This window comes from Loxodonta africana, chromosome 24 (genome assembly GCF_030014295.1).
Source record: "Loxodonta africana isolate mLoxAfr1 chromosome 24, mLoxAfr1.hap2, whole genome shotgun sequence".
In the NCBI taxonomy this organism is placed as follows: Eukaryota; Metazoa; Chordata; class Mammalia; order Proboscidea; family Elephantidae; genus Loxodonta; species Loxodonta africana.
The window spans coordinates 62,527,636-62,578,320 of NC_087365.1; the positions used below are offsets into that span (position 1 = coordinate 62,527,636).

Below are 50,685 nucleotides of genomic sequence, written 5' to 3' on the forward strand. Positions count from 1 at the left end.
CTGCTGGACCACCTCTGGATCACAGATAAAGGTGGCTTCCCAGCCCCTCGCCCACTGAGGGTGGCCTCGGACGGCTCCCTGCTAGTGACCAGAGGGGCGGCTGTGCTTCAAGCATGGAGGAAGGCTCTACTGGTGGGCAGGGTGCCAGGCCAGCACCCTGGGAGTCTTGGGCTAGCTGTCAGGATGTCCCGAGAGCAGACCCTACCCCCAGGGGTCCTCTTATAAGGCCTCGGGCACCTGCCTCTGATCCCCATTGTCCCATGTCTCTGGCTCTGCAGGACCTGGTAGAACGAGACTGCAACGGTGACATGCCCAACCTGAGTTTCTACAGAAATGAGATCCAGTTCCTGCCGAATGGTGCGTGCTAACCTTGGCCACCAGCCATGCTGCTCTGGCCTGGTGGGGTGTCTGGGCTTAGAGACTGCGTGTACCTCTTTCCACTCCCAGGCTTGGTCCTCACATGGGGCAGTGGCTATCACATGGCTTCACAGAACTCCCTGGAGGCCATCTTCGGGACTCCAGTCCTCCAGCCGAGTCTCTAGGGTGGGGCTGGCAAACGTGGAAAGTCAGTTGTCATCAGGTTACTCCTAACTGACGGCGACCCATGTATGTCAGAATAGAACTGGCCTCCGCTGGGTTTGGGGGCTGTAATCTTTAGGAAGTAGATTCCCAAGCCTTTCTTCCAAGGCACCTCTGGGTAGACTTGAATTACCAGCTTTTGGTTAGCAGCCAAGCGCTTAGCCATTTGCACTGCCCAGGGACAGAAAGCCCAGAGGGTCTCTGTAGCAGCTGCTCAGCTCAGACTTAACTCTTGGTAGCGGCAAAGCAGTCGCTCCTAAACTAATGAGAACTAAGAACACTTTTTATTTTAATTGGCTGGAAAAAAACTGAAAACATGATCGTATTTTGTGGCATGTGAAAGTTACATAAAATCCACATTTCATTATCCATCATTGAAGTTTTGTGGGCACACAGCCACACCAGCTCATCTGCGTGTTGTCTGTGGCTGCTTTGGCACGACACTGGCAGAGGCCGCGTGCCCACAAAGCCAGCAGTCCTAACCATCTGGCCCTCTGCAGAAACACGTGTGGGCCCCACCCTAGGCTGGGCTCAGCTGGAGCGTTGTTGGGGACAGAGCCCTGGCTTCCCAGATGAGGGCTGGAGGATACATGGGCCCCCTGTGCCTCATCTGCAAGGATGGAGCTGGGAAGAGCCAGTCCCGCAGAGGGGCAAGAGCCCACTCACGCAGCATCACCCTCGACACGCTAGAAGGGTCCATGTCCAGGGTGCAGAGGCCGGGGCCCAAAGTCAGTGGGTTAAAGTCAGGTGGGACCTGTAATCCCTGGGAGATCTACAGAGCCCAGGGCGGTGGGTAGTTTCTGGGGGCTGTGGTGGTGGTCTGCACTGACCTGTCTCATGGGGCTCTTAGGCTGCTTCATTGAGGAGATTCTTCAAGACTGGAGGGATGACTACGACCTCCTGGAGGACAATCATTCCTACATCCAGTGGTGAGGGAAGGGTGTGGGGAGGGGGAAGTGGCGAGTAGAGGGGAGGGGGTCTCTGTGGCCCTGGGGAAGGAGGGGGAGCCTCTGCACACCCTGGGCAGCAGCGGTTCTCCCCTTTGCTGCTGCGCTTCCTGAGCTGGCTCGCTGGCCTTCCTGGAGCTTCGTCCACCTTACAGGTGCACATTTGACACTCGTCACAGGGCCCAGGGGCCAGGGGCCACTGGGGGAGGACTCCAGCCTGTGCCACAGTCTGAGGGGTGTTAGTCCAGCAGCCCTTGTGTTCAGGAACCCAAGTGGACTTGGGGGGCAGGAAGAGCTGCAGACTAGATGCCTGCTGGACCAGTCACCCCAATATCTTGGAGGTGATGGGCTGGCTCTGGGGGGGGTAGTTGTGGAGGAGGGGTGGGGCAGCCCGCCAGGTACGTCCTTGGGAGCCCACAGGGGCAGCTGGGAGTGACTGTCTGGGAAGGCCCACATGATGGGGTGGGAGGGGGAAGACCCCAGACGCACAACACACCTCAGCCTGAGGACAGCAATCTCGGGAGCATGCAAGCAGGGAGCCCCTTCTGACCTGCAGGGCACCCTGGAGGAAGGAGAACAAAGAATAAAAAGAAAACCCCCCATCTTGCCTACTAAAAGTGGCCACCCTGCTAGCCTGGCCGAGCTCTCCCTCCAGGTCCCCTGCTGAGCAGGCAATTAATCCTTGTAGGCCCAGTGCCAGCCACCCGCCCCCCTAGCCTATGTCCCTTACCCTGGGCATTAGCTCTCTGCCCAGGCAGTCCCTTTTTCTAGGGATAAGGGTAAAAGCCCAGGGTGGAGTTCTGCCCACGTCACTAACGAGCATGTGGCCAAGCCGACCAGCAGAGGCTGGTAGGATTCCAAATGGGGCTGGGTCCTCTTTCTCCCATAGGCTGTTTCCTCTGCGGGAACCAGGAGTGAACTGGCACGCCAAGCCCCTCACACTGAAGGAGATCGAGGTGAGCTCTGGTTCCTGGACTCTGGTCAGGAGGCATGGAGATCACGCCAGAATGTCTGCACGCACCCCAGTCACTGCTCAGGAGCCAGTTGGAATGGCAGGAGCGGATGGGGCCCCAGTGTAATTATTCTTCCCCCCAAAGTGGTTCTCACCTCACTGCCCCCCAGTGGTGTTCCCTGAGGCCACTAGGGGCAGAGGCCAGGGGAGGACCAGTGACGAGGACTTTCCCTTTGTGGTCCCTGGTTTGAGCTTGAGTGGGGGCACTGAGTCTAGGAACCGCCTCTGGAGGGACAGAGGAATGGGGGGGCCAAGCCGCACCTCGGAGGGTCACTAAGGAGGTGGGCTGGTTGTTCCCTGCCTGCATGGGTCCCTGTCCTGTGGTTGGCAAGGCCTCCACAGTCATCCTCTCACCCTGAAAGTCAGAGTCCATGCCTCTTCCCGAAGCCAGCTCTCTGGATATGGCCACGCCCCTGCACTCCCTGGTACATTCCCTGGTAGGATCAGCAATGGTGTCTGAGTGTATCTCGGATTTTCCAGGCTTTTAAAAGCTGCCCAGAGGCCATGGAACGGTTCGTCCTGGCCTATGAGCTCATGTTGGGCTTCTACGGGGTAGAGCTGGAAGACCGAGGCACAGGTGCGGTCCGCCGTGCCCACAACTACCAGAAGCGCTTCCAGAACCTGAACTGGTAAGGCCCGGCACCTTTGGGCAGGTTGGGGGTGGTGCTTGCAATGTGATCCCCAGCACTTGAGCTCCCTGTTGGCAGGTGGTGGGGTGCTGACCATGGGGAGGGGGAATTTAAGGAAACCGCACCTGTCAGTTTTGCTTCTTGCCTGCCCACAGGGTAGTCAGGGCTTCTCAGGGGCACTGTTGGCTTTGCAGCACTATGGCTTTGCCCCAAAATGCTAGGAGCACCCTTGCCAATAGGGGCAGCACAGACTTCCTAATAAGGGAGGTATTAGCCCCCGACTGAGGACCATCAGGCAGAGGGAATGGGGTCACAGGGGCTCTCCGCAGGAAGCAGGGCCACCCTTGGGCCCCTCCCTGGACTCTCCCACCCACCTCTCGCCCAACAGGCACAGCCACAACAATCTCCGCATCACCCGCATCCTCAAGTCTCTGGGTGAGCTGGGCCTGGAGCGCTACCAGGCACCGCTAGCGCACTTCTTCCTGGAGGAGACGCTGGTGCACCGGCAGCTGCCGGCTGTGCGTCAGAGCACGCTGGACTACTTTGTGTTTGCTGTGCGTTGCCGCCACCAGCGCCGCAAGCTTCTGCACTTTGCCTGGGAGCACTTCCAGCCACGCTGCAAGTTCGTATGGGCACCCCACGACAAGCTGCTGCAGCTCCAGTCCCGCTCACCTCCCCACCAGCCCAGGAGCCACCTCTACGAAGCTGGTGCCCAAGGTCGGACCTGCGGGCCGGGTGGGGACAGTGTACCCCAGGAGGCGGAATCCCCCAAAGGAGACCCGGGAGATGCCGCCAGTCAGGTGGATGCCTGCGGTGTGTGGGGACCAGAACCCTCAAGCCCCAAAGAGAGCAAGAAAAGGAAATTGGAGGTGAACCAGCGTGAGCAGGCCCCAGGGGAGCCAGGCCTACAAAGCTCCTCAGAGGTGGAGAAGATCGCCCTGAACCTGGAGGGGTGTGCTCTCAGCCAGGGCAGCCTCAGAGTGGGTGCCCAGGATCCCGAGGAAGGCGAGCAGCCCTGCCCCCAGCCCATGGGGTCAAAGGTGGTCGATGAGATCAGGAAGCGGCGGAAGGTGGATGAAGGCACAGCCGCTGGTGGTGAGGCCCAGACACTGGCCGCCACCTGGCGTCCCGCTGCATTGGAGGGGCCCGAGGCTGGAGAGGGCAAGAGTGAGATGAGCGAGGAAGCAGAAGGCCGGGCAGGGGAGGAACAGAGTACTCCCAGGAGCCCCACAGAGGGCTCAGCCCAGGCCACCACCAGGCCCCCAGTAGACGAAGGGGCAGCAACCAAGGCGGGGCCTTCAGCTACACCCACAGAACCATAGAGGAGGGGGTGCAGAGCTACACCTCCAGCCACCTGGAGGCCAGCCCTGCCAGGTGAGGGTTCTGGGCCAGGATCCCAGGAGCCCTGTTGTCTGCTCTTTCCAGTGCCTGGCAGTGCTGGCCTCTCCTGGGGCGGGGGGAGGGGGTAGGGGTGTCACTGCAGCCCCCACCCCCGCCACCTCCGGGAGGACTGAGACCCCTCAGGGAGGTCAAATGCGGACTTCAGAATTCTTCTTACCTCAACTGATTTCTGACTCTCTCCTTTTCTGCCCCATGTTCCTCATCTTTGTAAACTGATCCTTAAGGACGGGGAGGGGAGGGGGGCTCATTTTCTCATTGTGGTGCCAAGGCCTTTTCTGAATAAATTCATTTGACCTTGAGTCTTGGGGGCATGAACTGGACCCTGTTAGCAGTGGTGGGCTGGTCTCATAAGTAGGGGTGGTCTCTGGACTTGCTTCTTCCCGAGTTCCGAGTGGCCTAGCTGGGCCACAGCATGGCTCTGACCAAGGGGCAGCCCTTCAGGCTCTCAGCACATGCCCCCCAGCACAGGACAGAGCCTGAGCACAGGACTCCTCCCTCCAGCACACCTCCCCCCCGCCCCACCCCCAGCACATAGATCTCCCTCCCCAGCAGTTTTCTCCAATCTTGGGAAAAATTAGAGCATTCGTTCTTTTTTAGTATTTTGTGTTTTGGGTGAAGGTTTACACAGAAGTGTAGATTCCCATTCAGTAGTTTCTACCTGAGCACACAGGCCGAGCCCACAGCCATTCAGTGCCTCGGGGCTGGACGCTTGGTCCCTTAGTTTTGTCACCAGTTCAAAAGTGAGCGAGGACTTGTGCGTGGCCCCTCAGATGGGCTGAGTGTGTTGGAGAGTGGGGGTCTGGGGCACCCTGGGCCTGCTCCAGGCCACTCTACCTGTTGTACTTTGGGGTACAGTGTGGTGATATGCCACAGCAGCAAGCTCAGCATGACTTTCTGTAGCCCTGCCCCCACTCTGATGCAGCGAAAGGCCCCCTTCACCGCTGGCCCTCCACACGAAGGGGCCACCCTCCACAGACCCCCTGGGCTCCATCTAACCTAGTAGCTCCCTCCCTGAAAGCTTGGTGACCCTCAGCCTGGTTGTTCTGGAGCGGAGACCCCTCCCTTCCTGAGTATCACAGATTGAGAGGAGGTCCCCCAACTCCTGGCTCCCCTAAGGATGAGGTTACTAGTGATCAGAACCTGTTGGCTTTTGAGGGGGCATAGTTTTGGAGCTCTGGTGGTGTGGTGGTTAAGCGCTTGGCTGCTAACTGGAAGGTCAGTGTTTTGAACACACCAGCTGCTTCCCGGAAGAAAGAGGAGACAGTCTGCATCTGTAAAGATTGCAGCCTTGGAAACCCTGTGGGGTAGTTCTACTCTGTCCTGTAGGGTCACTGTGAGTCAGAATCAACGACAATGCTAGCTGCAAGTCCAGCCTCCACTTCCATGAAAAGTGCTGATCTTTCCTGAGTGTTTCTCTTGGGGGGTTGGGAGGGTGGAAAGATGGGCAAACAGGAAGTCCCTGAGTTCTGCCCCACTAGTGCTGGAGTCGAGGGAGGGGTCTGTCCGTTCACACTGCCCCCCCCCCCCCGTTTCCTCCCCTCACTAGAAGCGGTGGGGCCCCTGGAGCCTGGACTTCAGTTTGACTCTGATGGGATTTCTGCCATGGAGGGAGACTGGGCGCTGCAAGTGAGGCATCCTAAGAGTCATGTTAGCAAGCTGGGCTCCCACTGACCCCTGGTGGCCAAAGCTCAAGTTCGGAAGGAGAATCACCAAGCCTGGAGGGGGTCCCATAGGAGCAACCCTCAGAGGGGCGGGCATGCGGGGGTGAGTGGGCAGCTCCAGCCCACCCCAGCCTCTGAGCTTTGGGGCAGTGATGTCCTGAGGCAGGTGGAGTGCTGTGCACTTTGCCCAATCAAAGGTGGTACTGGCAGGCTGGACTCTTAGCAGGTGGGTGTGGGTCAGCCACCTGCCCCCAGCTCACTGGCCCAGGCAGAGCCCTCCACTAGGCCCCCGCCACCCACCAGGCGAGGCACAGCAGCTCTCCAAGGATCCAACGTCTGCCTGCAGCCATCTCACCTCACCTGCATAGGAGGATCTGCAGAGCTGGAGTAGCTTTGTGAGGGAGCTGAAAAGGCAAGGTGGCGGCAGAGCTGGATCCCCAGCGCAAGGTGGTTGCCCCAACCCAGGCAAAGGCCAGCTGCGCTTTCCCTAGGTCTGTTCAGGGGGAACCCTCACTCTGGCCAGACCTGCGCTAGATATTGGTGCAGAGCTGGGTGGCAGGGCAGGGCCTGGAAGAGTGGGACCAGATGGAGAGAGGAGGAGGAGGGCTGGCCACACCCAAATCTCACCCTTGCACTGGTGGAGGTGCGGAGGAACAGTCCCCAGGTTTGGGGGTGGGGTGTGGTGGCTGGAAACCTCTGGCTGAGCTGCCAAGGAAGCTGACCTTCCCCCTTTCCCCCTCCATGTCATAAGGCCTGTGTCTCTGGAGATACCTCCCAAGACTCTTGGACCCCAGGGAGGGCAGGACCTTCCAGGCTTTGAGACTGTTCGCACATACCCCTCCTACTTGAGGGTGTGATTGGGCTTGAGTGAGCAGCCAACAATAATCTATCCAAGTGGGAAGTAAGGAGATTCCTCCAGTCTTGGAAAGATTAGAGCAACACATTCTTATTTATTTTTATTGTGCTTTAAGTTAAAGTTTACAAATCAAGTCAGTCTCTCATACAATAATTTATATATACCTTGCTAGCTGCTCTCCTAATGAGACAGCACACTCCTCTTCTCCAGCCTGTATTCCCTGTGTCCATTCAACCAGCTCCTGTCCCCCTCTGCCTTCTCATCTCACCTCCAGACTGGAGCTGCCCACACAGTCTCATGTGTCTACTTGAGCCAAGAAGCTCACTCCTCACCAGTATCATTATCTATCTTGTAGTCCAGTCCAATCCCTGTCCAAAGAGCTGGCTTCGGGAATGGTTCCTATCTTGGGCTAACAGACAGTCCGGGGACTGCCTCCGGGGTCCCTCTAGTTTCATTCAGACCGTTAAGCCTGGTCTTTTTATGAGAATTTGAGATCTGCATCCCACTGCTCTCCTGCTCCATAAGGGATTCTCTGTTGTGTTCCATATCAGGGCAGTCATTGGTGGTAGCTGGACACCATCAAGTTCTTCCGGTCTCAGGCTGATGTAGTCTCTGGTTTATGTGGCCCTTTCTGCCTCTTGGGCTCATATTTACCTTATGACTTTGGCGTTCTTCATTCTCGTTTGTTCCAGGTGGGTTGAGACCAATTGATGCATCTTAGATGGCCACTTGCTAGCACTGAAGACCCCAGACACCACTCACCAAACCAGAACGCGGAACGTTGTTTTCTTAATACGTGTTGTTATACCAATTGACCTAGATGGCCCCTGAAACCGTGGTCCCCAGACCCCCTTCCCTGCTACTCTGGCCTTCAAAGCATTTGGTTGCATTCAGGAAACTGCTTTGCTTTTGGTTTAGTCCAGTTGTGCTGACCTCTCCTGTATTGTGTTTTGTCTTTCCCTTCACCTAAAGTAGTTCTTGTCTACTATCTAATTAGTGAATACCCGTCTCCCTCCTTCCCTCTCCACCCTTGTAACCATCAAAAGTATTTTCTTCTGTTTAAACTTTTTCTTGAGTTCTTATAATAGTGGTATCATACAATATTTGTCCTTTTGCAACTGATTTCACTCAGCATAATGCCTTCCAGGTTCCTCCATTTTATGAGATGTTTCACAGATTCATCATTGTTCGTAATTATTGCATAGTATTCCATATGTGAATATACCATAATTTATCCATTCATCCATTGATGGGCACCTTGGTTGCTTCCATCTTTTTACTATTGTAAACAGTGCTGCAGTGAACATGGGTGTGCATATATCTGTTTGTGTAAAGGCTTTTCTCTAAAATATATTTCAAGGAGTAGAATTGCTGGTAGTTCTATTTCTAGCTTTTTAAGGAAGTGCCAAATCGATTTCCAAAGTGGTTGTACCATTTTACATTCCCACTAGCAGTGTATAAGTAGAGAAACACATTGTTGACTGAGTTATTTTGCTTCCATACACACTCTTTTTCATCTGCTTCTTGACAATTCACATCATCTCAAACACCATGAGTTCCTGCCTGCAGAAATGAAGCTCATACAGTGTCCTATCAATTCTAAACAGCACCTCTCTGGGATTCTTAAAGATTCAGAGCCCTGAGGGTGGGGATGGAATTCTGCACTTTGGACATGCCTTACAGGTGACTTAGATGTTTGAGAGTCCTCCTCCCCCCCGACGTGGTCACTGAGGCCATCTGGCTGATGGTGCTGCCTCTTACTTGCTGTTCTTCTGCCGCTCTTCTTCTGCCTCTTCCCAAGGTTGAGTGGAGCTTGTACAGACCTGGTGACCCCTGAGATGCCCAAGGCTTGTAAGAAATGGGAACAGCCCACAGCAGCCTCGGGGTTCCTGTTCACCACAAATTTTGTTTAAGCCCCAGGATTATGATGGTATTTCCTTCCTCCTGCCGGAGTCACCATTTTGCACTCCTAGAAGAAGAGGGTCCCGGATAAGAGTCACGTTTGCCAGTGGTGACTGGCATGGATAGACCCCTGCATTCCTTTAGCTTGGTATAGGCTGGGTTTATGGGTAAGGGTCCTGGGGAGGGGGGTGCCCAGCCCAGCCAGCATGGTCCTAGGTTTTTGCACCAGGCAGGGCAGTGGCAGAGACCAGGGAGGTGCCAGGTGGTCTGGCCTCCTGGCACAGGGCCATTCACCCTCTCTGGGGGTCTTCCTGGGTCTCAGGGCCCACTCACCCTGGGGAGAGGTATGTGACTCGCAAACCCCATTTCTGGGATAGGGAGGCCCACCTGGCTCATCCTCAAAAACAGCCCTTGAGTGTGGAATTCTTCCGCCTTTCCACGCTCCGCTTGAGGCACAAGAGAGAAAAGGGCGCCTTTCTTTTTTTCTAAAAGGTGTCTGTGTGCAGCTCACCAGTCCCAGGATAATTTTAACTTAGAGACTGGCTAGAAAAATGCTGCCGTTGGGTTCCTTTTTTTCCCCTTGGCTGGCTGGGCAGTAGGCAGTGGGGAGGGGCAGCTGAGCCCCGCCCAGCCCCAGGTGGGCCTGGCTGAATGGGGGGCTTGTGCAGCAAGGGGAGGCGGGTGTGCTCAGGCGTCCTGCCAGCCCCGCCCGCCACAGCTCCTGCCTGATGCTGCAGCCAGTCTGCTCAGAGTGCAGTGCACGCGGAGCCGGGAGGCAGCCATGGCCGGAGCCCCCATGTTGGCCCTCCTCCTGCTCGGGCAGCTCCTGGCTGTGACTGAGATGCAGGTGAGGCCAGGCCGCGGGGCACGGGGCCTGGGTCCCCGAGTGAACCGCCAACTGGGGCTTGGGGTTGGGGGCTTTGAGCTTAGTCGTCAGGGGTACAGCCCAGTCAGTGGACGACCCCCATCCCCTGTGACCTGGGCAAGCGGCCCAGCCCAGGCGACTGCAGCGCAGCCTTGTTGCCCATACCTGCTTCACCAAAGGGGCGCAAGAGCTGTGGGTGCCCTGACTTGCCTCACGAGCGCTGGGATGCCTCAGGATGAGTCCAGGGGCTGCCCCATCCTCCCTCGCCAGCCAGCGTCTGAGTGCTGCTGACACTGCCTGGGACACACAATGTTGCCTTTGTCCCTGCTGGCTCCCTGCGGGCCAGGGGACCAGGGCACAGAAGGCGGATGAAGTGTGCACCAGTGTCCTGCACTCCACAGCCTGGGCTTTGCTGGGGCTCTGAGGTTGTTGGGGGTCGCAGCTCGGGGGCTGCCCCGTTGGGCCCCTGTAATAGCCCCCAAAAGAGGAGACATTCTGTTCCATCGGGAGTGAGGAGCCCGGACCAGTGAGGACCTGCCACAGGGGGTTGGGGAGGAAGGCTTCCTAACCTCGAGTTTCTCCATTTCAGAAAGTGGGACCTCGAGGCCCCCCTGGCCCCCCAGGGCCTCCTGGAAAGCCAGGCAAGGACGGCATTGATGTGAGTTGGGTCCCCTACCCCCACTCATGGGAGGGTGGGGGAGCTCCATGAGCTTCTAGTCTGCCTCTAATCTCCCTGAGCCCCCCGCCCCCCAGACAGCCCAATGGAGAGAAAATGAAAACTTCCCTCTCAGGGTGGGGGAGGGGCATCCTTGGCAAGGAGCCAACAAGGGGTTTGAAACAAGACAGAACTGTCCTTGTTCCTGTGGGGCCAATGGGGAGGGTGGTCCTCGGGCTAGAAATGTGGGTGCTGATGTGTGTGTCTCTGAGTCCCCACCTCTGTGTGGGTGGGGGATGTGGGTCTCCTTGGTGTTGCTGGGGACTGGAGTTGGCCCTGAAGGGGGTGGGGGCAGGCTTTTCCCCAAAGGGCATCCTTTGTGGGTGCCCTAGGGAGGCCAGGGTCAAGGATTGTTGGGGGCAGCTGGACTCCTGCTGCCTGTGCCCCCCAGCCCCCCTCCTGCCCCATGTAAGGCTTCTCACTGCACTACTTCCCTGGTGGAGTCAGTGAGGGGTGTATAAGGAACTCTCCTCATCTCAGCCGGAGCCCCTCACCTTCTGCCCTTCATGGCCGTGCACCTCCTTCCGTCCCCGAGGGCAGGGCTGCTGCTCGGGGTCCTGGACTGGGGCCAGCAAAGCACACTGGTCTCCCCCCACCCCCCAGCCAGACTCCCCTGCTTACGCTGGGCACCTCGAGCACCACACTCCCACCTGGCTTCTGTGCCCCCGGGTTGCCAGGCTGACAGGAACTTCCAGTTTACACTTGGCCTTGTGGCCTCAGCCAAAGGATTCCGGGATGGTGGCTGTCAGTGGGGGTGCTGTCAGAAGAGGCTGTCTGATGGGGGTTCTGGGGTGCCTTCCTGGGACTTCAGGTGGGTGGGTGGCCCCTTCCCCGACCATGTGGAGCTGGAGGTCTCTTGGCACCCTCAGCCTGCTTCCTAAGGCTCTTAGGTGGTGGGGGGGGTGGGGCTCCAGTATTTCTGGGGGGGTGTGCCCCAGCAGCCTTAGAGTGGTTCCCGAATACTGTGAGGGCTGTAAGGTAAGCCCAGCTCTGTCCTTCCTCTGCACACCTCTCTGCCCCAGCCCATTGGGGTGGGGAAAGCGGGGTATGGGGGCGTCCCATCTTGTCTCAGCTGCCAGGCTTTAGGGCTATCTTCTTCCCTGGGGAAGGGTTTCAGGGAGCACTCCTTCACATGTGGGTGTTCTCCCCCTCACCCCACAGGGAGAAACTGGTCCTCCAGGTCTGCCTGGACCCCCGGTGAGTGTCCCCGATGTGGTGAGAGGGCTGGGGGTGGGGTGGACACAGAGAACAGAGGGGTCATTGAGGCCTCTCCCATCCTGCTGGGTCCAGGGTCACCCGAGGGGAGGGCTCAGAGGGCTAGCAACAGGGACCAGAGCCAGGAAGGGGGTGGAGGGGGGCTGTGGGATTCAGGGTGTCTAGGGAGGGTCTGGCTTTTAGGCTGTCTTTGGGCCAGCACCTGGTGGGGTGGAGGGTGGGGGAGGGGATCGACAGCCCTGCTGGTCCACCTGGAGGGAGGTGGTACACTGACCCTCACAGAGCGGGGCTCGTCCCCTGCACCAGTCAGCCCAGGAATTGAGGGTGCAGAGACCTGTCTGGGCCCCTGGGGATCCCGGAGGAACCTACTGGCCCTTAGGTAGGGAGGCTGAAGTGATCTGTGCCCATCCTACAGACACTGCCAATAATTTGAGGGCAGCCTTCCTGGAGCCAAGCAGGCAGGCAGGCAGAGGCCAGGTCTGGGGTTTCAGAGCAGCAAGGAGGGGCTGAGGCCCCAGAAGAGTGGGCCCATCTCAGATTGCTAGTGGTGCCAGGTCAGAAAAGGCTTTTCTTCCCCAGTGAAGGCGAAGGCGAAGGCGAAGGCAAGGGCAAAGGCGAGTGCTCAGGGCCAGCCACCTCCTCAGCCCTTCAGTCCCACGCTCTTCCCTCCCACAGGGACTGAAAGGGGCCCTGGGGAAAGCAGGGAAGCCAGGAGAGGCCGGGCTGCCGGGGCTGCCTGGTGTGGACGTGAGTGTACTGCCCCCTCCCCAGCCCTGCAGTGGCTGCTCCATCCCGGCAGGGCCAAGGGTCAGGTTTTAATTGCTGTCGTCCAGCTGGGCCTGCTTTATCCGCTGTCCTGTAGAAGGCCATCCCCGGACGTCCCCCACAGGGACCCCTGGCCCTTGTCCCAGACCTGCGGACATCTAGTGGATGGCGGAGCCAGCCCACAGCTAGAAGGGAGAGCCTGCCAGCTCCTGCTCAGCCAGGAACAAACGACCATTGTCCCAGCGCCGGCCACACTGACCGTGGCCCCAGTCACCCTGTCTGTTCGCCTGTGCATCCATCTGTCCGTGGTGGGGCTTGAGGCCCGGCCCCACGTGCGTTTCATTAGCCAGGACTAGAGACAGTCTGAGATGCGTGCTGTCCCGTGGGCTTGTCCCCACTTCTTGCCCCCACACCCCCACCCCAGCTGTGGGCACAGCAGGGACAGGTGGTGGGCAGGATAAGAAAGTGCCAGAATAGCCTGTGGCACTTGTTCCTGTATGACCCCGGCCCCTTCTCTGCCTCCCTTTCCAGGGTCTGACTGGGCGGGAAGGACCCCCCGGCCCCAAGGGTGCCCCTGGAGAACGGGTAAGTGCCCCTGGGTCCCCAGGCTGGGCTGGTGGTCTGTACAGCTGGGCATCTCCTTCAGGACATCTGCAGCTGCTGGGGCGTGGCCCTTCTTCTGCGCTCCTCTCAGTGGGATTCACTGACCAGCACCCCAGAAAAGCACCTGTAGGGCATCGAAGGCCCCTCCCCTTGGGCCTCAGTTTTCTGGAGGCAGGGCTTCGTCTCTGCCCCGCACCCACAGAGGAGTTGTGAGGCCCTAGTGGGACTTCAGGGTAGGAAGAGGTTTGCCTACAGGCTGAGCCCAGCCTCTCCCTGACACCCTCTGTTTTCCTCCCACAGGGAAGCCTGGGACCCCCAGGGCCACCAGGGCTGGGGGTGAGTACTGTCCTCTCCTGTGGGTGGGAGTTTGGGGAGGCCCAGTGCCCTCCCCTCAGGCTGGGTGTCGTGTCTGCCCTGTCTTTGCAGCCTCTGGGGCGAGTCCCTGGACTGTGCTCTGTGGGGGAGGGGTCCCCGGAGCAGACACGCATCTCCTGATGGCCCCCCGGGAGCCACCTGCACAGGAAGGGGGTGGGTAAACTCAGGTGTTTCCACGGAGTTGACCTATGTGTTTCTTCGGCAGGGCAAAGGCCTCCCCGGACCCCCTGTGAGTACCAGCCTCCCCCACACAGCCCCCGACACAGGCACACACAGTACCCCAGAGCTGCCCCCAACCCAGAGCCAACCTTAGATGTCCCACAGCATGTGGGAGTGGGGCAGGCTCCTTGGGGACAAGCTCGTCCTCACATCCCAGAGTCCTGTCCCTTTAAAAAAAAAAAAAAAAAAAAACCCATGCGGGCCCAGGACTGGGGTCAGATTCCCCAGGGCTGGATCCGCTGGGGCCCTCAGCAGCTCTCTGGGTGCAGACACTCCCCCTTTCCCCCCTCCAGGGAAAGGCAGGAGTGAGCGGCCTCCCAGGTGGAGTCGGCCTCCGGGGTCCCCCGGTGAGTAGTTATCCCAGGTCCCCCACCCCTGCAGCAGGCTGGGTTAGCGGGCCCATGACCTTGGGACCAGTGACCACCCATGAGCCCACCAGGGGCTCCCATGTCCAGTTGCCAGGGGCTGCCCTCTCCCCCCTTTCCTTCCCTCCCCATTTCTCTTCCTTTTTCCCTCCCCATTCCTGCCCCTCTTCCTCTCTTTTTTCCCTTCCCCTCCCTCCTCCTTTCTCCCCTTGCCCCTCCTCCCTTCTCTTTCTCGCCTCCCGCTTTCTCTCTCTCCCTCCTTCCCCTTCTCTCCCCATCCATCTCTTTGGTAGGTGCTGCCTGAACCCTGGCCAGTGATCCAGGGAGAAGGACAGACCAAGACCAGGCTGACCCTAGCACAAGGCCATGGGTGGGGGAGATGGGAAGAAGCTGGGGCATCCCACGGGAGGCACTGTCTGAGAGGGTGGCTTCTCTTTGGGAGTGGCCAGTCACTTCATCTCAGATGGGAGCTGCTCCTGCCCCAGCTAAGCCATAACCCCCCACAGGGACCCTCTGGACTCCCAGGCCCCCCAGGCCCCCCAGGACCTCCTGGACCTCCTGTAAGTACTGGGCAGAGGGAGTCCAGAGCTCGAGGGGATGTGCTGGGCATGGGCATGGGCACGGCGCCTGTGCAGTGCTGGACTCCTCTGTCCCCAGGGCTCTGATTGGTGTGAAAATTCCCTCACTCCCCAGAGACAGGCCAGCAGATGTGCAACGTCAAGGCTCAGACCTGGCGTCCACCTCTCCCAGGGACAGGGTGGTTTCTGTTGTTGTCATGTGGCCCCAGCACTGGCCACACGTGGAGGGGGGAGCAGAGAACCTACCTGTGGGGGGCTGAAGTGTCCCTGAGTTCCTGGTGAGAGGGAGGGCTGTAGTCTGTGAGTGGGTGGATGACAACTGTGGAGGGAGGGAGAGTGGCTGGTGGAATGGTGTCAAAGTCAGCTCTATCTCTGTTCCAGGGACAGCCAGGGGTCCTCCCTGAAGGTACTACCAACCTGCAGGTGGGCACTGCAGCCATTAGTGGAGGGAGCTGGGGCTGGGGGTGCCATGTGTGTGCATGCATGTGTGTACCTGTGCCCTGTGTGCACGTGTGTGTGTGTATGTGTGTGTGTGTGTGGGACTGGCCTGACCCATGGCCTCAGGGATGCTTCGATGTGGCACCCCACTTGGGGCAGGCAGAGGCTCCGCAAGGCTGGGTGACACCAGCTAGGGTGCCTTCCCATGCCCTCCCCACACCACAGGCCAGTCAGCACTGCCCGCAGGCAGCCTTGTGGAGTGGTTTTCTTGTAAATTAGAGAAAACACGTTAAAAGTTCAGTTTCTCAGTATGTGAGCTGCATCCAGAGGCCTTCCAGCCCCACGTGACAAGTGGGCCACACTGGGCAGCAGACAGAACACGCCGTAGCCCTAGGAGGGCCCAGAGCCGGCCTGTGGTCACTGCGGTGGGAGCCTTTTCACTGTGCAGGGAGAGAAACCAAGGCTTTCTCCTCCCTTTTGTGTGGCTCCTGGTATCAGTGGCACCTCGTTTCCATGGAGCAGGCTTTTGTGTTTGCAAAAGACAGATACCTGCTTTCTCTGAACTGCCAGCCACCACCCCCCCCATGCCTGAGCCGCCGCGGGGGGCGGGGAGGGATCCCTAAGGACCGGAGACCTTGGGCTGAGGGCAGGTGGAGCGGGCAGGGGCACAGGTTGAAGGTGCTGTGGAATGATCTGGAAGTCTCAGGGCCTCTGACACACGGTGCACTGGGTCTGTGCCCCAGAGGCCACTGGTCTAAGGCCTGGGCTCCTGGGACGTCACACCCAAGCTGCTAGAGCCTATTGGGTAAATCAATAGGATGTGGATGCAGGACCAGGGTCCCACCTAGAGCTCCCAGGAAGGGTAGGGGAGGGATGAAGGGGAGGGATGAAGGGGAGAAGGGGAGGGAAGAAGGGAAGGGATAAAGGGGAGGGATGAAGGGGAGGGAAGAAGGGGAGGGACGAAGGGGTGGGAAGAAGGGGAGGGACAAAGGGGTGGGATGAGGCTCCTTCCTTAAAGCAAGTGGCCACCTGTCAAGTGCTGTGGTGAAGCCCATCCCTCTGTGGGCCATTGTAGAAGTCAGAGCTCCTGAAGGAGGAGGCCTCTGAAGTTGGTCTCCCAGGCAGCCTGTCACCCCATGGCCAGCACCAAGAGGCTCATGCTCAGCTCAGCTTCGGGTGGGGTGTGGGCCAGAGCAGCCAGCTGGGCTCCTGTTTGCCAGGAGGGATCTGACCCTCTGTGCTTTCCAACAGTGCCCTGCCATCTGCCCGCCAGGACCCCCCGGCCCCCCAGGAATGCCGGGATTCAAGGTGGGACACGCTGGGAGGAGAGGCAGCCACCTCTACATGCTCTGAGGTGGGGGGTGGTAGGGATCTGGGAGGCCTGGCCCATGTTCCCAGCATTTTCACAGGAAGAGGGGGTTAGCCCCTTACCCTGTTTGGGAGCCCTTGTTCTGTCCCCAGCCCCTCAACACCCTGGTGACACACTGGCCGTGAGGGTCAGAAGGTGGTGTGAGGCTGGGTGTGGGAGGAGAACTAGTGTCATGCGACAAATCTGCCCCACCCTGCCTACCGCCCCCCTCCTACCCCCCTGGTGGGAACCCAGCACCACCTGCCCCTCTCCTTCCTGCCCGCTGCTGTCTTGCCATCTCTTGGGCCTTGGTTTTCCCATCGGGCCAGGCCTGCTGTCTTGAGCTCTTCGGGTGGCTGGATTCTATCCCCTTGGGAGCGGGGGTCTCTGAGGGGCCCGTGGGCTCTGACCCATCACCTTCTGTGTTGGCTTCAGGGACCCACGGGCTACAAAGGGGAGCAAGGAGAAGTTGGCAAAGATGGTGAGAAGGTAAGGCGAGACTGCTGAGGGTGGATGGAATCTGAGTGGACAGAGCCTGGGGTACGCAGAGCCTGAAGGTGGGTGGAGCCTGAAGGTGGGCGGAACCTGAAGTGGGGAGAGCCTGAGGGAGGATGAAGCCTGGATGGAGAGCCCCTGGGGTAGGTAGTGCCTGAGGGTGGGTGGAGCCTGGGATGGGCAGAACCTGGGTATAGGTGGAGCCTGAGTGGACAGAGCCTAGGATGGGCAGAGCCTGAGGTTGGGTGGAGCCTGAGGTAGGCAGAGCCTGAGAGTGGGTGGGGCCTGAGGGTGGCTGTGAAGCAGAGGGGAAGGGGCTGGAATGGAGACCGTGGGTCATGGTCCTGTGGACGAGCATGGTGTTCCTGTGGACATGCCCAGCCACCCTGGAGGCAGGCTAATGTCACTGTGGGCGAGTGACCTCCTCCATGAGCCCTCCCCTCAGCTGTGGCAGCTCAGCTGGGAAGTGGGGGACGTCCCCTGCTGGGAAGGCTGGGGGTAGGCAGCAAGTGGTGGGGGAAGGAGCTGGAAGAGCCCAGGGCCTACCTGCGCACACACTTTCTCATCCCTGTTGCAGGGTGATCCTGGCCCCCCTGGGCCCGCTGGCATCCCAGGCACCGTGGGGCTGCAGGTGAGGCTGGCAAGGGTGAGGAGGGTAGGTGGGAAGCCCTCAGACAGCCACTCCCAAGCGGGAGTAGTTTAAGGCCGAGGGGGCAGTCTGTCCACCTCCAGCGGTGGGGAGCTGTATGGGAACCAGGCTCAGTCCCACGCTCCGGACCACCTACCCAAAAGCTCTGCGGGCCTGAAGCTGAGGCTGAAGAATTTTAGGGCAAACATGGGGCCCCCCAGAGCCAGGCCCCTCACGTGGCCCCCCAAGGCGGGTGGAGGGACAGGCCCTTGGCTGGGACCCTGCATCTCTGCTCTCCTGCAGGGCCCCCGAGGTCTTCGAGGACTGCCAGGGCCTCTCGGGCCCCCCGGGGACCGGGTGAGTCTTGCTCCCCCTTGTGAGGGCTGTGTGCCACCGGCGTCAGCCCTGCCACCAGCACACATATGATCGAGTGGATGTCTGTCCCCGGTGACTGTGGACCAGTCTTCAAGAAAGCCCAGGGGCTTGGGGCGGGAAGCCAGGGGCCTGAACCCTTGCCAGTTCTCAGGTCAGCCCCCAGCCGCTCCCCTCCAGCCGGACCCAGGCTCTGGCAGCTGGTTAGAGCCCCAGGCTGTGGCAGCATGTGGCAGGGCAGGGACTTTCCCAGCCTCGGTTCACACAGTGTCCACGGAGCAGGCTGAGCCAAGTGTCCTTAAGGACCCCCACACCATCGTACAAAGCAGGGCTGTCTGAAGGCTCTTGTGGGCCACACGGAAACGGTTGGGTGGGTGGGGCCCCAGTGGGGGAGGAGGGACTTCAGGACTGCAGGGGTGGAGCCAGTTCTAACCCAGAAGGAAAAGCCTTCTGCGCTAATTTGTCAGAGGGGCTGCACACAGCAGGGGTGCATTGGCTTGGGGGTGCACGGGCATGGGGCACACGTGGCAGGGGGTTCACACGGGGGCGGTGGGGGAGCCTGCATGGGCAGGGGTTGCATGTGGCAGGGGGGTAACACAGCAGCTACCTTCAAATGGGCCGGTTCAGACTCCCCTCTCCTCCACAGGGTCCCATTGGATTCCGAGGGCCCCCAGGGATCCCAGGCGCACCTGGGAAAGTGGTATGTATGTCATGTGTGTGCCATGTGTCGTGTGTGTGTCATGTGTGCACGTGTCACATGTATGTCACGTATGCGGTGTGAAGAACCCCTCTGGCCCGCCCTTGTAGGCTGAGCCAGACCTGGGTCACCTGGGCCAGCACACACAGACAAAGGGCTGCTCCTGACGACCTTGCAAACCAGGGCGAGGGTCCTGGGTGGGGGTGCATTATTTCTCATTACAGATGTAAAGCAGGGCCCCACCTCTGATCCTCAGCAGGGTTGGTCCTGCCCCACTCCTGGGGACACCGGCCCTGCAGTCAGGCCCTGGCTACTCTACGTGGCTGACTGTGTCCTCTCCCCGCTTGTCTCCCAGGGTGACAGAGGCGAGAGGGGCCCAGAGGGGTTCCGTGGACTCAAGGGCGATCTCGTAAGTGAGGGAGAACTTTTTCTCTGCCCTTGTGCAGAGGGTGCGGGGAAGGGGGTGGTGGAAGAGACCACAAGGGGGCATGTGCAGGGGGGGCGCCCCTGCCCAGCACTCTTTGTGCTCTCCTGAAACCGCGCCAAGCACCCATGGCCCACGTGGCACAGGACTCCTGGAAGCTACCAGCAGCTTAGCAAGCTATTGTCCAGGGCAACCACAGTGAGTAGTCAGGCAGAGACAGTGGGACTGAGCCCTGGTAGAACCCTGCCAATGTGGCCCCAGGCGGCCTGGCCAAGGCTGCCCATGGGGAAGCAGGATAAAACAGAGACAGGTGAATGTGTGTTGTGTCCAGAGACGAGCCGAAGTGACAATCCCCAGGCTGGTATTTGCCTGTGGAAACTCCAAGCCAGCTCCCTCTTCATTCTCGACCACACCTGGCCAGTGAGAGATTTGTCTGGAAAAGTGTGGGAGGGATGCTGCGCTGTTTCAGGGTCCAGCCTGCTGTCCCTGTACATGCATAAAGCCAGGCTAGCAGAGTTTCTGCATCCTGGCACATCGCCTGGTGACCGGAGCAGCCTGGTCCCAAGCACTAGGGGCGAGCATGGGAGTGGGTATGGTTTCTCCCTCTGCCTTGGCTGCTTCAGCCGATTGCCGTGTTTTTTCAGGGCAAACCTGGCCCCAAAGGGATCCCTGGACTGGCCGGGCTGGCCGGAGAGCCGGTAAGTGCCATCTCGGCAGCATCAGCTCTTGCAGTGGATCTCCTGGCGTCTTCGTAACAGCTTCCTCCTCAAGATCGATCCTCATCGGGGTCCCAGGCTACACACAGGCTGGCTCGCTGGTGGCTCAGTCTCAGGGCCGATGGTCAGGAGGCCCTGCACTCGGCACCGCAGCTGCTGCCTCGGAGAGGGCGGTGGCTGTTGGACAAGCCCCCACCCTTGTTTGCATTTGCAGTCCTGGGGGTGGGCTTGTCTGCTTTCCTACGGGGCATGTGAGGAGTAGGGGGTGCACAGACATGAGCATCAGAGGGTCCTGGGAACTGGACCCTCCCTGCGCATCCTGGTGGCCAGGCATCCTCGACCCATGCTCCCTCCAGCCCCTCTCTTGTAGAACGTCCTGGTCTGTGGCCCTGAGGGGCGGACCCCTGGGAGGAGCCCTGTCAGATTTCTGTCTCTTGGTTCTGAGACAAGTGACCAAGAGTTGGGACAGGCAGACCTGGGTCCAAATGCTGACTCCTCAGCCTCAGTCTCCCCATCTGTAAAGCAGGAGCTACGTAGAACTTCCCTGGGTGGTGTGAGTGGAAGGCTGCGCGTGGGCCCAGCCACCCCCTTGTTGCTGTCTGCCTGTTCCCACACCTCATGGCCTCTGAGGGCAGCCCAGGGGGCCAGGTGACCACTGCAACCACTTGGCCATGGACAGCCCATGGGCAACTCAGGCCTGGCCAGTCCGGGGGGGGCAGACACAGGGCAGGGGACGGGGAGGCAGCTGTCCAGACTGCGGGAAGGCCTCACCAGTCCCTTCGTCCCCAGGGCATGCCAGGCAAGGATGGCCGGGATGGCATGCCAGGGCTCGATGGAGAGAAGGTCAGTGCGGCTGCCGGGTCCTGCTGAGGGGTTTGCTGGGAGGGAGGGGGAAGGAAAGGGTTTGGCCTGGAGGCCTGGCACCCATCTTCCCCCATCCTCATCACTTGTCCCCGCAGGGAGAGGCCGGCCGAAATGGCAGCCCTGGAGAGAAGGGACCCAACGGGCTGCCGGTGAGTGCTGGGGAAGGGAGTAGGGATAGGCAGGGGCCACCAGGGTGGATCTGGGGTTGATCCCTACAGGACTGGCCTAGGAGGGTAGGGGATCATGCCTGTCCAGGGCCTGCATGGTGCTGATCCAGCCGGGGGCTCACTGAGAGGGAGGGCCCTGAGTGGGAAGTCGGGGAGATGCAGGGCCAGGGGCTCCCTGAGTAGGGGAACATGCTGAGTGAGGGCACTCAGAGCCAGGGAGTGCACTGAGCATGGGGGTGTACTGAGCACCGGGTGCTCACTGAGGAGGGTGCCGCGTGGAGCCTGGGGCATGCAGAGCTGGGCGCTCCTTGTGCACGCTAATCTGAGCACACGTGGCTGTGTGGGAGCAGGTCTTTGTGTTCTCCTGGTCTGCCCCATCCTGGGGTCCCGGAGGGGGGTGATGCAGGGGCTCTGTGGGGGAGACAACCGCCCCCACTGGGCATACTCTGTCCCCACTCTGCATGCTGCCAGTGCTGGGGCTCACAGCTCTGACCGTCACCCCATCCTGGCAGGGACTTCTGGGGCGAGCAGGGTCCAAAGGCGAGAAGGGAGAACTGGTATGTGGCCTTCCTGGGGGGCGGGAGGGGGCAGTGCTCGGTCCTAGGCAGGGGTGCAGGCAGCACTCAGAGCACCCACTCCCTCCGCAGGGCAAAGCTGGAGAGCTGGGAGAGGCCGGCCCCTCGGGAGAGCCAGGCATCCCTGTATGTAACCCCCATCCTCATGGGTGCTGCAACCCCCCATCCTAATAGATACCCCACCCCCCAGTCCTCATTCATACCACCACCCACCACCCCTGTATGTATCCCTATCCCCCATGTCCCCGTACATACCCCAGCTCCCCACATCCCTCTGTGTTCCCCTCGCACCCCCACCTCCTCTGTGGCCCCCACTCACACTTCCCCCTCTGCACCCAGGGAGATGTGGGGATACCGGGGGAGCGCGGTGAGGCCGGCCACAGGGGCTCCGCGGTGAGTGAGGGGCAAGGCCCCAGGTGTGGTCTCCATCTGCACAGGTCGGGGAGGTTTGGTTGTAGCTCACCCAAAGTCCAAGGTGCCCCACGCCCCCAGCCTCACCTTCTGGGTCCCCGGCTGCTCAGAGGTGGTGGAGCCAGGCCTAAGCTGTGGTCACCTCTGGGCCTTCGTGCCTCGGGAGGAAGATGCTGAGGCCCAGCAGCCAGAGGCCCTGGCCAGGCTACCAAGCCCAGCGTCCCCTTCCTAGCCCGATACGGTGACAACAGCAGCCACCTTCCTGGCAATGGGCTCCTGACACTGGGCGTGCCTGACCTCTGCCACCTGCCCACCTCCCCCAGGAGATCCTCCTCCTCCATCCCAGCATCTGGGCCAGACCTGGGCAGCTCCTTCTCTACCCAGCCCCCCTCACCTGTGGAGGGTGTTTCCGGGGGTCCCCTCAGGGCACCCCCACAGGCGAGGGATACCCACTCACACCCACCCTTTTGCTTTTCAGGGGGCTCTAGGCCCACAAGGCCCTCCTGGGGCCCCCGGTGTGCGAGGCTTCCAGGTGGGTGAGGTTCAGGCTGGGACCCAGGATGTGAGCCCAGGAGGGTGGGGCCTGGGCGGGGGAGGGGGCCCTGCCTGGGGCTTGCTGACAGGGGGCTGGGACTGTGTCCACAGGGCCAGAAGGGTAGCATCGGGGACCCCGGCCTACCTGGCCCCCAGGGCCTCCGAGGCAGCGTGGGCGACCGGGTAAGTGGCTGTTCTGGAAAGGTTGACCCACCCCCACCCACACACAACACCTCTGGGACTCAGCAAGGGGGACGGTCACCTGAAGGCCCTGGATGAGAAACTATGTTGTTGGGTCTCCCCAGGACTGGCCACCCGGACCCCTGCACTGGGGGTGCAATGAATGTCCTGGCCACCCGTCCTCGCCCCACCCACCCGTCCTCACCCCACCCACTTACCCATCCTCACACCACCCACCTGTCCTCACACCAAGGCGCTGAACTGGGCCTGACCCCGCCTACATGGTTCTTCATGGTGAAGGTGTCCCCCACAGCAGCAGGCACGGGTTCAGATCCACACTGGGTCCACTCTGCTGAATGAAGACCACGGGGTCCCCCATCAGAGGCCAAGTGATGGCAGTCACAGTCGGTGTGCTGTCAGTGAGCTCCTGGCAGGATGAGGGGATGGGGTGGCAGCTCCAGCCCCCCCGACCCAGGGCTTGAAATCAGAGTGAAATAAGAGAGTGTGATTATCACAATTTGTAGCTTTTCACGGCCCTGTTTGTCTCACAACAGTGGTGCGGCAGGTTCAGTGGGAGGAGGGGGCTGTCCCCATCACAACTGTGACTCTGCCCAGGTGCATAGGTGTGGTGATGAGCCTGGGGCACCATGGGGAAACAGAGCTCCTCCAAGGCCTCCGAGGCCCAGTGCTGCCCTAGTCATCCAGGGAGGAATTGGTGGGCCTGGGGAGAGCCCCGCCACGTGCCCCTGACACTGCCCTGCCAGGCGAGGACAAGGCCTCTATTCAGCTGTCCGCCCAGCCTGAAGGTTCATACTGCTTTCCAGGAAGCTGTGCAGACGTGGGAGCGTGGTCACAGGTGCCCCTTGGTTCCAGGGGTGGGTGAGGACACCACCGCCCTGTGGCTGGATGAATGGACAGTGGGCCCTTTATTAGCCTCCAGGGTGGAAATTCCAGGGTTCGGGGGGCACGCCAACAGCCCAGACCTCTGAGATGGTGGAGAGGAAGGGGGTGCTGACAGCTCGGACACCTGTCTGTCTCCACCCCCCAGCCCCCACTGTCCTGTGAGGGGCACCTGGTTGCTGCATTTCCCTTGGCCAGTTCTCGCTTAGGCTGCTGCCCGAGCAAATGGCTATTTTTTAGTGAATTGTTTTACTGTTTGCTCCTAACCTCTCAGTTCGTGATTGATACGAGCTAGCAGGTGTGAGAGCAGAGGCATCTGTTTAGATGTGAGAACTGATGAACCGGTGGTGCCCATGGTGCCACACGTACAGGGTCCGACTCCCCGTCAGAGCTCGACGTGATGCTGTGGAGCCAAAAGGGGGCGAGGGTGACCTATGGGAAAAGGGCGCGTGTGGGTGCCTAGCAGAGTCTGGGACGTGCTCACAGGCTATCTGGGAATGTGGTTTGGTGTTTGGCTTCACACACGGGGCAGGCCCTTTGTGGCAGGCCCTTTGTGCCGTGTGGACGCAGGAGGCTGCCTTGGGGATGTTTGTTGTCTGTTGCAGTGCCTTGTCTCTGCCCGCAGGGCCCGGTAGGAGCCGCAGGGCCAAAGGGAGACCAGGTGAGAGCAGATGCATCCCATCAGAGGTGGGAATGGCCCAGCAGCTACCCTCCCCCCGGGACTCTGCCCACCTCCCCAGCCGCCTTCAGCCTGTTTCCAGAACCCTGTGGGTGGCTCCCTCTTCTTTCAGTTCTCATCCACGTGGTCTTTCCTGTTCATTCCTGCTTGATCACTGTCATTCCCCCCCGCCCCCCCCAGCACAGTGACAACAGCTCTGGTTACCCAGATCCCCAGTCCAGGGCACCAATGCCTGCTCTGGGGAGGCATGGGGTCGATAGGAGCCCCAAGAGAAGGGCATCCCTTCTGGGAGGGAACTCGGTAAGGATGGCAGAATTTGGGCTCTCGTCCAGTCCGCTGGAGCAGATGAGATGCAGTTCCTTCTCTGCAGGACATTCTCTCTAGAAACCTCCGGGTGGGGGAGGGCCTCCCGTAGCTGCTACCCTGCTGGCACCTCAGCTTCTGCTTCCTTGACCCCAGGCAGCGCTGCTGGAGCTGGCAGAAGGCCCTGTTGTTGGGTGCTGTCAAGTTGGTTCCGACTCAGTGACACCATGTGAGAGCAGAACTGCCCCTAGGGTTTCCTAGGCTCTACTTACAGAAGCAGATCACCAGGTCTTTCTCCCGTGGAGCTACTGGGAGGGTTCAAACCACTGACCTTTTGGCTAGTAGCCGAGCGCTTAATCATTGTGTCACCAGAATGCTGAAGTCAGTGAAAAGGCAGGTTCCAGGTCCTGGACTTCTGGACTCATCTGGAGATGGATTTTTGCCAGCCCCCAGGCGGCTGTCACACACCCGAGGTCTGAGTTCAGCTAGCTTAGGGCAGTCAAGCTGGCTTGGGGACAGCTCCCCCTAACTTGGGGTGTCCTTTCCAGGGCATTGCCGGTGCCGACGGCCTTCCTGGGGATAAAGGAGAGCTGGTAAGTGTGACATGTTGACCTTCAGCAGCTTTCTTGAACTGCTGAAGGTGACGAGCCACGCTCAGTGGGGCCACCTACAGATCCAGGTGAGAACAAGGAGCTGAGATGCTATCCACGTGAAAGCCACGGCCACAGGCTGTCCCTCTGGGCAAACGAGCCGGGCCTGGCAAGGGAACTGACTGTCCAGTCCCCAAGCAAAGGGCGGGAGGCACACTTGCACGGCCCTGGCCCGCTCCTATCCAGGGGCCCACCAGCACCTGCTCTTGAGTGGTAACGCTGCTTGGAAAGGTCACTCCATCAGGACTTTCAGCATGAATTATCCCTTGTTTTCACTAAGAAAATCATGCTTCCGCAGAGCTAAAAATCATATAAAATAAATCCTTGTGATTGGGTTACATTTTTCACGTTGTGCCACCGTTATTGCTATACCCTTCACATTCCCCTTCTAGAGGTGGCTGCAGTGGAACCATCGCTGGGGCTGGGGGGCAAATGATGTTTCTGACTTTGGAGTACCCAGGCTGGTTAGCCCTGTAACTAAGCCTCCCTTTGAGTCTGGACGAAATGGAGAACAGCTTATCCCCAGGGATCCTGTCTCTGGCAAAACCCTCCTAGCCCAGTGCAGATTTTGCTATCTCCAGCCAGGATAAGCTCAGTTGTGCATGGGTGGAGTTAATTTTTTGATGCATTCTCAGACCATCTTGACAAACGGGACCCTGGGAATCAGGAGAAAACCTGGCGCAGCCCCACTAATCTGATGGGGTGGCGAAGGGACAGTATCTGCTCCAAGCTGGGGAACCTGACCCTCAGCTCTCAGCTACTTCAGTGGTCAGGCTGATTGGTGGGGAGTGTCACCCTTCTGTTCTCGCCAGCTCTGTGACCGCACGACCAGGTCTGTAAGCCCACGGGTGTGAACAGAGCTGCGTCCAGGGCCCATCCTAACCCAAACCAGCCCTGGGGCGGGGCGGGGGGGGAGTGTTTCCCTGAGGACACAGGTGGGAAGCAGAGCTTCAGGACCAGACATTCATCTCAGCCTCATTTTTTTTTTTCTTTTTGTTATGTAATATTTTATTGTTTTTGGTGAAAGTTTACACAGCACTTTGGGTTCCCATTTAACAATTTCTACACATTGTTCAGGGACATTGGTTACATCGTTCATGGGGTGTCAATTCTCATTTTTTCCACTCTGGTTGTTCCGTTTCCATTAATCAAGTTTCCCTACCTCCCTGACCTTCTCATCTTTGCTGTAGGGTAAATGTTGACTGTACTCATATAGATGTTTTTTTGCCTCATTTAGAGTAAAAACAACAGGTAACAAAGTAAATGTATAAGAAAGTACCATTTAAGTAAATAACAAGTAAAAAGAGAGTGTTGCTGTTGTGTGGCCTCGAGTCGATTCCGACCCTCAGTGACCCCATCTGACAGAGTAGAACTGCCCCACAGGGTTTCCTAGGCTGCGATCTTTACGGAAGCAGATCGCCAGGCCTTTCTCCTTCGGAGCCACTAGTGGATTTAAATCACCAACATTTCAGTTAGCAGGCGAGTGCTTAACTGCTGCGCCACCAGGGGTCCTTAAAAAGAGCATTCAAAAAACCCAAAACTATTGCCGCCGAGTCGATTCTGAGTCGTAGAGACCCTAGAGGAGAGAACAGAACTGCCCCATAGGGTTTACAAGCAGCAGCTGGTGGATTCAAACTGCTGACCTTTTTGGTAGGCATCCTTCTCTTAACCACTGTGCCATCAGGGCTCCTAGAAAGTGTGTAAGTACATATAATACAATCAGTGATATAAAAAAATGTACGTAGGAGAGAAGAATAAGTACAATGACCATCGTCAATGTTTTGGTGAAACCAAATCATAGTTTTATGGATGACTTCTTGTCTGTTTCATTTTTTAACTTCAGAAAAATTGTGGTGACGATATACCCACCCAAACGTCCACCATACATCTTCAGCACCCACAGTGCAGTGACATTGGTTACATTTCTCACGTTGTGCCCCATTACTGCCAACCTTTTCCAAAATATGATGCTTTGTGTTAATTCACCCTCAACTAAGAAAGTACTACCCTGGGCCTTGGTGGCTGATCCCCTTCCACCGCCGCAGCCACACACAGGACATCAACGTGAAGCCCTTTTCTGTTTGCAGGGTCCCAACGGGCCTGTCGGAGCCAAAGGCATGGTGAGTGCTATGGGGTGCTCTGCCCCGTCACCCTGTGGTGGCGATGCCAGGACCTGCAGCCTGCTCAAAAGTTTGGCCCCTGGTGGGGGGACAGGATAGCGGCCCCAGCAGGGGTCTGGCCTCTGACCGTTTCTCTGCTCTTCCTGTCCAGTCTGGTGACAGAGGCGAGCTGGGCCCCAAAGGCATCCAGGGTCCCAATGGCACCAGCGGTGTTCAGGGGGTCCCAGGCCCGCCTGGCCCTGTGGGCTTCCAGGGGCTCCAAGGCAGCCCTGGAATTACGGGGAAACCAGGTGTTCCGGTGCGTATCTCCTTGGCTTTTGGGGGATTTGGGTGTTTTTTCTAAACCATCAGTTACCTTTCAGAGTGTGACGAGGGGCTGTCTGCTGATGGGTCTGTGGTGACTTTTAGGGGAAAGAAGCCAGCGAGCAGCACATTCGGGAGCTGTGCGGGGGCATCATCAGCGGTGAGCGGGGGATGGGCGTCTGGGCCTGGGGTTCCCGGCTACAGCATCCTAGGCAGGCACCGCTCTCCTCCATCTCCCCAGGCAGGCCCCGCCCCCCAACCCCCGCCGTGGGGGCTGTCAGTGCCTGACCACTGCACACGGCCCTTCTCCTCCTCTGCCCGTCTTCCCCCATGTGCTGGCCGTGCTCCTGCCTGCCAGCCCTGGTGGTGACCCCTCGCCTGTCCAGTCTGCCCTGGCAGCGCCCCTTCCCCCATCCAGTCTGCCCTAGCAGCACCCCCTTGCCCGTCCAGTCTGCCGTTTGTACTAGACGAGGGTTTGTTCACACGTGCCTGGCACATAGCAGATGTTCCAGGTGATGCTCAATCACAGAAAACAAGTGTGCCCTTGCGCCTTTGCATGCATTTCCCAGGGAATTCCCTGAGGGGCGTCTTCTGCCCCCACTGGTTCACGGGGTTGTAAGCAGCTCCTTTCCAGCCCTGTGACTCGCTCTGTGGAACACTTACTTATTACACACTCCCAAGTACGTGCAACTGTTTACAATCAGTAAGCGAAGACCTCCTGAGAGGCAGGACAGGTATTTTTAGGCTTCACATGAAAACGTTTATGACGACCCTCACGCGGTAAACGCTCGCATCCTTCTTTCCCAAAGAACAAATCGCACAGTTAGCCACTCACCTGAGGAAGCCTTTGGCGCCAGGATCCATAGGGCGACCCGGTCCAGCCGGCCCACCGGGCCCCCCGGGGCTCCCTGGCTCCACTGGCCACCCTGGTGCTCGAGGGCCCCCTGGATATCGCGGTCCCACTGGAGAGCTGGGAGACCCTGGACCCCGAGGTGAGTGAGTTGGCCCCGCGACACTGTGTTCTGCGGGAACCACGGAAGCCCCCAGACATCCCTTCCGTCAGGAAACTTTGCAGACCTCTCCCTCCCCGTGACAGACATTCTCTGGAGGTCCAGCAGGAAAGAAAACCCCGGGGAGAGTTAGGGCCCTAAGGCTTCCACGTTGCCTCCTCTCAGGCTGTCTAGGGTTCATCCAGCACTTTGTGTTGTTCTAAGAAATGTTATGAAAACTCGAGCTGTCTCTAGAAGTCGCTGAGGTGTGAGGTGCCCACCTCCCCGTCACAGTTAATCCCCGTTAAGCCGGCAGGTACTGGAGGACTTTTAAATCATGTGGTAGTTTCCTCAGATACCATCAGAACATTTAGGGGAGGAATCATTTAAAAACCTGAGAAATGAATAACAGGAGTCCCATTTATACTCCGGAGAAAGCTGGCAGTGTATGGAAATGTCTGTTGCAAAAGGCAAAAATACAAAAATCAGAAATGTTTGTAGTATTTTAAGGACTATAAAGAACCAGAGAAACCTTAACTAGAAAAGATGAAAACTACTGGGCGCCTAGCGATTGGTGGCCCACACAGCAGCTGAGACTTCATCGATCCTCAATTACTGGGAATGCTTCGGGGTGTGCCCAGATATAAATGGGGGTGGGGAGAGGCGGGCATCCAGAAGCACGGATAACACACAGCTGTGTGAATTTGCGGACACTGACATTTTCCAAAATGGCCTTTACAATTTAGACAAGCCGTTTGCCACTGTAAAGCCAGCTTGCCTCAGGGCCCAAAACAAGGACTTGAAGCTTGGCTCCAGGCAGCATACCTCCACGTTGTCAATTCTAAGTTACTGAAGTAACTTTCTGCTTGTGAAAAATAACAAGAAAAAAGTTTCTAAGAGAACTGTAATTCCATGGATTCCTTTGTCTTTGAGACTAAATTCCATTACTTCAGCAGGTGAAAAGCATTCCATATAGAGATTGAAGAATTTCACCACTAGAGGGCAGACATGCCCAATTCACCTCACCATTCCATCGGCAGTATCCACCCAAATGAACTGTCGACAGCTCCATCTTTCCTTAGAAACTTTCAGTTATGGCCTTCTCCAGGCCTCTCCTGCTGGTATAAAGCCACGTGAGGGGCTGCTGAGGTCCAGAAAAGGCCAAATAAGATTTTTCTTACATAACCTAAAAGCCTTTTGGCGTCAAGTCGATTCCAACACATAGTGACCTTATAGGACAGAGAAGAACTGCCTTACAGAGTTTCCAAGGAGTGCCTGGTGGATTCGAACTGCTGATCTTTTGGGTTAGCAGCCACAGCACTTACCCACTACGCCACCAGGGTTTCTAATAGGGATGTGAATTCCTTCAAGACTTTTGAAAAGAAAAACTCAAAAACAGCATTAATCAGCTTTATTGGTTCTCCCAACACTAATTAAACAAAGTCAAGGCTACCACAGAAGGCGCAGATGGACGCGTGCACATGCCTGTGCAGAGGGTCCGGGCCGACTCTGCCCAGTGCTTCTCCCTGTGGGAGGCTGGCGCCGTGTTGAGCCCAGAGGGTCTGGGCCGACTCTGCCCAGTGCTTCTCCCTGTGGGAGGCTGGCGCTGTGTTGAGCCCAGAGGGTTACTGTGAGAACAGATGAGGTCTTTACACAAGCGGTGGAGCACGGCGTAGGCAGTCACATGGGAGCCAGTTACTGGGGGCTTCTGTCTCCCCTCCCTGGGAAATTAGAAAAGCAGTACTGGGCAGGACCACCCCACGTTTACCAAGGACACCCCAGGTCAGCAGCCTAAGTCTGAACCAGCTGCTCCTATGTCACTGAGGTCAACCTCACGTTGGCATGAGACGCCATTTAGCTCAGTGCCCACTGAGGAGGCCAGCTTGCAGCTCTCCAGCCACGGTTGCCACTCCTCACCTGCGGTCCACGTTTGATGGACAGGTGAGAACTGGTGGTAGCCACAGGGTGCTGCTACTTCTGGCTTCTGGTCGATTTTAGGAGGTAACAGTAGAAGGCTGAAAAAGGTATGCTGCAAAGGCTAAGCAGAGGGAAGCTGGTGGCACTGTTGCCATCAGGCAGAGGCTCTCAAGCTTAACCTGCAGCGTGTCTGTGCACATTCGAGTTTCAGGGTGCCAGAGCCTAATTCCAGAGGGACTTGTTTGCGTCTAACGTCACATTGTCAGAACAAAGACTGGCGAATCTGCCATCAAAATGGAAGGCTTTAACGCACCTCTCTCCGTAATTAAGGATCGAGCAGAAGAGGACAAGGAGAGAAGATTTGAATAATACAACTAGAGGGGCATTTTAGAACACCCGCTCTGAGGCAAAATCGACTCAACGGCAATGTTTTTTTTTAAGTAACTCCTGGGTCAAAAGTCATATTTAACAAGTATGAATATTTTGAACAAAACCAGAATCCCATCAAAAGTGCATGCCCACATCAGCAGTCAAGGAAGAGGCTGATGACGCTGGTTACGGGTGGGTGCAGCCTGTCCAAACCCGTGGAGCTCTACGCTGGTGGGGCGTGTTCTCAGGATGTCTGAATGCTTCAAGACAAAGCTAGAGAAAAGTAGTGGGTGCCTCCTTTTCCAAGAGGTGGTGTCAAGCACCGGGTGCAGCGTAGTTGATGATACTGCACCAGGAATCTCTTTCTTTAAACCTGGTAATCAATATTCTGACACATGTAAATGCTCAATGTCTTTTGGCAGGAGACCAAGGTGACAGAGGCGACAAGGGCGCCACTGGTGTCGGCCTGGATGGGCCCGACGGAGATCAAGGGCTCCAAGGTATGAGGCTGCTGTTGCCGCGGGGCTGTTTTCTCGGCATCCTTCCCAGAGTTTCGTAGCTTCACACGGGAGTGTCTGCCTTACAGATGTGTCTCCTTTTCCTGTAAAGACGCCCTTTTTCCTTCGGGCAAAGCATTCTTAAGGCAAGGTTAGGAGTTGTTTTAGTAACCACTTCCATACCTGAAACTTTAATCAGTAAACAGACCCTCATGTATCTATTTTAGTGAAAGAGATTTACATTCTATTTACACCCACCCAGTGACTATTTCAGTTAAGTTCTCACTGAGTCTTCTCTTCGGTGACCCACATGTACCCTGGATATTTACATTTTTGAAGTGTCGACCGTCAGTGCTTTGTCAAGAAGGGCGGAAGTGTCTCTGTCCCTAGCAGAGGCCACCCCGCCCCAACTGTGTCTGGTCCCCTGTGCCTTTTTGGGGACATTATTCTGGATCATTCTCATCCACACACAAATCCTCTGAGTGTGGGGCTCCTGTCGGGGCACGGCATGGGGGCAGGGAGGCCTCTGCCTCTACACCCCCCGCTCTTCTCCCCGCTGCCTCCTTGGTATCCTCCTGAGCTGCTCCCCTGGCCCAGCTGCATCGCTCCAGTTACCTCTTTTGCTGGCCTAGTGCTTCCTCCCTGAGCCCCAACGGTCAAGCGCCCCAGGCCGGGGCGGCATCTTGGGTGATGGCATGCCCGGGAGTGAGTTTCAGTGCCATCTTTGGGTTGAGGGTCCTGTGGATGCCAGCCTCACAAACCGACCCCAGTCAGGGCTTCACCACCCACCACCTGGTGCAGGCACAGCCCTCCCCACCTGCACGGTTCCACTGTCGTCCATCACCAAAGCCTCTCACAGCCTCCCACCTGGGGTCTGCCGTCTTCTCCTTCCCACCCCAAATCCGTTCTTCACCCAGTAGCCAGTCAGACCTTCGTAAATTGGCCACACTGCGGCACAGGGTCACCCCCTCCGCCTGGCCCGTCAGAGCTGCGCCTCCAACTACCCCATGCACCTCCCCTGCGGCACTTGTCCTGGTTGTCCTCACGCCTGGGCATGCGCCCCTTGGCCCCTTCTCAGAGTTGAGAGATCAGCTGGCAAGAGAGGGCTGGGGACGTATGTGAAAATGGAGGAAAGTAGGACTAGGCCTTGGGCTCATACTGCATCAAAACTTACCTCCCTCCACGGTCTGTCTCTAGGTCCGCAAGGGGTGCCTGGCACTAGCAAAGACGGTCAGGACGGTGCTCACGGTGAACCTGGGCCTCCTGGCGATCCTGGCATTCCTGGCGCGGTGGGTGCTCAGGGGACTCCCGGGATCTGTGACACCTCAGCCTGCCAAGGAGCTGTGTTAGGAGGGGGCGGGGAGAAGTCGGGCCCTAAAAGCTCATAAAACACAACATGAGGAGGTGAAATGCCACTGACGGTTGAAGTGACGCCTCCGGGAGGTTTCCTACACGCTCATTACGTCTGGAAAATCCTCCTGGCCTATCGCCTCAGTGTCTTCAATGGTAGCCGACTGGACACTGGTCCCTGAGAGGACCCTTCATCAACTGTTGTCCAAAGTATCCTGCCTCTACATGTACTTACAGTGGCCCATTCATCTGTGACGTCATACCTTGAACACAGGCCCTATGTAATACAACAGTAAACCCAACATTGGAGAGGGATGTAGGGTGTATATATAAGAAATTTTGTACAATTTCAGGAGATCAAAAATATTCAGCAACTTGTTTACATAGCACTGTGTAAAGACTATGATAAAATCCCAATAAAGTGATATCTTCAATCTTCAGATGACTGGACACAGTATAACAAGAAACCCTCACACCTCTTCTTTCCAGAGACCTAGTCTGAGTCACCTACGTCTATCTGCGTACAGACTCACAACTGTCTCTGACTAACAGTATTTATTGAAGGTGACTCTGTATTGGAGTCAAGCCTATTATTATAACTGTAATAAATAAAGCCACTCATTGGAAAAACTCGGTTCCAAACACTACAGTTTATTACACATAAAGTAATGACTCTCATTTATGGACAAAAGTAGGTTTAAAAGGAGTCCCTGGAAGTATTCTAGCAAAAAGCTCTAAAACAGCACTGCATTTTGTGGTACAGTACAATACGACTGGGGATTACTACAGGCGGAGCTATATAACTGAAATGAAATAAAATTGCCAAACTACTTCTAGTTAAGAACAATGTCACTTGTTCCAATTGCTAAGTGGGCATATTTAAAAGGTAAATAAGTAAAAAGCAATGCACCCTTTAAGACTAAACCAATTACAAAGGATGTTAATTTTTTAAGTTATCATGTTAAGAAAACATGATGGAGTCAGACAGATAATTGAAAAATTACTTACTAATTGGTGTCAAGATGTCTTCACCCCCAAATTGTCTAGGAGGACATTAACGGGTAAACATTCTGTTCTAGATAAATATTCTTACAAAATGTGCTTTCAGAGTCCCTACTGGAGTCCCGTCAACTTGAGCCACGTGACTTTGGCGTTCCGATCAGGGCAGGGTACGGGCCGCAGGAAATGCTGTGGGTCACAACGGGGCGCCGCTGACTTCAGAAGAGCCAGTGTCCAGTTCAGCTCACTTCATCTCCAGAGCTGGGCTGCTCTGTAGACTTTCCTGGGCAGGACATGTCACCAAGGAGTCGGGTCTGGTCAACTTTAGCCTTCTGCCAGTTTTCCCACAGAAAACACTCTCAAATTCCTAAAGTCGAGAAATGATCAGGAATGTACCAAATTCCTAGACACGCCTCATCCAAGAAAGCTGCTCTCTTCAAAGGGACAAGAGTCTAAAGTGAGAGCCAAGTAAAGTGCTCCAACGTGGAGCACACAAGGCATTGGTGACTCACAAAGTGACGTCACAACCTGGTAAGAGGGCAGGGAGCCAGACATTTTCCCAAATAGCAAATCCATTTCACATGTATTTTGATTTAGTTTTTCCAGAAAATTCTCAAAACGTCTGACCACACTGTGAAGCCTGCTTGTATTTTTTAAAAAGCAGCCATATTTGTGTATTTTTTCAAAAAGGTCTTAATTGTAGCTGCTGGGTCGGGCAGACCACCCCTGTGCACACAGACTGATCTTAACCTCACAAACAGACACTGAGAGATGCCTGTGCCTCCTGCCAACAGTGCAGCAGACCGTTCTTGCCAGGAAATTAAACCCGAATCTCAACAAGCCCCTCAGCCACCTGCTTACAGGCAGCCCAGGGAACGGCACCATGGAGATGCAACATGCAGAATGTAAGAAAGTGCACGGGATAGATGACACCCTTCTGTCAACACACCATAGGCAAGAAAGAAGGAGGGTGGCTGGCATGTGCCATCCAGTCGATTCTGACTCACAGCAATGAAAGATATTTAAGAGCTGTTGACCAAATGCAATTTTAAAATCTTGATTCAGATAAACCAACTGTAAAAAGAGATTTGTAAGCTAACCAGAGAAATCGGAATGTGAGTTGATATTAAGGAATATTCCGGGTTTTTTTTTAGGTATGATAATGACATTGTTGCTATGTTTTTAAACAGCCCCCTTTTTTAGAGATCCATTTATGAATAACATGATGTGTGGGATGACCTTAAAGTAATGCCACAGGAAGGTAATGACAAGACGAAATCACGGCTGGAGCTGAGTCAGGGTGACCTGGCGTGCCCTTTCTAGTTTCTCTGCTTTTGAGCATGTTTGAAAATTTCCATGATAAGATTTTTCCTTTTTTAAAGTGTAGAATTCTTATTCAATGAAATCTAGGTTTGTGTAAAAACCAAACCCAAACCCACTGCCATCGAATTGATTCCAACGCATAGCGACCCTATAGGACAGAGTAGAACTGCCCCGTAGAGTTTCCAAGGAGCACCTGATGGACCTGAACTGCCGACCTCTTGGTTAGCAGCTGTAGCTCTTAACCACTAGGCCACCAGGGTTTCCAGGTATACATATATGAGTATATATATATGTGTATATAAACATATATGTATTACTGTAGTAAAATACATATAACATGAAATTTACCATTTTAGCCATTTTTATGTGTAAAATCCAGTGGTGTTAATTATATTCACAGTGTTGTCCAACCATCAATGCCATCTATTTCCAAGACTTTCCCGTCGTCTCAAACAGAAACTCTGTCACCCATTGCTCAGTAACTCTCCATCCCTTCCTCCGCAGCCCTGCTAGCCTCTGGTCTACTTTCCGTCTGTAGAAGTGGGTCATACAAGACTTGTCCTTTTGTGCAGTATCTGCTGCCATGAGTGTAATTTTTCGGTGTTCAGGATGGCTATGGCACAGACATTCCACCAATCCATGTTTTTAGTGCTTCCCAACCAAAGCATCTGCCACTTGCTGCTACCACATACATTCAGAAGCTGTATCTGCATATACATACACTTTAATTTTCCTCCCAAACTTTAAAAATTTAAAAAAAGAGAGAGAGACAAAAACCCTCAATGAGGTGGACTGACAGAGTGGCTGCACGATGGGCTGGAGCATAGCAACAATTGTGCAGATGGCGCAGGACTGGGCAGTGTTTCGTTCTGCTGTGCATAGGGTCGCTGTGAATTGGAAGTGACTTAACGGCACCTAACGGCAACAACAACAGGATCTTAATACAATTTAAGATGAGCCACATTTTAGTAATTCCCTATATCCTGACACCCAAGGCCCAAGTATAAAATATCCACCTATATTTAGTAAGGTGGAATTTACCTCTCAAAATTACTAAATAAAGGTCAGAAAGAAGAAGAGAATCATTTTTCAGATGTGATTCACAGAATGATGAGGCTAGCCCTTAGGGTTCGACTTAATTCTCAACAGCTCTGCCAGCAGTAGGGTGAAGCTGTGGTTCTATCCACCCCTCACAGGGTCCCTGGAGTGGAGGGTGTGGCAACTCACCGGGAGTTGGGGGAAGCTGTGGGACATCCACGCAGGCTTCCTCCGTTCCCCGTACTGGGCTGAGGCCAGAGGTAGGAGCAATGCCCCAGTAATTCTACTTACAATAAAAAATGTGAAATAACTGAGCTTTAAAGGGCGCCTCACCACTTTATCAAAACCCCTTGGGATGGCATCTGACCCAAGTCAACACATTAGATATGTAAATATGAGAACAATGCCAACAACAAAAATTGTATTTCTCAGTGCGAAAAAGACGGTTCCCATTAGTGGCCAGAAAAATGTGCCAGGAAGTTATTAAAAGGAAGGAAGCTGATGGGGTAAATGGATCAGAAAAGAGAGAGCTCAAGGCAAAGGGTGAAAGGAAAATTGATAAACAAACCTCCACTCAAGAGGAAGACAGAACAGGCATGAATTGTTGGCGCTAACAAGAGCCCTGGTGGCGCAGTGGTTAAGAAGTCAGCTGCTAACCAAAATGTCGGCAGTTTGAATCCACCAGCAGTTCCTTGGGAAACCCTACGAGGCAGTTCTACTCTGCCCTATAGGGTTGCCATGAGTCGGCATTGACTCGATGGCAACAGGTTTGGGTTTTTTTGGTTTTTAACAACACTCTGAAATGCACAAAGCAAACCCCAAGAACACCCCAAGGAGCCCTGGCAAGCCCAGTCATTGTGGAGACGTCCCATGTACACGGTCTCTCACAAACTACCGGCCTGGCAGACAGCTTAATCCCGTAAACATACAGAATTCTCCAAACAAGAACACATTCCTTCCAAGCAAACACAAAACTTTTAAAAAATTGGCCTTAAAACAGGTCACAATGGAAGTCTCAACACTTTAAAACATCACTTTTTTATACACTCACCTTTCACTGATGACGTGGCAAAAAGAGAGACACACAAAGAGCTGTTTCTGAAAAGACTGACAGGGAGCCCTAAATACCTGGCGCAAAAAGACCTACTTCCAGATGACTCATGTGTTGAAGAAGCAAACAAAACAAAAATTCCAAGACACTGAGAATCTAGTGACCACGAGAACACTGTATCCTAACCAGTGGGAAGCTTTCAAAACTGCACTAGACAGAAATAGGCCCTAAGTGCATTTATTAGAAAATAAGATTGAAAATAAACATTCAAGACATCAGGAAAAAAAAAAAAAACTAACGTAAAAAGTGAAGGAAATAATAGAATTGAAGGTAAAGTTTTCACGTAATAAATATAAAAGCAAAATATGGCAGAAAAAACACTACCACTCACCCCTCCACACACAAATCCACAGACTGGGCGGACCACCCCACCAGAGACGCAAGGCTCAGGAAAAAAACGGGGACAAAATCAGAGAGATGGAAGAGCTTAAAAAGCAGAAATGTGAGTTTTGACCCTGATTCCTCCTCAGACCCCACTAAAATGACGACAGGACTCAAAAGACATAAACTCATTAGAACAAGAGGAGATGGAAATGTTTCAGAAGGTGGAACACGTGACCAGTTGACCTGGAGCTAGAGCGCAAACTGCAGAGCTGGCAGGCACAAGGCCACAGGTGGGGCCTGTCTGCAGTGCGGGACCCCAGTCCATGCAGGGAGTAGTCTCCTCCCACACACAGCCTACCAAGCCAGGCAGCCGATCCCCACTACGGACAGGATGGTGGGGGAGCCACACGTCGGGCAGGGTCAGGGAGCCACACTACGGACAGGATGGTGGGGGAGCCACACGTCGGGCAGGGTCAGGGAGCCACCCACCAACTGGTGAGTCTCCAATTTGCTAGGCCACTCAGTCCCCGAGCCACAGATGAGAACGGGGAGAAAAGAAGGCCTACCCAGTGAGGGGTTAGGGACCCCAGGGGGCAGCGTTCTGGACGTCAGGTGAAGAACGCACCAGGTGCGTCAGGTGCCACTGAGAGGACAAGTGAGTTCAGCCCGAGATGAACCCTGGGGCCCCTGACTCAACAGCCTCGTGAGGTGGTGGCCAAACCTGTTGGGAGGGACCTGAGAGAGAATGCAAAGAAGAGAAGAGAGAGGAATGCAGACAACAGGTAAGGAGAGCAAAGTCCACAAGAGAAACACCAACAACTGGAGACAGGGGCTGGGAGAGCACACCAGCCTGACCTCAGACAAGCAGGGATGATGGGGGTGGAGGAGGAAGGGACAGAGCCAGGGAGGTGGAGCGGGGTCACCTGGAAAGCCTTCCTGAGATTTACGTCATGAACTCAAAATGCTCAAGGCAACGGGGATGCGGGGATTGGATTCTGACTGGGGAAAAACAGCTGTAGGGAATGTTACTGGGACAACTGAGTTAGATAATAGTATCACATTGACTTTAAGTTTCCTGATTTTGATCATTGTATTCTGGTTACCTAAGATAATATCCCTATCCTTAAGAAACATACACCGAAGTATTTAGGTATAAAGGGCATGATGTCTGCAACTTACTCTCAAGTGGTTGAGGAAAAAAAAAATATATATATATATGTATATAGACACAGCGAAGAAGAGGGAAAGCGTGCGGGAGATGGAGAATGACAGGACAAAGGGGCCAAATGTGAACAACTAGCGAATCCGGGTAACCTGGGTCTACAGGAGCTCTTTGTGCTATTCTTGCAATTTTTCTGTACATTAAAAATTATATCAAAATTAAAAATGACCATAAACAAATAAAGTGTGTCATCTAAATCCAAAACGCAGGCCATACTGGAGACAATTGACCCCATCTCTTCAAAATGTCAATGTCATAAAAAATAACTGGGGAAAACAGCGTGGCAGTCCTCAAAAAATTAAAGATAGAATGATCACATGAGCCAGCAATTCCACTCCTAGGTATATATCCAGAGACTTGAAAGCAGGGACTCAGAGACTTGTGCACCCATGTTCATCATGGCATTGTTCACAGGGGCTAAAAGGACACAACCCAAGTGTCCACCCACAGGATAAACACAATTGGGTCCATCCACACAATGGAACATTACCCACCCATAACGAGAGATGAAGTTCTGATACATGCTACGACGTGGATGAACCTGGAAGACGTCATCCTAAATGTAATAGTCACAATACTGCATGATCCCACTTATAGGAAGCATCTAAACTAGGCAAACGTACAGAGAAAGAAGGTCCATTAGCAGTTACCCGGGGCTGGGGAGCCGGGAATGGGAAGCTATTGTTCAAAGGGCACTGGGTTTCTACTTCGGGTGACGAAAGAGATCTGGAAATAGACAGCAGTCAGGTTACACAGCCTTGTGAATGTACCTAATGCCACTGAAATGTGCACTCAGAAATGGTTAAAATGGTATACTTGAACAAAACATCTGTGGGGTGGGGTGCGGAGTGCTGTAGCGGAAAGAGACTGAGGGAACATGACCAGTGCAGTGTCGCACCCAGGGCTAGGTCCTGGTTTGGAAAACAAAACCATTAGAAGTCAGTTTTGCAACATTGTGGGGAAATCTGAATATGGACTGGGTATGAGATCATGCAGGAGAATTACTATCGACTTGTGAGGGGGATAATGAGACTGAGACATGCCTGTTCTTTGGAGGTACACGCAAAAATATTTAGAGGCAAAGGCTTACGATGTCAGTTATTGTCTTTGAAATTGTCAGCAAATGTGTGTGTATGTATGTGTGTTAAGCAAATACGGCAAATGTTACCTGCTGAGATTAGGTGATGACTATATACAGGCATTTACTGCACTGTATGTTCATTACAGAAATAACTCTAAGCAAATCATCTCTTTGCTGACGACTCTCTAGTTTTTCTCTCCGACCAGCCTGTGCTCCTAAGTCACGTGTGCACCACTGCCTTCTCAGCACCGCACTCCCACCTCCCGGGCACTGGAAGCTTAGCCAGAGAAGCAGCCCCTTCCTGTTTTGCCCAGTCCTCCCCTCTCAGCGGACAGCACCAGCTGCCCGGCTCACGCCCAGCCGCCCCGCTCCTCTTTCCATCACGTCTATGCCTGGCACCAGCAGACGTCCTAAAGCCCTGTCTTGTTTCTGCTGCTACCACCTTGCCAAGCTGCCTCTTGCCAGAGCCACTGCAGCATCCTGCCTCCAGCCCCTCTCTCCTAGAATTGTCCCTCCACACTCAGTGGGAGAGAGCTTTGTAAATGTCACCCCCTGCTTCTGACCCCCAGGGCCACTCCTCCAGGAGAACCACGTGTAGGTGTCACACTCTGCGCCTGCCCACCTTTCCCACCACACCTCATGTCACTGCTCTTGATCAACTCCAGCACTGCTGGCCCCCATGTCCCCCTCACCACAGCAGTGCGCCCCTGAAGACTCTGGAACTGCTGCTCCCCCCCACCAGGCTGGCTCGTCCTCCTCTTCCTCCTCCTCTTCCTCCTCGTGTGGGTCTGGGTTCAGAGGCCTTCCTTGACCCTCAGTCTAAAGAATGCCCCTGGGCAGACTCATGCTGTCAGCACAACCTTTCCCAGCTCATGACAGGACTGATAGTGTCTGATGGCACTTGTCCACTTGTTCACTGCCTGTCTCCAGGTGAGCAGGGACTCTGTCTGTCCCATTCTAAGTACCCCCAGCATCTGCAGCAGGCCTGGCTACAGCAGGAAAGATTTGCTGAATGCAATGAGTACTGAAAAAGTTGAGGACAATCACCAAAAACTCTCATGTACTGCATCTTTAAGAACAAAACACTGTCAATAAGTTGAACACCTGTAAAAAGCTGAACTGGCAAAAGTTGAGTAATAGATAAATCTACAACAATGACAAAAAAAGAAAAAAAAAAGCTGCTGAGGCTGAGTATGTACAACCAAACACCTCATGGGATTTGATTCCTTGGTTTGGAGGTTTTCAGTCATGGTTTCATGGGGCATTCCAATTAATTGGCCTAATAATGTGTTTAGTGCTTCTGTTCTACTTCCTAGTTCGTTTCATAGTTCCTGGGATCTTAAAAGCTTGCAAGCAGCCATCTGAGGCACAACAATTGGTTTCTATTCATGTGGAGCAACAGAGGAAGAAGGAGAGTCAGGACAGGAGGAGGAAATGGAATGTGTGACTAATTGCCTCCATGAACAACTGTCTCCTTTGTCATGAGACCAGAAGAACTAGATGGTGCCCAGCTACCATTACTGAACATTTTGATCAAAGAGTCTATAGAAGAATTCTTATCAAAAGGGGGAAAATGTAGAACAGAATTTCAAATTCTCATGGACTCCAGACTTTCTGGAGCCAAGGGGGCTAGATGAATCCCTGAAACTATTGTCCACAGATAATCTTTAAACCTTAAACCAAAAATATCCCCCGAACTCTTCTTAAAACCAAACAATAGTTCAGCTTAACTAGTTTAAAATGTCTGCCTTCAGCATTATGGTCCTTTAAGAACTATCTGTGTGGGATCAAAGTGACAACAGAAACTGGAAAGATACGATAGGAGCTTAGGGGGCAGTGACACTGACTACATTCTGCGAGTTGTGCAACCATTCTCACCTTCCTTTTCTGAGTTGTTACCCCCCTTCCGTTGACATAAATTCACTACTCCCTAAATTCTTATCTAATCTTTCCAGTTACTGTTAACTTTGGGTATGTTTTGCTGTGCACATTATCAACAACAAAAAAATAAAACTAAAAAAAAAAGAACAAAAATATTCATACAAGAGGGGGAAGGTTGCTGAGGAAATAGCTAAGTGCAGCCACGTTTAGGCTATTTCTGCTCTAATTCTCCTCAGCCCGTGTCTGACAATCTGGGCCAGAAACAATCTACAAATTCAACACAATTAAATATCAGAAATATCCAGGAAGCATGATATACACACATATATGTGTGGGTGTGTGATATTAATTAGCTTTTAATCTACTTAATCTTTGAGAATACACAGACACAGGTAGCAAAAGCTTTTAATCTACAAGTGATAAACACCTTTTTTATACTTTAATAAATTACATTAATAGTAATTTACTACTAATAGATACACAGAGCCAATCATTAAATCATTTTTTAAAATATAAAAGCTTCATTTTATTAAAACAAACCAATAGCCTACTTCTAATACATAGTATTAAAGAGTAACTGCATCATAAATGACCACCCACTGCCGCTGAGTCGACTCCGGCTCACAGGGACCTTGTAGGACAGAGCAGAACTGCTCCAGAGGGTTTCCAAGGAGCAGCCGTAGCACACCATAGCTCTCAACCACTGCGCCACCAGAGCGCCACAAGTTACTATAAATGGTCCAATTAGAGTAAATTTGCCATAAAATGAGGATTGCACTTTAAAGAGTGCAATTATGTGTCTAGTGAAAATAAGGAACTAGATGAAATTATGTAACACAGAAATGGGGAACAGACACGGCCATTCTCATCACAAGGCTCACAAGAGGGGCAGCCCCACATTCTACACGCCTGGGCCTACGTCCACTGTGGGAGGAGCTGGAGGCACAAGAAGCCCTTTTTAAAAAAAGAAAAAAAAAAAAAGGTCTGTGTTTATTCTGCCAAAGTAGCTCAGTCCCTTAGTCAGATGCCTGCTGGAGTCAGGAGCTGTGTAGCCTGGACAAGGTACATCCTTTGTGAAAACACTGGTATGTAAGTCAGGGTCCTGGGGAACCACTCATCCTGACCACCAGGACCTGGAACCAAAGTCCCCCTAGGCAGAAGCCAGTCCCAGTGAATGCCACCATTCTCTCATTTGAACCCCAAGGGCCCAACTCAACTCTCCGGTTTGGACCTAGCACCCAGCTCTACGATGCTGGCTGGAAACCACCATGAAGCATAACCTGAGGGACAGGCCGAAGGTGACGGTGGCCACATTGAGCAACCTGGGACACACGGGGCTTCAAAGTCCCGGTCACCCAGCCATGGAAACGTGTCTCTCTTTTGCCTTCTTAAAGCATCTGAAGTCCAGACTATTTCTTTGACATTTATCTGCCCCCCCCCCTTTTTTTTTTGGTGCTATCCTTTCTTGCCTTCATCACTTCCAAAAACTAAACTTTCCTGAGGACAAAAACTATGTCTTACATGTCTCTGAAATCTTCAAGCCCCAGTACAACACACTGTATACAGCGAGTGCTTGTTATGTGAACTAATTAATTGTTTACAGTCATTTATATACCACTGTTTAGAAACAAATCTGGACTGTGATTATGATCACTTAATAAATGACAAGTTACAGCATTAATGGGTGCAACTTTGTTTATACTGGACTTAGCATTTGATATTAGGTTTCAGAAAACAAAGGGCAGTTTGAGATATCTTAGGGAAATAAGGGTAAATAAGAACATCAATAGGCTAAAATTTAACAACTCTGAGAATTGACCTGGCGTTAAGTAAATGCTGACCTTTTTGAGAGAATCTCCATGTCTTTCTTGAATGTACTTCAGGAACGCCGTTGTCCACTGGAGAGTTGTCGCCTTGTCCGTCTCGGCGTTACAGAATGGAACTAAGAGGTTCAACTCGTCACAGCAAATGCGGATTCGGCGCCTACGGGCAAAATCCAAAACAACGACAGAGAGAAGCTGAAGCAAAATGGAGAAGTCAGAGGATAGGTTTCATCGTAGCACCCGAAGGAATGGAGCGCAGAAAGCCCGGCCCCTGAGTGCTCTGCCCCAGAGGCGGTCACCCCCGCACAGGAAGTCCCACCCAAACCAAAATCAAACCCGCTGCCCACAAGTCGATTCTGACTCATAGCAACCCTATAGGACAGAGAACTGCCCCACAGCGTTTCCAAGTGTGTAATATTTATGGAAGCAGATTGACAGGTCTTTCTCCTGTGGCGCAGTTGCGGGGTTTCAACTGCCGACCTTTTGGTTGGCAGTCGAGCGCTTAAATACTGTGCCACCAGGGCTCCTAAGTCCACCCGGGGAGGAGTAAATTCGGTTTCCCAAAGAGGCGACCTCAGCCCTCAGGCTCTAGAGTGGACCAATGTCCTCGCAGTCCTCTGCCCTGGGCGCACTCACTCTCTGGACCCTTGTCCTGATTTACTCCTCGGGGACCAGGAGCGGGCTCCAGTCTACAGGTCAGGAGGGGTCCACAAAACCCCGGAAATTGGAAGCTTTTGTGAATGTGCTTCTTCTGGGCAGATCATTCTTCCATTCAACAGGTTATTACTTGCCCTCCAGGTGCCAAGTACTGGACTCGGAACTCACTTACAGCTTTCAGATTCTCCAAGGGCTCCCGACTCAAAACATGACAGACTACTAGTCTGTGATACCCTGAAACCCACAACTCACAAGCGAAGTCTCATTATTAGACTATTTTTAACTTTTCCATATTATATTCAGTATAATATGTATGATATATATTCAGTCAAATGGACAGTGAGAAAAATTATACAACATGGCCCTGTTATTCATCTTCACAACTCTATATTTAGAATTTAGAGACTTTGTAAAGTAAAAACAACGGCAGCTAGCATTTACCAGATGCTTTCCAACTTTCAGGCACTGAGCTAAACACTTCTATATCATCTCATTTAATTCTAATCACAAGCCTATAAGGTAGACTCTATCCCTATTTTATAGATGAGGAACTTGGGCTGAGAGAGCTAAAGAATTTGCCTAAGGTTGCTAAACTAGGAAATGGCTGTTAGAATGCAAACATTCACTGTCAACACATATTAGGTATTAAATGTGAGAACAGGAAAAAGAGAAGTCCTTCAGTTAGTGTGCGTGTGTCTGTACACACACATGTAAGGCATCTACCTACCTATCTGGAGCCCTGGCGGCACAGTCGTTAAGCGCTTGGCTGCTAACCAAAAGGTTGGCAGCTGGAATCCACCAGCTGCTCCTCGGAAAACCTACCAGGCAGTTCTACTCTGTCCTATAGAGTCGCTATGGGTCAGAATCGACTCAACAGCAACCTTTTTTTGTTTGTTTGTTTTGGCTTTTTATCTGTCTACCTCGTGCTTTAATATGTTCCTTTGAAAATAAAATTAATTGCCTTATCTCAACATTAGAGTTTGAAAGTTGACTGTCTTACTCAGTGCTATATTTTCTGAGGATAGAACAGAAACCCGCACACAGTAAGTACTCAATAAACGACTAATTAGTAATACATTAAGGAAACACTGTATACAAACTGAACAGTAATAGAGAAAAATTAACCACCTTTTGATTTCACATAGAGGAACAGCAGGAATGAAATCACAGATAAAACAATTTAAGTAACAGTTGAACCTCTTCCAACATTCTTCGAAAGAACCAAGCAAAACCAAGTTATCTCATGTGCAGGCCTGACTGCTGTCTTTTCAAAGGTCTGCTTACAAGGCTGGCCCTTGGCTGCCGTCATTTCGGGAGGGTTCCTACCACCATTCCCTGATAAATAGCTCACTTCTGGCGTAGTGGTTAAAAGCTTGGCTGCTAACCAAAAGGTCAGCAGTTCAAATTCACCAGCCACTCCTTGGAAACTGAATAGGGCAGTTCTACTCTGTTCTATAGTGTCACTGTGAGTCAGAATTGACTAGAAGGCAACGGGTTTGGTTTGGTTTTTGGTTCACCTAAACTGTGCAAACGATGTAGTATACTGAACGCCAGCTTTCCTTTTGGGGCTTCTGGAATTTGGGTGTGTGCCATGCAGGGTAGGGCACTGAGCCTCTAACAAGCGTCTCTGGTTGGCAACACTTCACACATGTCGTCACAACGCATTGCTGGGGGAGGTAAGCGTGTCCTGAGTGACTCCGCTGGGTGAGGGTCCTTGGATGCTTGCGCCTGGTCTCCCCGACTCCACGCCACGTGCCTTTTCCCTTTGCTGGTTGTGCTGTGTATCTGTGGCTGTGACAAACCTTGGCCATGAGCATGACTCCATGCTGAGCCCCGTGAGTCCTCCTAGAGGATCATCGAACATGGGGGTGGTCTTGGGGACCCCGATCCACCTGCAAGACTAAGTTCATGTTTACTCTTGCTCCTTCTCCCTTTCAACACAGAACCAGCTTCGGTATTGTTTTATCTGTAATAAACTTGCACTTCTAACATAATTGTATACAAATCGACCTGGCTACATTAGTCACACGCCATTACCTTCTATCTCTTTCCATTCGGTTATGCCTCTCCCTACGCTGAGACCTTCCTCCCTGGGGCCCGCTCTGGGTCTGCTCCCCCAAGTTGGACTGTGAGGACTCCGCTGACTGCCAAGCGCCCTGTGCGGCTGTGGAGCCTTCGCCCACATTCTGAATTTCTCCAAGGGCTCTTCGTTCTACATTTGTGTCCAACTGACGTATTCTACTTCGATTCCTCTTATTTATTGCTTGTTTACATAGCGCTTCTTCTTTGCAAAAGAAGAAAAAAGTGGTATTTTAATTTTTTATTCTTCTTAACTTATCTTCATTAATGCTGAATCTATTTTTCCAGCATTTTCAACCCAAGATACAAACATTATTGGGCAAGTAGCACAGAGAACGAAACCAGTAAAAGCTGCATTACTGAATTATGAAGGGTTACGAAACCCTATTTCACGCTACAAAATTGAACATTAATTTATAACTAAGTTAAAATACCCCTGTGTATTATACAATTGATTGCTACAGCCTTGTCAAAATTCCTCCTGTTTATATTTTTTAATCAACAGGTGTTAAGATACCCACACATAATGAAACCAAGTTGTTCGATATTCCTGGTATTCGGAATGGGGAAAAAAAAAAGATGTATTTTGTCCAAAAAGGAATTTATTTTTGTACGACTATTCTAATGTGACAACTGATATTCTAACAGCAATGCTCAGAAGAGAGGACAAAATCCAGGTGGCTTAAGACTGAATTATGTCTTCACCTTAGAGGTGATTCTCCCCACAAAAGGAGTAACAGCGTCAGAGCTTTTATTTCTGCTACAGAAACGTCAAGTTTCCATCAAACACAGAAAAGCAGGCATCGAACTCGTCTGTGGAGATGTGCACTCCCCACACGCCACAGAGCCAAATTCTCTGAGGTGAAAACAGTCAGAGCAGTGACGACTTTCCAAGGGAGATGTGGAGAACAATTCAAAAGTATTGGTAATCTTTTACCCCGTAAGTTGAGCAGTCAGTCCAGGGACTATTTGAATATTTACCATTATATAAGTATTGACGCTTTTGCCTAAAACATGCTGTTATGGATTGAATTATGTCCCCCAAACGTATGGGCTGTAAATCCTAACCTCTATGCCTGTGGCTATAATCCCATAGTGTCTTTGTTATATTAATGAGGCAGGATGAGTGTAGGGTGTATCTTGGGTCAATCTCTTTTGAGATATAAAAGAGATTAAATAATCCAACAGAGCAGAGGTGGGGGGAAGACAGATGCCAAGCCACGTGGAGATCTCCAAGGAACCAGGAAGCAGAAGCTGAAGAGACAAGGACCTTCCTCCTGAGGTGACAAAGAGAGAAAGTCTTCCCCTGGAGCTGGCACCCTGAATTCAGACTTCTAGCCTCCTAAACTCTGAGATAGTAAACTTCTGTTTGTTAAAGCCATCCACCTGTAGTATTTCTGTGATAGCAGCACTAGATAACTACACCACATGCCATAATAAACAAGGAAAAAGCTAAATGATTAACATGGGACAAAGTGGTCGCTGTCCATTCCTACCCTATCTTCATCAGCTCTTGAAAAACTGAGTGTAAGTTGTGTTATCTAGCTGTATATTTTGAAAAATACTTATTTTCCAAGGAGGAAAGGATTGAGTTCACTTTCACAGTTAGCAAAGGCTGCCTTCAGTAGTTTATTTCTAAAACGTTGTGAATTGCCTCGGGCCTCTTGTTCCCCACTCGCTCCTGTGCCCATCTGCAGATTGTCCTTCCATGATTATTCACCTATCCTAAAGTTGGTTTAAAGCTTTTAGGGTTTAGACTCCTGCCTCACTCATGCAACATAAAATAAGAAGAAAAAAAACAATTCAGCATTTTGAGTGTAAGTTGAAGACAGCTGAAAATTTATGTAAGTCTATCATTTCTCTATTTACTGATTTACTTTACTGTTTATTAAGAAAAATTAGCCCCCAAACTCAATGTTCCCAATTCTAAGTATAATTATGACGTTCGACATTCAGAAAAACGTTCAAGGTGAGATGACTGGGGGAAGGGGCACGGAAGAAGGATCCTTAAGCTGTAAACACACTTGGACGAAAGGCTCATATGTTTATAAGCCTCCCTGTCCAGCCCCTGCAAGGCCAAATGACACTAAATGCAAATGAGGAAAGACTGCTTGCTATCTTCTGCTCTATGTCTTACCTCCTACTTTAATCCAAACCTGCTCAGGTAAAGCTTTGTTTCTACTGCCTAAAGTCTGTTTAGTGGATTCAATTTCCTGCTGATAACAGAAAGAAAATGCTCTGGGCAATCCAATATCCTGATGCTTGGCAGCTTCAAGTATAGAACAGGAGTTACCAGGACTCTGGAAAAAATGAAGCAACAGCAATTTTATCAAGACATGCCTTAATCTCCTCTCCGCTGCACACAAAAATGCACTTCAACAACAGCAACATCAAAGCTATCGATACGCAATTTGAAGAACTTCAGGTGCACCCAGGATTTTTAAATGATCTCAACCCACGTAAGTACTTTCAATTTCAAAAACTTATTAAATTCAACAAAAGGAATAAAATCCTTGGGACCTGACAGTTAAAATTTAATATAAAAGAGCAAGGCTCCTCCAGTCATTTTCCCTACCTGTGTCTGTGAAAGATTAGAATTTCCAGTAGCAGAACAAGCGTTTGTGGTAAACAGTGGGTACGTGAATTGCAAAGCAGTGGTCGCAGCCGCAGTTTTATTTTTCACTAACGTCGTACACTTGTTTTGTTGCTGATGAAGGGGAACATTCATTAATTCTGATGGATGTCGAATAAGAGTTACCAAACTGCCAAGACAAAAGAAAACCCAGAAACTCATGAAGAACTGTGTGGCAGGTAGGTTTCCTGAAAGACCTCAGGGACTATCAAACTCTACTGGGTGACGGTCGATTTTCTAGAAAGGAGCGGAGCTCTGTTAGAATAAACAGCCGTGGTCACACAGATCTCTACAGAACAACGACCAACCACAGCAGAGGCGGCATACTTTTTTCTTCTTCACTGAGAAAAACGGGGCCGTGTGTCACTGTCATCTTTCAGTTACACCTCCTGCGCCCATCACACATCCGATTTTTTAAATTTTTTTGCCATCCTCCAAAATCTGACGAAGACGGACAAAATGGGGCAGCTGGGAGGGCCACTCCTCCAGGACAGAAGCAGGGCCATCTGGCCACCAAGTTGCAGCTTCCCTGGAGCGTCCACGCGGAGCGCCATCTGCCCGGCTCCGGTGGTCCGCGCCCGGGAGGGAGGCGGACGGACTCCTCTGACGTCCGGGCGGCAGACCCCCGGGAGCCCGGGGACACTCCTGGCTTCTTCCTCTGCCGCCGTGCACAGGCCCAGGCCGAGCACGCAGATGCGCCTGGGGACACGCGGGGGTTGTGCAGGCTGAACCGGGGCGCGCTGGTCCGGGGGCCCCCTCGGGGACGCCGGAGCCCACCCCAACCCCCCGCCCGCGCCTGCCCCCTCCCGCGGGGCCGGGTGGGGGTCGGGGTGGGGGGGCCGGGCACGCACTTGTTGAGCGCGACGCCCGTCTCGGGGGGCTCGGGGCCGCGCGGCGGCTCGGAAGGCATGCTGTTGAAGCGGTCCTCCAGGCGGACGCGCACGGCCGACTTGGCCCGGGCCTCGGGCGCGCCCTCGCCGGCCGCCGCCGCGTTCTCCTTGGTGGCGCCGTCGGCCGCCTTGGGCCGGGCCGCCGCCTCGCCCGCGCCGCCGCCCGGCGTCTTCTCGGCCGCGCCGGCCACGGCCACCGGCAGGCTGGCCTCGCTCAGCAGCATCATGCGCAGCTCCTGGAAGTCGATGTGGCCCAGGCACGGGCTGGAGGCCGCGAAGCCGCCGTCCGCCGCCAGCGCCGGCGGGCACAGCACCGGGTACACGGGCGGCCCGGCCGCCGCCGCCAAGCCCGCGCCGCCCGCCGCCGCCGCCGCCAAGCCCGCGCCGCCCGCCGGGGCCGCGAAGAAGGCCGAGTTGAGGCGCGTCTCGAGCTCGCCGTCGGCCGCCTGCGCCTCCATGTGCGAGTAGAGGATGTGCTGCAGCTGCGTGTACTCGATCTCCGTCATCTCCACCAGGCTCAGGTCGGTGGTGGTGAAGCTCAGCGCCGGCTCCAGCGCCGCGTCCCCGCCCTCGCCCGCCGGCCCGGGCCCCGGCCCCGCGCCCGCCGACGCCTCCCGTGGCGCCGGGCCCGACATGCCGTCCAGGCCCGCCGAGGGCGCCGCGGGCCGGCTGCCAGGCTCGCGCTGAAAACGGCGGGCGCGCGGGCCTCCGAGGCGGCGGCGGCGGCGGCGGCGGCGGCGGCGGCGGCGGCGGCGGCGGCGGCGGCGGCGGCGGCGGCGGCGGCGGCGGCGGGGACGCGGAGGAGCGCAGCGCGGCCGCCTCAGGACGCCGCGGCCACCCGCCTGTTGGGGGAGGGAAACCGCTGCGCCCCCGGCGCGCCTGCGCGGCCCGCGCGCCGGCCCCGCCCCCAACGGTAACCCCACCCCCTTTCTGGCCACGCCCCGTTACCCCGCCGGTCCCGCCCCGGCCCAACCGCCCGCCCTTTCCCCCCGCGACGCGCGGGCTGCGCGAG

The 50,685-nt window shown here is 54.2% G+C and overlaps 3 protein-coding genes across 10 annotated transcripts in view; 2 read left to right on the forward strand and 1 right to left on the reverse strand.

The window, feature by feature from the left end:
* OGFR (opioid growth factor receptor) overlaps positions 1 to 4,867 on the forward strand; it is an 11,081-nt gene extending 6,214 nt beyond the window's left edge. For both annotated transcript variants that reach the window (XM_003421794.4, XM_064276321.1), the window contains exons 3-7: positions 279 to 357; positions 1,430 to 1,508; positions 2,416 to 2,482; positions 3,019 to 3,167; positions 3,556 to 4,867. In XM_003421794.4, coding sequence (XP_003421842.1) covers positions 279 to 357; positions 1,430 to 1,508; positions 2,416 to 2,482; positions 3,019 to 3,167; positions 3,556 to 4,489 — 1,308 coding nt within the window. In that variant the 3' untranslated portion in view covers positions 4,490 to 4,867. The remainder of the gene's footprint in view (positions 1 to 278; positions 358 to 1,429; positions 1,509 to 2,415; positions 2,483 to 3,018; positions 3,168 to 3,555) is intronic.
* A 4,901-nt stretch (positions 4,868 to 9,768) lies between these two features.
* On the forward strand, positions 9,769 to 32,651 carry COL9A3 (collagen type IX alpha 3 chain). The gene is made up of 32 exons (XM_064276322.1): positions 9,769 to 9,834; positions 10,442 to 10,510; positions 11,729 to 11,764; positions 12,458 to 12,529; positions 13,079 to 13,132; positions 13,451 to 13,486; positions 13,731 to 13,754; positions 14,038 to 14,091; positions 14,616 to 14,669; positions 15,069 to 15,110; positions 16,377 to 16,433; positions 16,909 to 16,962; positions 17,546 to 17,599; positions 17,900 to 17,953; positions 18,615 to 18,668; positions 19,021 to 19,074; positions 19,734 to 19,787; positions 20,595 to 20,648; positions 20,765 to 20,818; positions 21,349 to 21,393; positions 21,484 to 21,537; positions 21,751 to 21,804; positions 22,301 to 22,354; positions 22,468 to 22,539; positions 24,062 to 24,097; positions 24,967 to 25,011; positions 27,156 to 27,188; positions 27,340 to 27,486; positions 27,597 to 27,651; positions 28,301 to 28,483; positions 31,189 to 31,266; positions 32,461 to 32,651. The coding sequence occupies exons 1-32, from the start codon at positions 9,769 to 9,771 to the stop codon at positions 32,649 to 32,651; spliced, it is 2,043 nt and encodes a 680-aa protein (XP_064132392.1).
* Positions 29,876 to 50,261, reverse strand: TCFL5 (transcription factor like 5). Of its 7 annotated transcripts, none has more exons than XM_064276326.1 (8): positions 49,635 to 50,261; positions 48,727 to 48,913; positions 48,289 to 48,451; positions 46,110 to 46,356; positions 43,434 to 43,575; positions 33,622 to 33,979; positions 32,438 to 32,593; positions 29,876 to 31,387 (listed from the first exon to the last, which is right to left on the reverse strand). In XM_064276326.1, the coding sequence occupies exons 1-6, from the start codon at positions 50,177 to 50,179 to the stop codon at positions 33,857 to 33,859; spliced, it is 1,407 nt and encodes a 468-aa protein (XP_064132396.1). In that variant the 5' UTR covers positions 50,180 to 50,261; the 3' UTR covers positions 29,876 to 31,387; positions 32,438 to 32,593; positions 33,622 to 33,856. The 7 variants fall into 7 exon arrangements, with proteins under 7 accessions (XP_064132396.1, XP_064132394.1, XP_064132397.1 ...); XM_064276324.1 differs by having other exon boundaries at positions 29,876 to 31,403; XM_064276327.1 differs by having other exon boundaries at positions 29,876 to 31,452.
* Positions 50,262 to 50,685: the final 424 nt, after the last annotated feature.

What these genes read in the sequence shown, in the direction of transcription:
- COL9A3 (XM_064276322.1), top strand. Translation starts at nt 9,769, where the DNA reads ATGGCCGGAGCCCCCATGTTGGCCCTCCTCCTGCTCGGGCAGCTCCTG. An exon ending in CAGGTCTGCCTGGACCCCCG is followed by an intron (nt 11,765 to 12,457) that starts GTGAGTGTCCCC and finishes TCCCTCCCACAG; the next exon opens with GGACTGAAAGGGGCCCTGGG. An exon ending in GTGGACTCAAGGGCGATCTC is followed by an intron (nt 19,075 to 19,733) that starts GTAAGTGAGGGA and finishes GTGTTTTTTCAG; the next exon opens with GGCAAACCTGGCCCCAAAGG.
- TCFL5 (XM_064276326.1), bottom strand. Translation starts at nt 50,179, where the DNA reads ATGACGGAGATCGAGTACACGCAGCTGCAGCACATCCTCTACTCGCAC. An exon ending in CTAATCTTTCACAGACACAG is followed by an intron (nt 48,452 to 48,726) that starts GTAGGGAAAATG and finishes CATTTTTTCCAG; the next exon opens with AGTCCTGGTAACTCCTGTTC. An exon ending in GGTTTGGATTAAAGTAGGAG is followed by an intron (nt 46,357 to 48,288) that starts GTAAGACATAGA and finishes TCTTTTGCAAAG; the next exon opens with AAGAAGCGCTATGTAAACAA.